Here is a 57574-nt window from a genome sequence, read left to right on the forward strand (position 1 = left end):
CAGGCACCTTTCTCCAAGCGTTTAAACCCTCCAGCTAGTAATGTCGGCCGAGGGTAGGAAAGGGCCAGCTTCTTTTCTTGTCTATATTCATCAGATCTGACTGAGCGCCTTTTGCCTCAGGAGAACTGCTGACTCTCTCACTGACATAACCCAAACTGATCCTTTTCGCCATAGGACGCTTCCCACCAGGGCTCAGGCGACTAGAGAAAATCCGGCGCCTGGACTGAGTCCTCGGGTGTGGGGAGCCGGCGGGGAGGCCCTTGCCCCGTAAGTTTCCTCCTTTGTCACTTGCAGTGACAGGATCTGCCGCTCTCACGGGGAGGAGGTGAGAGGACCTTGGCCGAGGAAGCAGTCCGTCAGCCGAAGCGGCGGTGGCTCGACCGGCCGTGCGCGCAGGCACAAACCCGACCCGGGCCGGGCTTCGCCAAGCACTGCCGGGAGTGGAGGCCCCGCGGAGGCCTGGAAGAGGCGCGCGAGCCTCCTGCGTAGGAACCCGGGCGGGGCCTGAGTGGGCGGAGCCAGGGGCACAGTTAAGCGAGGGCCACCGGGCAGAGTGGCGCGTGCGCTCCGGCAGTGGGCGGGGACATCGAGAGGCCGGGTCTGATCGTCACGGGCAGCCCCGCCCTTCGGCCATCGTCTACCTCCCGGAGGCGGCAACCGCTCCTGCTCTGCCCTTCCCGGTTGGTGGGGCCAGCTGCGCCTCGTTTCTTTGGTGACCATGGGGGACCCCAGCAAGCAGGACATCCTGACCATCTTCAAGCGCCTCCGGTCGGTGCCCACCAACAAGGTAACGGCCGCCGGGCGTGTTCAGGCTTGCTTGGCATCCCTGCCGGACCCTGCGGGCGGCCCCTGCGGCGCCAGTGGCCGCGGCCGCGACCGCGGGAGGAGGAGCCGGCCCGGCCTGTGACACGTCGCACTGTGCGGCCGCAATGGCTGGGCCTCGCCTGGGTCCGGACTGTGCGCCGCCCCGCAGCTTCAGCAAGGGAGGGGCGGGGTAGGGGGCGCACCCCAGGGTCCGAGGCAGGGCAGGCACCTGGGAGTTCTGGGGGCGGGAGGCGAGAGCATCTGGGGGTCCCGGGGGCGGACACTTGTGGGCTCCTAACACCGTGCCGGAGAACTTACGGGGGGCGGAGGAGGCTTTTGGTGGGGGCGGAGTGGACACGAGTTCCTGAGAGAGCTGGGTGCGAGCTCGGGGGCCCGAGAGAGGGCTGGGGGGCGTACCCGCGGCTCCTGCGACTGGGGGCGGGGACCGCAGGCCACCTATGACCCAGCCGGGAAGCATGCGCCGGGCCAGAAACTCCAGCTGGTAGCGCTGGGCGCTCGGGGAAGCTCGGCTCGCCCCCTCCCCGCCTCCGAGCTCACCTCTGAAGCTCCTCAGGGAAGCTGTGTCCTCTGGTGGCAGCCTCAGTTTGCCTGTTTGATAAAGCTGCTAAGTGATCACTGCTAAGTGGCTTCGCGCTCTTGTCTCTTGCTAAGAAAGCCCACCACAGACCCCTTTCCCTTCCTTCTCTTTTGTCTCTCTCTTTGGAGATGGGGGTTTTCCTTTTTTTTTTTTTTTTTTTGTCATCTCCAGAGACTGTCCCTTCCCCCCACCCATGACTCTTACAACTTATCGCTACTGGCTGGAGATGTTGTGGTGACACATCGGGCTAAAGTGACACCCTCCGCTGAGGATCACAGGTCAGAGTGGAACCTGGACAGTGCAAAGGGCCGTCGTGTCAGCGTGGACTCTGTGTAACTCTGTGTAAAACTCTGGTTTTACAAAACTTAGATGTCTTTGTTTTAGGTCTAGGTGGAGGGGAGCCCATGTTTTTACAGCCTAAGAGAAGTGAGCAAGGAAACAGTTTATTGGAGGTGATATCTGATGAACGTAGGAAAGTCAGGAGGGGAAAGGTTCCAGGAATGCTCCAGTGCTGATTTCTTTGCTATTTTCTTGATTTTCAAATTTAGGTTAATCTGTTTATAAAGAGGCGTTGATGTAAACTAGAGCAGATTAGGATCTGCAGTTAGCAGTGTGGAAACTATACATTTTTTGGTCTGCTTTATCTCAGAAACCCAACATATGTTCTCTTTGACTGAATTCATCAAAAGATGTCCCTTTTAAATAAGAAGTCAGTGTCTTTATAACAAGAGCACTTTTGAGGGACACGTGTGGGCTTGCTTGTAAATTGTTATCCAGACCCTGGGACTTCCTAACTGTCAACTTGGCCAGGTTACTTGACTACTTTGTGCCTTATTTTCCTCATCTGAAAATGGGGCATGAACTAGATCTAATTCAGAGAGTTACTGTGAGGATTAAATGAGAAAATCCAAGAAAAGCACTTAGAGCAGTACCTGTATATACTGGCCCTCGATACATGTCAGCAATTTTTTTTTGTTATTATTTTTTTAATTATGAACAACACACTTGTAGAAAATTTTATATTCTGTAGTAGGATTCATAAAAGCATTGAACAAAAATATTTTCTGGTAGTGTTCCACAGTATTGGGCTACCTTTTTTTTTTTTTTGCAGTACGCGGGCTTCTCACTGTTGTGGCCTCTCCCGTTGCGGAGCACAGGCTCCGGACGCGCAGGCTCAGCGGCCATGGCTCATGGGCCCAGCCGCTCCGCGGCATGTGGGATCTTCCCGGACCGGGGCACGAACCCGTGTCCCCTGCATTGGCAGGCGGACTCCCAACCACTGCGCCACCAGGGAAGCCCTGTGCTACATTTCTTGATTAAGACTTTTTATTTGATTGTTAATAAGAAACCATTACCTAAGCAAAAATGAAAACTTTTAGTTTTAATGATGTGGAAGAGTTAATAAGCATTTTTAAAATGAGATGATTAAAAAGAGCTCTAAGACACACAAGACAAGAAAGTACTTAAAGAAAAACACCTCGGTTTACTTTTAGAATGTGGTGTCCAATTCTCCCTCTCATGTGTGATGGATCTTTACTCTGGATCAAAGGTTTTAACTCAAAGGGTCAGTTTTCTAGTTTGTGAAATCCTCCCTTGTCTCTGCTGTTCCCTTAGTGTTATATTGATTGTTTGAGTTATTCAGCAAATATTCATTCAGCAAATACTGGTTAAGCACCTGCAGCGTGCCGGGCACTGCAGAGCACTGAGGATGTACTGATGGAAGAAGAGACAGGCTCCTGCCTTCAGAAAGCAGATGGTCTGTCTAGTGCCTGGAGGACAGATAAAGGGCTGCCTGGCGGGGTAAGAGGCAGTGTAGTGAAGGGGTGACGAGTGAGCTCCGGAGCAGACTGCCCGGGGTCCAGTGCCTGTGATACCACGTCTTAGCTATGACACTTAACGTCATGTCTCCTTAGTTTTCTCTAACTAAGAGGATGAAAACTGGCGCTATCTACTCTGCAGGGAACCTGAAATGTGCAAAGTGAACACGCAGGGCCCTTGTTTCAAAAGTACTAAGAATTTCAAGATGAGACAGCAGAGCAGTAACCACCCATGGGCCCTTCTGTGTGCAGTGTCCTGTGTGACTGCGTCCATCACCCACAGGCCCGGAAGCTGGCCCAGATGGGCATAAGAACAGTGCCTTCTTGTAGGGTTGTTATCAAGATTCCGTTGGCCAACAACAGTGCCTGACATGGAGCAAACACTCAATATTAGCTGTGATTTCTATAGTAATCATTCTCACCATGTGGCAAAAAAAATTGTTCGTCCAAAACTACTTTTTATCACCATAAGAATTGATATTCTGCTTAGAAAACCATATCTCCACTTTGGTTTAGGATTGCCCATCAAAACAAAATGGAGTCCCTGCTCCAACAGAGAGCCAGACTTGGATTTCGAACTGCCCTCTGACCTCAGATCCCACAGGGCCCAGTCTCGGCTCGTGAGCTCTTCCACCACCTGCATTTGCATTTGGTGCCTACTTTGTGCCAGGCTCAGTGCTCAGCGCTCAACTCAGGTGAACAAGGCCCCAGCCCTCACAGAGCTACCTTCTGCAATTCCTCATCTTTTTTTTGTTTTCAGGAGAAAGAAGGATTATTTATTTATTTATTTATTTTTGGCTGCCTTGGGTCTTCGTTTGCTGCGTGCAGGCTTTCTCTAGTTGTGGCGAGCAGTACACGGGCTTCTCACTGCGGCGGCTTCTCTTGTTGCAGAGCACAGGCTCTAGGCCCATGGGCTCAGTAGTTGTGGCTCGCAGGCTCTAGAGCGCAGGCTCAGTAGCTGTGGCGCACGGGCTTAGTTGCTCCGCGGCATGTGGGATCTTCCCGGACCGGGCACAAACCCACGTCCCCTGCATCGGCAGGCGGACTCTCAACCGCTGCGCCACCAGGGAAACCTATTTGTGGAGTTTTTACCACTCCGTTGTGCTGATGTTAATTAATTACAAATATTAATTTCATGACAAGCACTGTGTATTTTAAAGTACTTTTGTGTCCTGTTATCAGATGAAGAACGTTTGACTTCAGTGTTGAGGGGGCTGGTGCTAATTTTTGAGCTGGTAATAAGTTTTATAAGTTGTTCATTTGATTAACATATATTTCCTGAATGCTTTGTATGGGTAGATCACTATTTTTCAGGCTCTGTGGGAGATGAAAAAACACACAGAAAACATTTATTGAGCGTTAGCCACGTCCGAGCTCTGTGCAGAAGCAGAAGGAAGGCGAGGTGAGGGAAGGGCCCCCGACGCTGCAGGAGCTCCGAGCTGTGCAGGAGGGGGCCCACTCCTTGGACGTGAGCTGTGTGTCTGAGTAATAACAGTGACCTGGACAGAGTGGAGGGGGCAGAGGTCATGAAGGACACGGCATTTCACGCAGGAACAGCTCTCTCTATTAGCATCTATTGCGGAGCTCAGCATCTTAAAACAACAAACACAAGTTGTCTCACACAGGTTCTGAGGGCCAGGAACCTGGGGGTGGCTCAGTTAGCTAAAATATAGTTTTATTTTTTCTGGAAAACAATTCAAAACAAGTCTATTATTTGTGGAATTTTTAACTGTCCTGTTGTCCTGGATCTAATTACTCATAAGTATTCATTTCCACGACAAGCACTGTGTATTCTAAAGTACGTTTGTGCTCGTGTTATCAGGTGAAGAATGTTGACTTTAGTCAGTGGTACGGAAGGAAGGCTCAGGGCTTCCCAGGAGGCTGCAGTCACCGAAGACTGGGGCCTCCACTCGAAGCTCACCCACGTGGTGGTCAGCTGGCCTCCGCTCCTCACTGGCTGTTGGACTAAAGGCCTCAGTTCCTCTCCACGTGGCTCTCTCCACTGGGCGACCCACTGCCATTTGGTAGAGAGCCACTGCCCAGGGAACAGTAAGGCCTTGGGCATTTCCAGCAGGGGACATCCCTGTCTAGTGTTCATTCATGTGACTGGTAGTAACCCTGTTGACGCTTCATGCGTGAGTCATATTTGAGACAATAAACACATCTAAGTTCTCTTCACTACGCATACTATGTACTATTATAATAGATATGCAAAAATATATAACTTACATAATTAATGCATTATATTAATAGTCTATTGATAAATAATTATATAATACAGTAACATTATTATAATAATAAAAGAAATAGAAATTTGAGGTTTCAAAAAAAATCTAGGTGAGATATTTTCTAATAACCAGTTTGTTTATCTATTATTCTTTTTTTTTTTGCCGTACCGTGCAGCTTGTGGGATCTTAGTTCCCCCACCAGGGGTTGAACCTGGGCTCTGGCAGTGAAAATGCTGAGTCCTAACCACTGGACTGCCAGGGAATTCCCTCTAATAATCAGTTTAAATTGTAAAGATTAAGCAGCTTTCAAGCCAAATCCTGTATTGTCCTATAGGATGGCTCATTTGGCTAGTAAGAATTGATGAATAACTGAATTTTGAAATTTTCTTTCAGGTGTGTTTTGACTGTGGTGCCAAGAATCCCAGCTGGGCCAGCATCACTTACGGGGTGTTCCTGTGCATCGACTGCTCGGGGTCACACCGGTCATTTGGTGTCCACCTGAGTTTTATTCGGTAAGGGGACATTTCCTCACTGGGGGTGGGAGTGATTACCTTGTTACGTGGGTCTCTCTCCCCTTTTCCTTTATGTTTGCTTTGACGTCAAGTAAAATGAGAGGTTGGTTATGAGTCATGGAGATTTAAATCTTATGTAATTGAGTAAACTCGGAAAATGAGTTATTTTCTACTTGGTCGCTGTGCTGTAGAGCTTGGTGTGAGAGGAAGCGGTGTTGAAGCCACAGTCAGAACAGAAGGCTTGAGGCAGCATCTCCTTTTCCTTTCTTGCCTCTGATAATTAGCAGCACACAGGAGTCTTGCTCTGACGCCTCCTGGGGGAAGGGGTCTCTGTCGCTCCTCCAGGTGGAGAGTCACTGCAGGTGGCGGGAGACCCTCGTCAGATCAGGACTGCGCTCCCAGCAAAATCCGGCAGCTCAGCATCCAAGGACACTTATAGCAGAGCCCGAGGGAATGATTTTTGCATGAATTTTAGTGGCAATTTCTAATGTTTGCAATGTGAAAGACGTGGGCTGCCTGGGCCCCTCTGGCTGGTCCCTGTCTCTGCTCTGACCTCTTGGTAGTAGCCTCTCTGGGGCCTTTGTGGCCATCAGAGAAAGATGCCCCCTCTGGACACAGTCCCACAGTCCAGTAGGAGGCTGAAAGTTCAGGTGCACCCCTGAGCAGTCGTGGCTCAGATCTCTACAGCTGGCCTCCCCAGGTCAGTTCACCTATTTCCCTGCCAGTTCTTTTTCCAGGGAAGGAGCCAGCTAGGCAGGCAGGCTGTTTGAAATCATGGCAAGCAGTTTTATTTTATATTATGACTTAGGGAATACTGATTCTGCAGTGTGATTACCATAAAGAGCATTTGTTCCTGTAGGGTAAAATCTATGATAATTTGTAACGAGATATTTTGTATCCGGCGCAAAAACTATATAGTAATAATAAAAACATAACTTTCTTTCTTTTTTAAAAAACATTTATTTATTTATTTTTGGCTACGTTGGGTCTTCGTTGCTGCGTGCAGGCTTTCTCTAGTTGCGGCGAGTGGGGGCTACTCTTCATTGCGGTGTGCAGGCTTCTCATTGTGATGGCTTCTCTTGTTGTGGAGCACGGGCTCTAGGCGTGCGGGCTTCAGTAGTTGTGGCACGCGGGCTCAGTAGTTGTGACTCACGGGCTCTAGAGCGCAGGCTCAGTAGTTGTGGCGCACGGGCTTTGTTGCTCCGTGGCATGTGGAATCTTCCCGGACCAGGGCTCGAACCCCTGTCCCCTGCATTGGCAGGCAGATTCTTAACCACTGTGCCACCAGGGAAGTCCCCATAACTTTCTTTTTAATGTATTAACTGAAAAAAACTTTATGTACTTTCCTGAGTTCTTTTTTTTCAGAAATCAATTTATCAAAGCAGAATGGGCTAAATATTATAGCCATAGAACTCCATAGGTCATGATTTAGAAAAGGGAATTCTCTTGGGTGTTCTTACTACTTCCAGAATATCTATCAGTTTCCTGTCTTCTTTTTTCTTAGATGCTGGACCCAGGATATTTTTAATACACTCTCCTGACCTTGTCTCTTTTTGAAATGTGGAGGCATTTGGTTGCCAGGGCAAGTTTATTCTTCATGTACTTTTTCCCCCAGGTCAGTTGTCACCAGTTAGCACACGGTGACCCACTCTGTCCAGAGGCCGCGATGCCTAGACCGAGGCAATGCGTAGTTTGTTGTCTTCCTTTCTCTCGTACTGTGCTCTTTCCCTCTTCCTCTCTGCGAGGTCCCGCCCATCAGAACCTGGCCCTCCCTTTTCCTCACCACTACAGCACAACACCAGTTTAAACCATTCCAGGAAATCAGGTGGTTTTCTGATGTGTTCCCCAGCTGAGGGAAGGGCTGCCTGAGAGCCTGATGAGGCTGGACAGCAGGGCCTGTTTGGGATGTTGCAAGTTTAATCACTACCCTTTTAAAAGTTAGATAAATATAACTATGAATCATGATGCTTATAAATGATTCAAGAACAACTGTTTTAAAAAAAATCACTGTACGTATAACCCAAGGGCAACAGTCTAGGATTTGGGCAAGAGAAAGTCAAGGATGATAAGGGCGCTGAGGATTTTCTTTTCAAGAGGTGGAGGGATGCTCTTTAAACGTTTTTTATTGATTAAAAAATTTACAAACATTAGTTCACTGGGAAAAAAATCCGAACAGTCCCAGAGTATATAAAGTAGGAAGTGAAAGTCCCCACTCTAGAACCCCCTCCCTCTCCTTCCTCTCCCCATGTTAGCTGGCTGCACACACAGGTGCACACACACACACACACACACACACACACATACAGAGTCCCATTTCCCAGGCATGAACATATTAACAGTTTGGCATGGGTGGAATGTTTATTTAAAAGGAGGTTTTGTGTTTTTTTGTGTTTTTTAAATGTATTTCTTTATTTTTGGCTGCGTTGGGTCTTCGTTGCTCCACGCGGTCTTTCTCTAGTTGCGGTGAACGGGGGCTGCTCTTCATTGCGGTGTGCGGGCTTCTCATTGCGGTGGCTTCTCTTGTTGCAGAACATGGGCTCTAGGCGCGTGGGCTTCAGTAGTTGTGGCACACAGGCTCAGTAGTTGTGGCGCACGGGCTTAGTTGCTCCGCGGCATGTGGGATCTTCCCGGACCAGGGCTCGAACCCGTGTCCCCTGCATTGGCAGGCAGATTCTTAACCACTCCTCCACCAGGGAAGTCCGGAGGTTTTGTTTTGTTTTGTTTTTAAGTAGAATTTCAAGTCAACGAGTTTACAAAGGGAAAAAAATTTTAGACTATGGCTTTTGCCAAGCAAAAAGGAAAAGGCAGGTTAGGCATCTACGGAAATGGCAAGCTGCATTGGGAGCTGACTGCAGACTGGACCTGATTGTCTGGCCCCTTCCCACCCCCCAGCACTCGGAGCGCTTCGCCCAGTGCCTGTGACGCTGAGTGTCCAGTGCTCCTCTCTCGGGCTCTGTTTATTCTCAAGTTCACCATTAAGTATGTCACGAGCTGTGACAAGGGCAGGGGGTCTCACCCTTGCGTCACTGTTGTTGGGCTGGGGGTACAAATACAACATAAATAAGAAGATAAACTATAAAGAACATTGATAGAAACAGAGCATTGTGTCTACTTCTGGTTGGAAAATTAGGCAAAGTGCAAAGGAGGAGGTCACATTTGCGGTGAACTTCGAAGGTCTGGTGAGATTTTGGTAACGGAGACAAGGCAGGGAAAAAGGAGGGCAGCACTCAGACTTTAAGAGAAGATATAGAGATGGGAAAAAGTGGAATGTTTAGTAGCTAGTTTTTATATGCATAGGAAAATGAGGAGAAATAAGATTCAAAGGGCAAGGTCTGTGTGACCTTGGGAGGGCCAGTCTGGGAGCTTAAACTTTATACTCCTGAGGCCCTTGTGGGGTACCCGTGGGAAGGGAAGGCTGATGTGAGCCTGGGTGCCGTAGGCGCCCCAGAGATTCACAAGGCAGTGCTAGGTGGGTGATAGGTGTGAGGATGCTGCAGCTTGGCTGCTGGGGGTCTGAATCCCGTTGCCATCCCTTACTAGCTCTGGGCATGTTCCTTACCTCTCTGTGTCTCAGTTTCCTTCCCTTAAAAGTGGAGATGAGAAGGCTTATACTCATCTTAGGGCTTTGGGAGGAGTGAGCAAATGAACTCACATGAATCCTGGCATGTGGCCAGACCCCAGCTTGTTATTTTCGTTTTTTATTTTTTTAATAAATTTATTTATTTTATTTATTTATTTTTGGCTGTGTTGGGTCTTCATTGCTGCGCACGGGCTTTCTCTAGTTACGGTGAGCGGGGGCTACTCTTCGTTGCAGTGCATGAGCTTCTCATTGCAGTGGCTTCTCTTGTGGAGCACGGGCTCTAGGCATGCAGGCTTCAGTAGTTATGGCACACGGGCTCAGTGGTTGTGGCTCGCGGGCTCTAGAGCCCAGGCTCAGTAATTGTGGCGCACGGGCTTAGTTGCTCTGCGGCATGTGGGATCTTCCCAGACCAGGGCTCAAACCCGTGTCCCCTGCATTGGCAAATGGATTCTTAACCACTGCGCCACCAGGGAAGCCCCCCAGCTTGTTGATGATGATCTGATCTGAATTATCTGGGTGCCAGCTCAGTGGAGAGGTGCCAGCAAGAGGAGAACCTTTTTATGATGTTAGCTTAGAAAGGCAACACGTCTCATGATTTAAATCAATCAACCAAGCCAGTTATAAACAAATGGCTGCCTGGAAGCTGTTGCTGGGCTTGTCTGTAGGAGTCTGGATTAATTATGGTGTAATTTACTCCCCTGAAAAATTTTGATTACAGGGAATTCCTTGGCTAGGACTCTGCACTTCCACTGCAGGGGGCAGGGTTTGATCCCTGGTTGGGGAACTAAGATCCCGCAAGCCACGCAGCACAGCCAAAAAAATAAATAAAAATAAAAATTTTGGTTACCTAACTTTGTCATGTGTATTTGTGAGAGTCATTCGAATTTCATAAGTTTCTGAAATCCATTTAAATGCTCTACTTAAAAAAAAAATGCTGACTATGGTAGCCATTAGTGAAGCTAATTCATGCAATTTTTAAGGAGGTTATGTCTTGACTCATATAAGGATTATAGAGGTTGTAGGAAACCTGTTTTTTCATTTACCTAATTGGTTAACAGGAGCTATTTTGTTAAAGTGACACGAATTCTCCAACTTCTCTTACTTTCTCTTCTTTACTGTTTTCTTAGCACTGTCACAGACCCCTTCCTTTCACATAGCTCTTATTGTAAATTAAAGGTAAGAAGCCACCTACAGGGAGTCGCCTCCTCCTGTAGGAATGGGAACTGATAAGCAATTCAGGTGTCTTCTTATGGCTGACTGTATTCAGAGTCCATTATCACCAACCTTTTATTTCGAAATTTCAGTGTTATGAGAGAAAATCCCTGTCAGGTCAGTTCAAGAACAATTAGTTCTTACCTCTTACCTTTATTTCTAAGAAACATATATAGAAATGTTTGCCTTTTTTTTTTTTTAAAGAGAGTTTAGGATTAAAAGTTGTAAGGCAGATACAGCCACTATGGAGAACAGTATGGAAGTTCCTTAAAAAACTAAAAATAGAATTAACATATGACCCAACAATCCCACTGCTGGGCATATACCCAGAGAAAACCATAATTCAAAAAGACACATGGGGACTTCCCTGGTGGCACAGTGGTTAAGAATCCGCCTGCCAATGCAGGGGACACAGGTTCGAGCCTTGGTCCAGGAAGATCCCACATGCTGCAGAGCAACTGAGCCCGTGCACCACAACTACTGAGCCTGCGAGCCACAACTACTGAGCCCGTGTGCCACAACTACTGAAGCCTGTGTGCCTAGAGCCTGTGCTCCGTAACAAGAGAAGCCACTGCAATGAAGCCCACGCACCGCAACAAAGGGTAGCCCCCGCTTGCTGCAACTAAAGAAAGCCCGAGCACAGCAACAAAGACCCAACACAGCCAAAAAAAAAAAAAAAAAAAGCACATGCACCCTAATGTTCATTGCTGCACTATTTACAATAGCCAAGACATGGAAGCAACCTGAATGTCCATCAACAGAGGAGTGGATAAAGAAGATGTGGTACATATATACAATGGAATATTACTCAGCCATAAAAAGGAACGAAATTGGGTCATTTGTAGAGACATAAATGGACCTAGAGACTCATACAGAGTGAAATAAGTCAGAAAGAGAAAAACAAATATCGTATATTAACACATATATGTGGAATCTAGAAAAATGTTATAGATGATCTTATTTGCAGAGGAGAAATAGAGACACAGACATAGAGAACAAACGTATGGACACCAAGGGGGGAAAGGGGGTGGTGGGATGAATTGGGAGATTGGGATTGACATATATAAACTATTGATACTATGTATAAAATAGATAACTAATGAGAACCTACTGTGTAACTCAGAGAACTCTACTCAATGCTCTGTGGTGACCTAAATGGAAAGGAAATCCAAAAAAAGAGGGGAGGGACTTCCCTGGTGGCTCAGTGGTTAAGAATCTGCCTGCCAATGCAGGGGACACGGGTTCGATCTCTGGTCCGGGAAGATCGCACATTCCACGGAGCAAGTAAGCCCGTGTGCCACAACTACTGAGCCCACATACCACAACTACCAAAGCCCGCGCGCCTAGAGCCCGTGCTCTGCAACAAGAGAAGCCATGGCAATGAGAAGCCCGTGCGCCACATCGAAGAGTAGCCCCGCTTGCCACGACTAGAGAAAGCCCCCGCGCAGCAACGAAGATCCAACGCAGTCAAAAATAGGGCCTCCCTGGTGGCGCAGTGGTTGAGAGTCCGCCTGCCGATGCAGGGGACACGGGTTCGTGCCCCAGTCCGGGAGGATCCCATATGCCGCGGAGCGGCTGGGCCCGTGAGCCGTGGCCGCTGGGCCTGCGCGTCTGGAGCCTGTGCTCCGCAACGGGAGAGGCCACAACAGTGAGAGGCCCGCATACCACAAAAAGAAAAAAAAAAAAAAAAAAAAATAAATAAAATAAATTTTTTTAAAAAGGAGGGAATATATGTATACGGATAGCTGATTCACTTTGCTGTACAGTAGGAACTAACACAGCATTGTAAAGAAACTATATTCCAGTAAAAATTAATTTTAAAAGTGTTGTAAGGCAGATTAGCAAATCTGAGTACGTATCTCCTCAATTTTAGGACTTTTAAAAATGTTTAAAGTCAGCCCACATTCAGGTATCTATTATGTGCCTGTGCTAGGAATTGAGAGAAAAATGTGGGACACTCCTGCCCTCTGGAGCTTGCCGCTTGTAACAGTGTGACAGAGTCACCACGATGGTTATGATGATGGTGGTAGTGATGAATGTGATGGTGGTTATGGTGGTGATAGTGATGATGATGATGGTGGTGATGGTGACAATACTGGTGACGACGATGACCATCATCACCATGGTGGTGATGAGAATTTTAGTCACGTGGTGCTTACCGTGAGCCAGGCACCTTTCAGACATTAGCTTATTTAATTTCTATGAGAGCAAAATGGGTAATACTATAATTATCCCTACTTCACAGATGAGGAAAGTAAGGTGCGGAGAGGTTAAGTAATTTCTCCAAGGCCGTACAGCTTGTAATGGCGGAGTCGAGATTTGTACTTACAGGCTACCTCCAGAGGCTGTGCTGTTAACTGCCACCCTGTGACCAAGGAGGGGTGGGGATGGCACCTAACTCAATCTGAAAATGTGGTGACTAAGCAAGATCTTTCAGGGAAAGGAATGCAGAGCAAGATATATAATTTAGTCACCTTGCTTGGTAATCAAATTCTAAAAAGAGATTTTTTTTTTGTCTTTATAGGAAATCTGTTTCTTATAAAGTATGGTTTAATTTTTACTTTTTATATATTACTATGAAGGTGATTTGTCCTATGTATATGTAATAATAATATGTATTAGTATTATTATTAATCTTATGGTAGCTATTGGCTTCAAAATAACATCTTAGTATTTACGAAAGTTAAATGATACCAATAGGCAGAGAAATAAGAGAAATAAGAACGGCAGCATAAAAGACATTTTTTGGTGAATCTAAAGCTTCTTTTCTTTCTACCTTGCCCATTTTGTAAAGGGTGTTCAACCTATACCCATTTTAAAATGTCCACATTCCTTTCCAGTTAGTGTGGGACAAGCTAGTGTTGAATATGGGTTAGCCTTGCCTTCTGCTCATGTCTATGGATTCAATAGAAAGATTTCTAATATTGTCGCGCAGTCATATCTTGCTTTACGGTGATCACTTGGCGAATTTTTTTTTTGTTAGGGACTACAATTATTGCCTTTTTCTTGCTCTGATTTGATCTTAGACTATAGATAAGTAGGGCATAAGGTGTCGGTGGGGGAGAGGAGGCACTTGCAGTTTTCACTTAAGCAGCATTAAAACCTGAGTTTTCTCCTCTCCCTGGTGGTGGTGATGTTGAGTAGTTCCTTTCTACTTGATGGTAAGACTGTGAGCACCATCCAGGCTCCTGTTGGGGGTCACACTGGACAAATCGATAGCCAACCTGAAAAAAATCCAAACAGTACCTCTATTTTTGGAGGCTTGGCTTCTAGGAAGGGTGAGAGGGGCCAGGAGTGGCTTATACCAACTGTTGTGCACCCTGGAGTCCTAGCATCCTGGAAGCATGTGTCACTGTTAACACAAACTTAGAATTCTTCAGGATCCTGAAGATCGAGGAAAGCTTATCCTCAAAAGTTTAGTGGCTTGATTATGGGGAAGAACAGTATTAACATTTAAGAATATTTTTTCCATTTAGATCTACAGAGTTGGATTCTAACTGGTCTTGGTTTCAATTGCGATGCATGCAAGTTGGAGGAAATGCTAATGCAGTAAGTTCATTTCAGACTTGTCGTATTCTTCTTGTATAAATATGTGTTGCACTAGTAAAGAAGTTCAACGTTTCCATGTAAAAGTTTGGGAGGCCCTGTCGGACCGCAGGAAGACATGGGCTTAGGAGCTGGACAACCCAGCTTGCTTGTTTATCCAGAAATCTATTAAAAACCTAATAAACACGAAGCTCTGGGCTAGGATACAATGATGAACAGGACAAATGAGACCCCGCCCTTACAGGCAGAGACAGAGAGCAAGTAAAGCAGTAAATATACAAAGTAAAAGGTGGTGATAAGTGATTTGAAGAAAATTAAACCCGGAAGTGATGGCATAGAGGAATTGGGAGACTTCTTTATGATAGTACAGTTCTTTAATATCTGAGGGTGACTTTTGTACTCAGATGGAATGCTTCTAGCTTCTTTTACCTGAATTTTATTTAATTTATTAAATATACAGACTAAAAAACCTGTTTTCCAAATCTTCAATTATAGTTTATAAATATCATGTATCAATTTATAAACTTAGTAATTTCTGTGTAAAAAATAACTTTTTAAGTGTTCAATTAAAAGAGCAAATTTCCTTAACCCCGTTTACAAACCTAGTTAAGGATCCTCACACATTTTAAACTTCATTTACAAATTCAATATATCTGATTTCTAAAACACTAAACTGTCAGCCTTATAAATCTAGCCAGCAAAATCATCCTTTATATAAAATACCATTGTGTTTTTATAATGGTATACCAAAATGATATAGGTTGAGTAAATAGAATTCCCTTAGACATACCATTAAACATTTAAAGTATTGGAAATCAAATTTGTCTACATTTCAAATAAAAATTATGTCTAGCATCAATTAAATATTTAAAATTAAAACAGTAAATCTAAAATAGTAGTTTTCAAAATACCCAGATTCCCCTGGACCAGTGTATCTCAGCGTTTTTTCATGATTGTTCCTTAAGCAGGAAAATTGAATTAATAGATTAACTTATTTTAAATCTAAATTGGATTTAGTTTTCCCTAGTGAGAGAAATTAAATACTGAGGAATATGATTTTGTCAGGTAAGGGTGATCTTTGGAAGGCTACAAACCATTGTAATAACTAAGATTTTATTTTTTTTCCACTTTCCAGGAAACCATTTTTGCCCCTGTTGAGAATGCGTGCCTTAAGTATTTCAAGCATGTTATTAGAAACCCATACCCATTTTCATTATGTCCACAAACTTGTTCCTCAACTTAATACTGTGGGTTTGATAGTATCTGTCCTTGTTACTAAACCTTCCTAGGCTACAGAGTCCCCCACCAGCTCCAGAGAGCAGCTTCCTCGTCTCAGCCAGTGGAGATGGGGCGCATGGGGTGAGGCAGATCAGTCAGTGGTCCTGCAGCTCAAGCAGTGGAATTGGAACCGTCCTGCTTGGGTTTGAGTGCCAGCTCTGCCCCTCGCTTGTCTGTGTGACGTTGGGCAAGTTGTTGAACCTCTCTGCTTCAGTTTCCCTGAGAGTCTGGCCACGAGGATTTGACAGGATGGTGCCCACAAAGGACCAGACAAGACCTGGGACATGTGGGTGCTCCGTACCGTTACTCATCCCATTGAGTTAATAAGAGGATCCCTCATGCAGGCTTTTAGAACACCTGCTTCAATTAAGATATGAATACTGTAATTCATGTTTGTACATAGATCAGAGGTGGTTGAAAGCAGTGTCCTCTAATTGTCTAAATATCTGTTTCATCACCTTGCCTATGCTGTGGTCTCCGCTGATGAAGAAATAGTGCTCAACAAGGAGAAGGTTAGCGCGGCTCCTGACTTGTTTGTCAGAAATTCCAATGTAGGGAGCCCCCTGGTGGTCTAGTGGTTAGGATTCTGGGCTTTCACTGCTATGACCCTGGTTCAATCCCTGATGGGGAACTGAGATCCCACACGCTGCACAGCAGAGCCGAAAAAAAAAAAAAAAAAAAATCATCTCGTATAGATACAAAGAAAAAAAGAAAAAAATTCCAGTTTAGTGGAATCTAAACTAAAGTGGATTCCTCAAATTAAAAGTAGTCCTGAGTGGAAAGCGCCCTGCCAGATAACATTCAGGATGATGGAGGTAGCTTAGTGGAGCAAGGAAGGGCCAGTTACTTTGTTGCGTGAGGGAAATCTCATGTCCACTTTTACCAGAATATTAATGTTGCATCTGTGGAAGGTATTACCCCTTTTACAAGGAAAAATTTTATAAAAATTTTTCATGGTTTAAATTATTTTGGTTTTCACTAGTATTTTCAAAAAAAGCCTTCATAGCATGCAGTAACATTTTTGATCACCATGTTAGATTTAAGGCAGTGATGCTGTTAACCCACGTACTTTCCTCTGCAGTCTTCCTTTTTCCATCAACACGGGTGTGACACCAACGACACCAATGCCAAGTACAACAGTCGTGCTGCCCAGCTTTATAGGGAGAGAATCAAGGCGCTGGCCTCCCAGGCAACCCGGAAGCATGGCACTGACGTAAGCACAGCGGGTTGCGGGGGGGGTCTCCTTCAGAGGAACATTTGTTTCAGTAGAAAAAGTAGTTTTTACCCCAAACAGTAAAACTTGCTAGCCGGACTCTCTTACAAGGGAACAGCGTGTAGCGGATTCTTACTATTCACGGTCCTGCTTGGTAAGGTTGCTGTGAAGACTGCACTAGAGTCCTGCAGCATCACCTTTGTCAGCTGATCAACACTAACCTTGTTTCCGTTTAAAGACACCTTCTTTAGTGTATATTGTTGACTCACTGACACTGAGCTGGCGGCCAAGGGCATTGTGGCTCGAGCTGAATGACACTCAGCTAACTGCCTCCCTGGGCTTAGGAACGCAAGGTGGCACTTCAGCACCGTGCTCGGGACCATTGTAAACAATGGATCCACCAACAAAAAGCACAAAAATGTGGAAAGCGTGTCAGTAAACAGCCCGTAAAATGGACCCGTGTTTATAGCAGGAGCCGAAACAAGGAAGCAGAGCGTCGCCTTGTTCCACCTCAGCTGGGAATGTGCACCTGGGGTGACAGATTCTCTGCTGCTCTGCGTGTGTCCATGCAGGATGGCACATTTGGGGTCACAAGTCAATTGTAGCATGTAGACAAATTCGCAGACATGGAATCCACAAATGATGGGGTCGACTGTACTTTGGAACCTGCACTTAGACGTGAAGCCCTGGCTCTTTCCTTTTCGGAAATGGCTTGGGGAGCTGGCGATTGTCTTCCACAGGGTTTGGTGGCAGAAGTTACTGGATTGATGTGTTACTAAAATGTGCTCAGGGGCCCTGACTTTATAATAATGGAAAGTACAAATCTTTAGCAGACAGGCCTCCAGAAAGGAAGTGAAGAGCATTAAATAAACACTTTAAAGCAGGTGAAATGCTGAGCGGTGCATGTGTTTTTGTTCCAGCTGTGGCTTGATAGCTGTGTGGTTCCACCTTTGTCCCCCCCACCAAAGGAGGAAGATTTTTTTGCCTCTCATGCTTCTCCTGAGGTATGTGTTACACTTCACATAATTTTCATGTGTGCTTCAAAGGCATAACTAAAGTTATCAACAGTAAAGTTATAAAGGGCATATATTTAAAATGTTTCTGTTAGGATATAGGCTAAGCTGCTGTAACAAACAGCCCTAAAATACAGTCAGGGCTGGAATAAGGTAGGAGTTAATTTCCCACCAGCAGTGCAGAGGTAGGCCATCCAGGGCTGACCAGGGTATGGATTTTGCTCTTCTCATTGTGTGGCTCCTACCTCAGGGTGCAGAGTGGCTGCTCCAGTTCATGACCTTTCCCAGCCAGCAGGAGGAGGACAAACATTCGGGAAAGCAAGTGCCCCATCCTTTTACAATCTAGAGGTAGCACACGTCACTTCTGCTCATAGCCTGCTGGCTAGAATTCAGTCCCATGCCCTATACCCAGCTTCGAGGGCGGCCTGAGGACGTCTTACTAGGGGTCTTCCCAGTGCAGTTCAGAGCTTTGGAACTGACAAAGAATGAAGACAGTTTTTTGTTTTTTTTTTTTAAACCCAGATTTTAAGAGCAGTTTGAATCTCATTGCCCCTATTTAGCTGTGTACGTAGAACATATCTCAAGGCTATTGTGAGAATGAAATGAGTTAACACAGATAAAAGTAGCTGGTACCTAGCACAGAGGAAGCTTCAACAAGTGCCATTTCATTAACCTCATCTTTGTAGTCCGATAGGAGTAGTAACAACAATCCATGGTCCCTCTGTGCATTTTCCCCAAATCACTTAGATCAGGGAACATGAGGCCTGCAAAGCCAAAATATTTACTAACTGGTCCTTTAAGGAAATGTATGCGACCCCTGGCTTACAGCCCCAGATGTTCTGTTAGCTGCCCTGCATCTTCCAGTCCCGATGGGGAGGGGCCACCGTTTGCTTAACTGCTACTCAGTCCTTTAACTGATTTTCAAGAAAAAATTATGTAAAGTTGTATATACATTGCTAAACCTTGATTTTTTTTTGCACATTATGTACATGTTATCTTTGACAGAATCAATAGTTACTAGAAATAGTTATCAAAAAAGATGGGAACAGAAAACAAAAGAGAAGGTGTGCTATCATGATCTGTTGCTATTGTTGAATATAGAACTAGATACAGAATATCCATGGTTAGTAGCTGAGAAATGTTAGAAATAGAAATGATGGGCTAAAAAGAGGAGAGATATGAACAGTTTGGTGTGGATTAGAGTTGGAGATATTAGTATGAATTCGTGTTTATTTTAGTGTCTCTCTGTCTTTATATATCTATATGCACATGCACATGCACGCACACACACACATACACATGATGGAGAACTAACTGCAGATACGTGTGTACACACGGGTTAGTACACACAGATATATGACCTAGCTTTGTCCACTGAAAGGCCTAGAGACAGTGACACACCAGGACACAGGCACACCCAGCACCCACACCTTGGTTTCTAAATGCTGTTTTCCAGTGGAAGGACCCAGGGCTACCTTTGGAGAGATGGCTGATTCTAGGACTGGGGCTGCTGCGGCAGATAAGCCTGGAGCGCCCTATGGTGCTAGAAGAAAGGAAGTGCTAGGAGGCTGGGCAGGGGGAATGGACGAGGACATGTCTGAAGGACTCAGGAACCAACCTGGAAGAGGTGCCAGTGGTCAGAGCTGGAACGATTTGAACAAAATAATGATAGTATTGGACTATAATCCAAAGAATAAATAAATATCCATACTAATATAAATGGATGATTGCATAAAGAAATGGAGGGAAAGGACAGTCTTCCTTACAGAAAATTACAAATCATGCATATACCTCTCCACCCTTCTGGAGGTGGGGCTTAACCCCCCTCCCCTTGCACGTGGACTGGACTTAGTGACGCTTCCCAGGACTAGAGGATGGAAAGGGGAAACTGGTAACTTTACAGGGAAAAGGCTGCCAGGCGCCAACCTAACCAAGTGAAAACGATTGGCATCACTAGTGCACAGTCGTGTTGACACGAGGCACGGAGGGGGCACCTCCTCTCTGCTGTTCTCCCCCCAGACCTAGTCTAATCACAAGGAAGCATCAGACAAACGCACAGTGAGGGGCATTCTACAAAATACCTATCAGTACCCTTCAAAAGTTTCACGGTCCTGAAAAACAAGGAAAGACTGAGAAACTGTCACAAAGCAGAGCAGACTGAGGAGACGTGACGAATGCAGCGTGGGGTCCTGGGTGGGTCCTGGAACAGAAGAGAGACACTGGTGGGAAAACTGGTGAAATCCAAATAAAGTCTGGAGTTTAGCGAATAGTGTACCAATGATGATTCTTCGTTTTGACAAATGACCCTGGGTATTTTAACATCAGAGGAAGCTGGGTGAAGAGTATCTAGAAACTTTTATCTTTGCAACTTTTGTGTAAGTCTGAAATTATTGCATAATAAAATTTTTACTTAAAGAAAAGGAGGAAAAATAAGGAATTTGAGCATGGAAACAGAGACTTAAGAACAGGTATATTTTAATCTTATCCTTCCTTCCCACTAATCCAGGTGGGAAGGTGACTTTAAATTACTAGGTTTTTCCCCTGTTATTTGTTTTTTTATGACTTTTCTTGCTTTGCTGGTAATGAGTTTTCTCCCCTTGCTTCAGGTGAGTGGCACAGAGTGGGCATCAGCACAACCAGAACCATCTTCTTTAACACCAGGGAACGTGGACGCTCCTCTAGCAAACAATGAAGGTAGTGCTGAGACCTGCCCTGTAGTGCTGTCCTGTGCTTCACTGGCATCTGTGGAACTACTAGAAAATGAGAATCTTGCATTTGCTAGGGAAAGCTGCCCATGGTCAGTTATAAAGTGGGGAGAAAAGATTACTGAACACGGAATATGATCTCATTTTTATAAAAAAGAAAACCCAAGTCACACACACAGTTAACACCACACTGTTCACTGGAGAATGAAATTACTGAGGATTTTTACTTTCAATGTGCTACAGTTTGGGTTTTTTTTTTTGTTTTTTTTTTTTTGCGGTACGCGGGCCTCTCACTGTTGTGGCCTCTCCCGTTGTGGAGCGCAGGCTCAGCGGCCATGGCTCACAGGCCCAGCTGCTCCGCAGCATGTGGGATCTTCCCGGACCGGGGCACGAACCCGTGTCCCCTGCATCGGCAGGCAGACTCTCAACCACTGCGCCACCAGGGAAGTCCTGGGGTTTTTTTTTAACTGTATTTTATTTTATTTATTTTTGTCTGCATTGGGTCTTCGTTGCTGCGCACGGGCTTTCTCTAGTTGCAGCGAGCAGGGGCTGCTCTTTGTTGTGGTGCGCGGGCTTCTCATTGCAGTGGCTTCTCTTGTTGCAGAGCATGGGCTCAGTAGTTGTGGCACGTGGGCTCAGTAGTTGTGGCTCGCAGGCTCTAGAGCGCAGGCTCAGTAGCTGTGGTGCACGGGCTTAGTTGCTCCGTGGCATGTGGGATCTTCCCAGACCCGGCTCGAACCTGTGTCCCCTGCATTGGCAGGCGGATTCTTTTTCTTTTTTTTTTTTGAATTTTTGAATTTTATTAATTTTTTTATACAGCAGGTTCTTATTAGTCATCCATTTTATACATATTAGTGTATACATGTCAATCCCAATCTCCTAGTTCATCCCACCACCACCACCACCACCCCCTGCCCCCGACTTTCCCCGCTTGGTGTCCATACGTTTGTTCTCTACATCTGTGTCTCTATTTCTGCCCTGCAAACCGGAGGTGGATTCTTAACTACTGCACCACCAAGGAAGTACCTCAGAACGGTTTACTTTAAAACACCAGACCATGGGACTTCCCTGGTGACACAGTGGCTAAGACTCCGTGCTCCCATTGCAGAGGGCCCGGGTTCCATCCCTGGTCAGGGAACTAGATCCCACATGCATGCCTCAACTAAGAGTTCTCATGCCACACCTAAGGAGCCCACATGCCGCAACTAAGACCCATCGCAACCAACCAACCAACCAACCAAACAAACAAATAAATAAATAAATGTAAAATAAAACACCGGACCATAAGGTAGAATTCCAAATGATATTAATTAGGGAGACCAATAACATTTTTATTCTACAAAGCAACTAGATACAAAATATACTTCTGTTTTAATGGACTTTTAAATTAAAATTCTTAAAATGATAAAATAGAATATGGAGCTAAAAAGAAAAGACAATCATTGACAGAATTGGATAAGGTCATAGTACTGAGCAAGTTGAGTGTATTTTATATTCAAAAGCACATTTGATGAGTCTATATTCTGCGTTAATATCAATATTTTCAACTTGCAGGTGGACCAGAACAAGGACCAAGTGTGGAAGGTCTTAATGTACCAACAAAGGCTGCTTTAGGTGGTATGTGTTACCCTATATTGTGATTTAGAGAGTGAGATGAACTAAGAAAAAAATGAATCCTGTCTTTACATTCTGCCTGGAACTTAAAATGTAATGAGATTTATTTAAGCAAAAACTGCTGTTCCATTTCGGCCAGCTTGATGACTGTGAAATGCAGCAGCCTCTGTACCCGGCGAAGGTTGCTCTTGGTGCTTTTGATTTGCTGGTTTATGTCCCAGCATAAGCAGAGGTCAGAGCAGCCAAGTCATTCCTAGCTACTCAAGAACTCTTAGCATTTTCTTCTCTTTCTGATTTTATTGTAGGTGAACTTAATTTCTAATTTTTCATTATCAGGGAAATGCAATCTGAAATTAGTGCATATTACACTGTATTAACTGGAAAGCAACTGCTTTGGTGAAAAATAACTAAGCTATTAGAAATGTTCCAGGCATTTTCGTCATGTACTTATAATAGACTTGTAGGAGATTGGGAGCAGATTATGTGACTACCACAGTACAAATCTAAAAGAAAGTGATGAAATGGAGAATTTCCATGGATGGCTTTTTTACACTTGAAATGTAATGAGGTTATTCCCTCATTAGGACTAAAAGTTTTAATCTTTGTTTTTTGTGGTTTTATGCTATCTTTTTCCTGTTAAAGCACATTCTCACTTTGTAAGAAAATAATGTTTTATTCTTACTGGGTCTCTTTTACATAATTCTAAACACAGTATATGTGATCTATCATTAAAATTTACCCAGAAAACAATTTTTAAGAAACTTTATCTGAAAGCATCATATTTTTGTGCAATTTAGAATGTAATGCTACCAAAATAATAGAGTGTTTTATATCTCTTATTGGTTAATATAACATAAATCAGAGTGGAAAGCGCTTCACTGCTTTAGTTGTATACATAATGCCTGGCTAACTTTCTACTTTAAAACAATTTTGAAATTTTTTGAGGAGTAGAGCTTAATAGGAGGGTTTGTTCTAATGTAATATGAAATGCTTCTGAAGAAAGTAGTGAGTGGGGCAAACTTAGTCTCTTTATTTCTCTTCAGTGTGGTGTCCCCCCAAAATATGCACTCTCTGAGTTTGGATACTACGTGGACATACTGAGGACTCTATTTTGATAAAGCTCTGTTCATCTAAAGTACACTCGTATACTTGAGCCTTCTGGATGACAAACTAATGTGGAAAATGTTATAGTCTCTTAAATAATAAAATACAGTATCTTAGAATTTTAAAAAATACACTGAAAATATACACTGAAATTATATATTTCCATTGGTCTGACTTTCTACTTTCTATTTTTTGACAGAGGTTTCCTCTATCATAAGAAAGAAACCCAATCAAGCTAAAAGAGGAGTGAGTATTATGTATAAAATACCTGGTAGTTTAGCTCTAAAATGGCTGATGCACTCAGAAAAGCCACCTTTGTCATTTTACTTTTATTTTGAGCCATATTATAATGAATGTGGCTTTGATAAAAAGCTTGTTCTGTTCAATGAGGGGATGTTATACTTAGTGAAGATTTTCTAGAATGAGTGTTTAACATTTCTCTGTCAATGACAAAATTCTGAAAAAAATCAACAGCAGCTCCCTGGGACTTTCTGTCATGGTTACGGTTCTAAAAGCAGTGCTGTCTGGGGAGGCTGGGAGGGCTGTCATTGGTTGAATGTTGAGATGCCGTGATTCCTTTCAGAGCCCCTGCTCTGGAGGCAGGTGCGGGGTTTTGACTCCCGACCTCATCACTTGCCAGCTGTGGGATCTTGGTTGGGCCACTTAACTGGCAGGGGCTTCAGGTCCTCATCTATCACCCGGAGATGGTGACAGTGCCGGCCTCATAGAGTCGTGAGGACTAAGTAATAACCCTCGATAAATGTTAGCTTTTGTTGCAAACGTTTTCAAACAGTTTGGGTAGAATGTAATCTTATACTATATCTTCTAGCTTGGGGCCAAAAAAGGAAGTTTGGGAGCCCAGAAACTGACAAATTCGTGCTTTAATGAAATTGAAAAACAAGCCCAAGCCGTAGATAAAATGAAGGAACAGGAAGACCTTCTGGCCAGGGCGGCACCTAAGGAAGAATCGATGTAAGTTTGATTGGGTCATAGTATTATGTTTCTAGTGACTAACCCTATTAATTAAACAACTGAGATTTGCTTTCCAAATGCCATTTATTCTTACATATGTGTGTGAGGAGGATAATGCAAAATTCAGTTTTATGATAACGAAAACTGCATGGATGTGTAGATTAGAAGGGGAGAGACCCGGGAGAAGGAGGCAGTCGCCATTTCCGGTTGGAGCTGTGCAGACAGGATTGGGATGGGGTCGCGGGAAGGGAGAGACAGAAGCGCTCAGGAGGTACTCATGCAGGAAGGACGCTCAGCATCGTCAGTGACCGGGGAAATGCAAGTCAGAGCCACAGGGAGAAGCCACTTCCCTCAGGGTAGCTGTAATCCAGAAGACGTACAGCAAGTGTTGGCAAGAATGCAGAGAAACTGGAGCCCTCATGCTTTGCTGGTGGCAGTTACCACATGACCCAGCAATTCCACTCCTCAGTATATTCTCAGAGAAATTAAAATATGCCCGTGTAGCCACACCAGAACTTGTACATGTGTCCATAGCAGCATTAATCCCTATAGCCAAAAAGTAGAAATAACCCAAATGTCCATCAAGTAGTGAATGGATAAACAAAATGTGTATGTCCATACAATAAAATATTATACGGCCATAAAAAGGAATAAAGTACTGACACGTGCTGCAGTGTGGATAAATCTTAAAAATTTTATGCTAACAAAGAAACTGGCCACAGAAGACCGCATATTGTATGATCCCTTAGAAATGGAATGTCCAAATTAGGCAAATCCAGAGACAGAAGGCAGACTAGTGGTTGCCAGGGGCTGGGGGCAGGGGAGAGAACGTGGTGTGACCGCTAATGGGCGTGGGTTTCTTTTGGGGGTGATGAGAATGTTCTGTAATTAGATAGTGCTGATGACGGTGGCAGCCTTGTGGATATGCTAAACTGAATTGTGTACTTTAGAAAGGTGGATTTTATGGTATGTGAATTATATCTCAGTAATGAAAAAAGTGTTTATAATGTGAAGCCCCGTTGAACTTGGTGACTAAGTTCTAATTGTATGATGGAAGGTTGTGGGTATGGTGGCATCTGCAGAGCTTTTGAGCCTGGATCTTGAAGGAGTCTCAGAGTCAGACTTGGCACGGGGCCGGGGGAGAAGGAAGAGCCTGAAAGAATGAAGAAGAGGGAATCCAGACGGTGGTACTGGGGTCCTGCCTGGATTGGGGACATTGGAATGATGCTGGGGGTCGCCCTGAAGTCAGGCCAGCAGTTTTACATCACATCTGAGGGGAGTGCTGTGACGAAGGGGTGTGTTTTGGAAAGTGCGTTTGGTGGCGATATCCAGGACAGAAGGAACGGGAAAAAACTGGAGGCCAGGAGGCCAGACTGGAGACTTGTTTTAGGTAGATACTTAAGGTTCCTGAGAGGTTTTCGTTTGTGTTGAAAACAGAAGGGACACATGGCCATCTGGAAAGTGCCCGTGACTGGGCATAGAGGATGGTAAGGAGAGAAGAGAGGAAAGGCGACTTGGACTCCTGTTTTGTATGCGTGTTTATTTTATTTATATGGTGTTTTCTCCTATTTTCATGTGTATCTGTTTTAGCTTGAGTTAATTACTACAGGCTGCCTAATGAAGAAAATACTTTATGAGGTTGTCTTACGGATTCCTTTAGTTAATTCTCATTAAAGTGCATCAAACAGTGCCTGACGCATAGTAAGTGCTCAGCCAGTGTGATTTCTTGCTATTGATGCTCACAATGCGCTAAGAGGACCTTCACACGATAAGCCCAGATAATTTGAAATTGCTAGTTATTCCTCACTGTCCTTTAACTCACAGAACCTAGGGGGCAGCACTAAACTGTATTTGAGTAAAATGTGATTTGAAATGCTCTATGTGAGGTTTACTCGGAGTTGTCACAGACTTCACTTTGATGTCTCTGACTTAGCTAGGCTTTTTGACACTGGGCAAGGGGGAAGGTTAAATCTGAGTATGTTTGGGGCTTCCCTGGTGGCGAAGTGGTTAGGAGTCCACCTGCCAGTGCAGTGGACACAGGTTCGAGCCCTGGTCCGGGAAGATCCCGCATGCTGCGGAGCACCTAAGCCCGTGCGCCACAACTACTGGGCCTGCACTCTAGAGCCTGCGAGACACAACTACTGAAGCCCGTGCGCCTAGAGCCCGTGCTCTGCAACAAGAGAAGCCACCGCAATAAGAAGTCCGCGCACTGCAACGAAGAGTAGCCCCCGCTCACCACAACTAGAGAAAGCTCGCGTGCAGCAACGAAGACCCAACGCAGCCAAAAATAAATAAATAAAATAAATTTAAGAAAATAGTTAAAAAAAAAATCTGGGTATGTTTGGGAGCAGGCTCTGTCCAGATTGCTTGTGCGTGAGGTTTTCCCAGAGAACGTGTGAAATCCCCGCCTGATCAGAACAGGAGACATGGAATACAGGATGCAGCAGCTCCCTCCCTATGTGGGTCAGGTGGACGGAAATTAGCGTGTTACTATTAGAAATAACACCAGCCTTAACATGTCTCTTTCATTAGGACCATTCAGTACAGCATAAAAGCAAAGATGCAGATCATGGGGTATTTATGAACTGGACTTGGGAACCTAGTTTGACCCCTTTCATGGCCTTGTTCAGAACAGCTGCACCACCACGCCCTAATCACCGTCATGCCGCTCAGACACATCACAGCTCAGTTTCACCAAACTAGCGCTGTGCCAACTATGAGGAAGTGCCCAAGCTTTATGTTAGTCTTCTGCAAGTTCTTTTTTTTTTTTTTTTTTTGCGATACGCGGGTCTCTCACTTCTGTGGCCTCTCCCGCTGCGGAGCACAGGCTCCGGACGTGCAGGCCCAGCGGCCATGGCTCACGGGCCCAGCCGCTCCACAGCATGTGGGATCTTCCCGGACCGGGGCACGAACCCGTGTCCCCTGCATCGGCAGGCGGACTCTCAACCACTGCGCCACCAGGGCAGCCCTGCAAGTTCATTTTTTTAATGGCTGTAAATAAAGTTATTTCAGTTCAATCAGCTCTCAGGAGCAGTATCGTTTCTTGAGTTGTCGGACTGCGAAACTAAACTGTCCATGCAGTAGCCTGAGCCTCACCTGGCAGTCTCTGTGCCCATCCTCAGAGGCATCTGTGTGCACAGTTGGTAGAAAGAGTAAGAAGATGCAGTGGCGCCTCTGGAGCTGCTCTCTTGCTGACCTGAGTGTCTGGCCAACCCTCCCCTGAGCCGAGCTGGTACTGGAAGGGCTTCTGCGGGTCTGAGAAGCTTGGAGTCCTGGCTTCCTTATTCCATTAGTGCTTCCAGGGCCCGGCTGTTAAAAGTGCACACTTTCAATGGAGGATAGACCCAATCGTACGTCAAGTACCCCAAGAAGGAAAACTTCCCCATCTCATACCATCCCTATCCATTCATCTCCAGAAGACTCTGTTACCACAGTTCTACTGATTTTAAACAGATCTATTGTTTTCCTCCAAAAATTATACTTGAAAGAGTATAGTATATTTTCCAAGTAATAAAGTGGGTATATTACCATTACCTGATCTGTAGGAATGATAGTAAAGAGAACAAACTGCCAGATTAAAACAAAACAGAAATCCTGCTTGACTCATTAAGGAGGGAAACAGCAAAAGTAAGATTATTTTTTCCTAGTAAGAAATTCTGTTGTCATTCCCTTTTACTACAGAGAAATGTATTTATATTATTATGGAATTTATACAGTGCCTTTCTTATGAGGAATTCGTGACGTTTCACACAATTTTATAAAATGGATGATAGCTTAGAAATCCTGATAAGGTAGGTATATCATTTTTCAAGGCCCTGAAATTTTGTTGCTATTTTACTAATATGATAATATACTCTTGTAATTGTTAATATAGGCCTGGTTTTCTTTATGAAAAATTAAGTATAGCATTTTTGGAAATCTGAGAGTAAGGGACAGTGTTTCATTCATCATTTCTCACCTGGGTGCATTATTTGTCACAAATATTTGAGAGATAGGTGATGAGTATCTGACTGGTGGTGCAGAGGAAACTATTGGCTGAGGAATGACACCTCCAATTTTCTTTTTCTTTTTTTTTTTTTTTAGTTTTTATCAGAATATAGTTGGTTTACAATGTTATGTTAGTTTCAAGTGTATGGCAGAGTGAGTCAGTTATATATATATATATATATATATATATATATATATATATATCCACTCTTTTTTATATTCTTTTCCCATATAGGCCATTCCAGAGTATTGAGTAGAAGTTCCCTGTGCTATAATACAGCAGGTCCTTATTAGTCATCTCTTTTACATATAGTAGTGTGTATATGTCAATCCCAATTTCCAATTTATCCCTCCCCCTCTTACCCCCTGGTAACCATAAGTTTATTTTCTACATCTGTAACTCTATTTGTTTTGTAGATAAGTTCATTTGTACCCTTTTTTTAGATTCCACATATAAGCGATATCATATGACATTTGTCTTTCTCTGACTTACTTCACTCAGTATGACAATCTCTAGGTCCATCCATGTTGCTGCAAATGGCATTATTTCGTTCTTTTTTATGACTGAATAATATTCCATTGTGTGTGTGTATATATATATATATATACACATCTTCTCTATCTATTCCTCTGTTGATGGACGTTTAGGTTGCTTCCATGTCCTGGCTATTGTAAATAGTGCTGCAGTGAACGTTGGGGTGCATGTATCTTTTCAAATTATGGTTTTCTCCGAATGTATGCCCAGAAATGGTATTACTGGAGATAACTCCATTTTAAATGCTCTCAGAGCCTGATTACATAAAGAGACCCTACAGGAAATTTTCTTGTAAACTGAAGAACCCTTTTGCAGTGAAGTAATCCCTTCTTAATTTATCTATTTGTGAAGTCAAATTTGTATGTATTTTTTATCTTAAACCAGAGCAAACCAATGAGACTAACCTCGTACTTTTGATATGTAATGTTGAAGTATAGTAAAATATTAGTCCCAGTAAGGAATTCTGCTTTTTACTATCCTTTAGAGAAATAATTTCAGTATACATCATGTTATGACATGATAATAAGTGATATAAACTAGAACAGTAATGTAAGTTCAGCAGCAACCAAAAAGTATCTGTAAACTCATTCAGATTTTCTTGAGCATCTACTCAAAAAAGACCTTTACCCAAAAAAAATGCCAACTTGCCTTCATAATCGTTAATTTATGGAAAGAAGCACGAAGCTAAAAGTAGAGTGATATGTTTAACGTTCTTCGTATTTTAACTTAAGAACACAGAATTAAAGCTAAATTAAGGAGCATTTGGTTTTTCTGGCAGTGTGTCATCATTACGATTAGCCTATAAGGATCTTAAAATTCAAGAGAAGAAAGATGAAAAGATGAACACGAGTGGCAAAAAGAAGGTGGAATCAGAGAGACTTGGCATGGGATTTGGAAACTGCAGAAGGTATGTAAGACTCTGCTTTCTTGGATTTCAGAATTTAAACTAGTTTGCTAATCATGAACGGATTTTCCTTGTTAATTTCAGCTTCAGAAATGTTTTCTCATTACTCACTTTCTTCAGTTGTTTTGCTTTGCTCTAATACAGTCCGCCCGCAGCCCTCTGTATCCGCAGGTTCTGCATTTGCAGATTCAACCAACTGGGGATTGAAAATGTTTGGGGGGTATTCCAGAAAGTTCTAAAAAGCAAAACTTGAATTTGCTGCATATACCACTCTTAAGGGCAACTATTTACATAGTATTTACCTTGTATTTGCAATTATTTACGTAGCATTTACATTGTATTAGGTGTTATTAGTAATCTAGAGATGATTTAAAGTACAAAGGAGTACTGTGGATTTTTTTTATCTCTTCTGGGGTCCTGGAAGCAATCCCCCTCAGAAGCCGAGGGACAGCAGTGTTCACTATAGCATGAAAAATTCCAAATTTGATTCTTAGGTAAAAGGAAATAGGTCTGACTTGTCATTAAGTGGATGCCATAAACATAACTGATATATGACTGTATTTTGTATAATTAGTTACAGTCCTCACTAAGGTCCAGTATTTTTCAATGCTTACACCAAAAAAATATTTTTTATTGCTCATGTTTTTAACCCCACTAATAAGTATATTTTTGTTGAGAGTATAAATTAAAACATTCATGGGAATTCCCTGGCGGTCCAGAGGTGAGGACTCCACACTTCCACTGCTGGGGGCCTGCGGTTCGATCCCTGGTCAGGGAACTAAGATCCTGCAAGCTGCGCAGCGAGGCCAAAAAAAAAAAGATTCATTCTTTGGTGAACACACAAGTGTCCTCATGAACTAATATTATTCTTTTCCATTTTATTCTCTATTTTCTCAAGTGGTATTTCACATTCAGTGACTTCAGATTTACAGACCATTGAACAGGAAACGCCAATCACAGCAAAACCAAGAAAAAAGTATAGTGATGACAGTGATGACTCGTATTTTACTTCCAGTTCAAGGTAACCTGTTAAAAATCATCTTTAAAGTGTCTTTTTGAAAAGCAGCGATCACTATGGGCTCACGAGTTTATTTGCATTAGGAACAAATACAAATCAGTTTACTTCATTGTTTTTAAAAGCTTTGGCTGGAGTCAAGGACGTCCTTTGGAAGAAAATTGAGATAACCCTCTTTAGTGGATGATGTTTGCTAGTATTGAAATGTTTGATAATAAAATCTGCAACCCGGAGTTAAAATTAGAGGTGGGAAAGTTGTATTTATCTAAAATGTGAAATTGGAGAAATATGCAAAATCCCAAAGGTATATGTTAAGTTGTTTAGTCTTATTCCAACAGTTGGAATATTTTTCACAGCTGTGCCTTCAGCAGCTTCTTTTGTTTTCAGAATACCAGCTTCTGGAGTCTCCAGTTGGCAGCATAGAATATTAAATAAATGCTCTTTGTGTGTGCATATGTATGAAGGTAAAACACTGTTGCTTTCAAAGGGGTGTCCCACGATAAAGCCTAGGCCCCGTCCTTCAGCGCTCCCCATCCGACGGGGACAAGTTGCCTAACTCCAGTGTGAAGCTGACCACGGAGAGGCCGTGGTTCAGGTTCAAGTCGCCTGCAGAGGCCGAAAACAAGTGTAACTTGAATTGACTCACTCTGTGCGGTTCCTCCAAGAACCTGATCAGCACAGGGAGGCCCGCTTCACAGGCACCGAGTAAACTTGGGATATCAGGAGGTGGGCACCAGCTGGGCTTGAACCCTGGCCCTGCCGCTTACTGACTGTGTGACCTGGGCTGAGCTGTGTAACCTCTCTGTGCTACAGCTTCTTCATCTGTAAGTTAGGGACACCAGCAGTACCAACCTTTCAGGGTGTGCCAGGGTTAACTGAGTTAATACAGAGCTCTGGGAAGAGTGCTGTCATGTTTAGCTGCTGAGGAAATTGAACGTGTGCCCATCAGTAACGGGTGGTCCTGACAAGGAGACACCACCACTCACTCACATCTCAAAGGGCATGACTGTTGTCTGGCAATTATACAGGCTTGAAGCGTTTTCATATACATAGCAGATAGAAATATATGTAACTAATTAGAATCTCATCCTGAAATTCTGTATTCTCCTATCAAAGTTCGTAGGTAAGGAATTGTAATACAGACAACTATCTTTACATCATTCTCCTAGCATAGCTTCACATTACTTCAAGTCCAGATATTTTACCCAAAAAAAAGTTAGTAGTTTAGAGGTGTTCCCTGTCAGTGCTTTCAGAGACAGGGATGGTGTGCTGTTTGCTGCTTGTGAGTAACCTGTATAACACACTGGGTTTCAGGTTACTTAGAGGTAACTTCCAAATCATGCCTTTTAAAGTATCTAAATACATTTCCTACAGGCTAAAATTAACTGTCTGACTTGATTTGAAGGCTGCATGTGTGCCAGGTGACTTCAGATGTGCACACTAGATGAGAGGAGGATGTGTCCGGGTCAGGAAAACTCCCAGTGGTGCAGGGTCTACACTCGCCTGCTTGGCTTCTCCACAAAGCCTTGTTGGTTATTCCACTGCTCATGACAGCCCCTGCAGAGGAGCGTGTAGGCAAGTAGAGGAAGTAGGTTCCCAGCTCCGTGAGTGGTGCCGCCTGGTCACAGGGTTGGAAGGAGAGGTGGCTGCGGGTGAGGACGGGCCCTGGGGGGAACTGGGGAGCCCTGCCCACTCCAGGCCACCGCCGGGCTCCTGTGGGGCTTCCTCTGCCCGTTGGGAGCTTTAGGAATCCTGTTGGCCTCCCTCTCCAAAAGCTTAGTCAAAAAGACTTAGCCCTAAAGGCCTTCGTTGCTATGGAACAATTATTTATGGTTTGAAACCAGGGAGCAGATGGCGTTTTTATGTTGACCACACTTGCTGGATTCCTGCCAGAGACCTTGGTGTGTTGTTTATCATCACCTGCAGGTTGTCTAATGGGAATGTAAACGCCTCTGCTGGTCCTCCTTGTGGTAGCCACTATTGGTAGAACAATACTTGCTTTGGCAAATGAAGTCAAATAAACACGGACTCTGGGAAAGCAGGCGTATTCCGTGAAGAGCTCTCATTGCTTCCAAATAATTCATTAGCCCATTAGAACTTGAATATTCTGAATTATGAAAGGGTACTGTTTCTATTAAAAATAAGACCAACCATATCTTGGGGGTTTGTTTTTTTGTTTGTTTGTTTGTTTTGAGTTCCATTGTTTCCAGGATATAAACAATGTAATCATATACTGAGTACCAAATAATGAAACTAGAACAACTTGTTCAGCCTTATAAAGCCAGCGTGGCCTTCAATGGAATAGACAGTTGTCTATAGCTGTAAATCAGATATGTGCTATTAGGGTGCTCTTATCAAGGGATTGTAAGGAATGTTTTCAGGTTGGGTGAAGACAGACTGGGAGGGTGAAAATAAAAATGAAATGTATTAAGAACAAGGATCTGGAAATCAAAACATTAGAAGGTCAATAAAGATTTGGAGATCCAGGGCAGCTGTTGTGTTTCCGAGGAAAGGCAGGTGCCCCACAGCCACTGGTGGATGCCCATCCTCCACCGCATCCTCCCTGGTGCATCGGGAGGCCCTCCCGCACTGTGTGCACCGTGTAGGAGCACAGGGAGCCTCGCTGGTGAATGGTGGGAAGGGCACCCTCCCCGCCGCAGTGCAGAGAACACTGCTAATCAGTAGGACTCTAGCAGAATGGCTTCCCTCTCCTTCTGATTTTTGAATTGTCCAGTCATTAAAAAAAAAAAAAAAAAAAATCTGATGGCCCTACATTCCAGGATAAGCACTTTGGCTTATCAGAATGAAAAATATTCCCTTAGAGTGATACTAAATTCAAAAAGTCCTGAGTACCAGTGCCTCAGAGTTGTGAAGGGCCTGGAAGTTCCACCCACCTCCATCCAGTGCTCACCCCTACCCCACCCCAGAGCCCTCCAGCGGACGCCGCAGCCCCCCAGCACTCCTCCCCCTCCCCTCCCCCCTCCCCTCCCCCTCCCCCTCCTCCCCCTCCTCCTCCAGGCAGCCATTCAGTCCGACAGCAGCTCCATGAGAAACACTGCCCTATGCTTACATGTCTCCCTGGGTTTCTGAGCTCAGATCAGCCAACCTCATAAGGGCAGGGTGTGAGTATGTCTCCTTGCCCAGTATCCTCACCTAGCAAGTGCCTGGCCCCTCATAGGTGCTTATTAAGTAGTTTTAAAATTCCTTATTGAATCGGTCCTAGTTCTTTCACTTGGTCCCTTAGAAATATGTCCCTCAAATATTTGAAGGTAACTTTCCAGGCCAACATGTGGGTCACATCTTTCAAACCTTCTTTCTCAGGCGTGACTTCAAGCCTCTTCGTTGTTCTGGTCTCTTCTCTGAACAGGGATTGGTTGTCTCTGTTCCTCTGAGCAGAGCCCAGTGGCTCAGGGCTCATCCGCTGATCAGCCGCAGGGAGAGCCTGGTCAGTTTCTAGCTGAAATCCAGGTACGCTTTGAACACTGCATGTTTTCCTTCCCGGAGAGAGAAGGCTAGTGTAACAAGCTTTGTTCTTAATGACCTCCTTGCCAGAGAATGCGGAAACCACATTTGGAAATTCTGCCTTTTTTCTATTATTCATATGAAGTCATACCATCTGCTTCAAACAGCAGGTTTATCCCCCCTCCTTTTTCTGGGTTTTTTTTCTGCAAGAATAAAAGAGTATATTTAGTCTTTTCCCCCGCCCCCCATCTTAGCTCATCTTTGAACTCCTTATGCCCTCGGGGCTTGGCCCTCACCTTGTTTCCTGTGTGCTTCCATTCTTACTCTCTGCAGAAACCTTGGTGACATTTTTTTTTTTTTTTTGCGGTACGCGGGCCTCTCACTGTTGTGGCCTCTCCCGTTGCAGAGCACAGGCCCCGGATGCGCAGGCTCAGCGGCCATGGCTCACGGGCCCAGTCGCTCTGCGGCATGTGGGATCCTCCCGGACCGGTGCACGAACCCGTGTCCCCTGCATCGGCAGGCAGACTCTCAACCACTGCGCCACCAGGGAAGCCCTTGGTGACATTTTTGAAGCCGCCTCTGTGTCCTCTTCCATCATCCTTCCTTTCCTAAGGCCCAAGCATTGGGATCCGCGTCTCTCTTCTGAACTTCGGGAACCACCTTTATAAGGAGTGCATGCCTGGCTGGGTTGTTTTCCACCCTAAGCGGTCCTGAATTCCGAGATGGCACGGTCACTTTTCATTGCGGCTCTGGCACATCCGCCTCACCTATCAGTCTCTGTCCTGTTCCGGGCAAACCCGGCTGCTATTGGTCAAAGATTTTTCTCCCACCACTCAGGACCAAAAGCTGTCACTGAGCCTTGCTCTCTCAGCGATGCCCTGCTCAGTGATGCTCAGCTAATGAAAGTGTAAACCCACCCAGAAGGCCAGCAGCTCCCCTGAGATGCTTACAGACAAAGCTCACATCAAGCTCCAGACTGAAAGAGTGTCTCGGGGCAGTGGTCCTGTGATCAGCGATCGAAGCTCTGTGACTCATTCCAGGAGGAGGCTGATCAGCATCGCTTACACTAAGTGCTGGTTGCTGTTAGGGGTGATGCCTTATACCGTGGCTGACATGGCAAGATTGCCACGGATGGGGTCGAAGCATTATTTGTGACTAACCTGTAGTGAGGTAGCACTCAAAGACGTCATGCGCTGTTGGGATAAGCTAGGTGACGCTGCAGTGAGAAATACTCCCCCCTACCCCCCTGCCCCGATCTTAAGGGCTTAACACAATGATGGTTTGTCTCTCATTCACTAAAGTCAACTGAGGGTACAGGTGACTGTCCAGCTTACCTGTCCTTCTGGTGGAATCTTGATTGTCCAGGTGGATGGTGGTTTCACCTGCCCGAGGCTGAAGCACCTGGAAAACCCGACCTCTTCCGTGTGGCGAGGGAAGAGAAGACTGGGCACCTGAAAGGCCTTGGAAATGATTCGCCTTAGGTCTGCTCCTGTTGCACTGGCCAGATCACATGGCTGCCCCCAACTTCAAAGAGGCCGGGAAGGGCAGTCCCCATGTACCGGATGTGAGTGGACGTTGGTCAGGTCCTCCAAAGTCACTGTTATGCTCTCTCTCATACAGGTACTTTGACGAGCCAGTGGAGTTAAGGAGCAGTTCTTTTTCTAGCTGGGATGACAGTTCGGATTCCTACTGGAAAAAAGAGACCATCAAAGACACTGACATAATCCTGAAAACCACAGGCTACACAGACAGGTATGAATACCAGAGCAGTGGGATTGTAAATAGTGACTCCATGCATCTCTAGGGAAATTCTCTAACACTAGTAAATGATTTTGTTGTACTCTTTCAAGAATAGTCCTTGGTATCCTGGTCTGTATTCTGACCTCACAGTTTTTCCTTTCCCAGAATGTCATATAATTGGAGTCATGCAGTAACCAGCCTTGTTAGACAGGCTTCTTTGACTTTTCGTAGCGCACTTGAGATTCATTCATGTTGCTGTGTTCCTCCCTCTTTATTTCTGAGTCTGTTTATCCATTTACCTGTCAAAGAACTGTCTCCAGTTTTTGGTGATTATGAATGAAGGGCTGTATAATGTATCGTCCAAACCAGGGAACTCTTTAGAGTGCAGGGGGACAATACTAGTACGTTGGGACAACAGGTGTGACCTGGGATTGTCCTCAGTGACTGGGATGTACCGTCAGCCTACTCATTTTGTACCCTGCATAACGTGGAGCGGTGTCTTACGTGCATGACAATATATTCAATATTTATTTACTGGGGCTTCCCTGGTGGCGCAGTGGTTGAGAGTCCGCCTGCCGATGCAGGGGACACGGGTTCGTGCCCTGGTCCGGGAAGATCCCACATGCCATGGAGCGGCTGGGCCCGTGAGCCATGGCCTCTGAGCCTGTGCGTCCGGAGCCTGTGCTCCGCAACGGGAGAGGCCACAACAGTGAGAGGCCCACGTACCGCAAAAAAAAAAAAAAAAAAAAAAAATTTATTTACTAATTGATCCGTGGAGCTGAAGAGTGAAATAACAGGCCTGTTTTAAATAGCAAAATTCATTCAAATGTTATGTGGTTTGGATATTTATTCATTTTTCTAATTAGAATTTTCAGGCTTTTCAAAGTGGCCTAAAATCCTTTTACAAAATTACTGCTGTTGGCTTTTTAAAAGGTAAAATGGCATGTGCGTACATTATAAATGAGAAGTGCATTTGCCTTACCTCAGATCAGTTTAACCTGTTTTGGCTGTTTTTGTTCTTTGTGCTGAGAACATTTAAGCTCTACTCTCTTCCCACAGTTCAAGTAACACTACAGGATTATTAACTATAATCCCCATGCTGTACGTTAGGTCCCCAGAACTTATTCATCTTATAAATGAAAGTTTGTACCCTTTGACCAACATCTGCCCATTTCCCGCATCTCCCTGGGAACCACTCTTCTGTTCTCTGTTTCTTTGAGTTCAACTTCTTTTTTTTTAGATTCTGCATAGAAGTGAGGACACGCAGTATTTGTCTTTCTCTGACTTCCTCCAGGTTCATCCACGTTGTCACAGATGGCAGGGTTTCCTTCTTTCTTTTTTATAGCAGAATATTATCCCCTTGTATATTATACACTTCATTTTCTTTATCCATTCACCCACTGACGGATACTTAGGTTGTTTCCATATCTTGCCTGTTGTGAAGAATGCGGCCACGCACATGGGACTGCAGAGATCTCTTCATGATACTGATTTTGTTTCCTTCAGATACGTATACCCAGAAGTGGGATCATGTGGTAGTTATATTTTTAACTTTTGTACGAACTCCCACACTGTTTTCCATGTGACTGTACTAATTTCCATTCCCACCAGTGGTGTACAAAGGTTCCCTTTTCTCCAGTCCTCACCAACGCTTATCTCACGTCTTCTTGATAATAGCCATCCTAACAGGTATGAGGTGGTATATCTCACTGTGGTTTTTGATTTCCATATCCCCTGCATTGGCAGGTGGATTCTTTTTTTTTTTTTTTTTTGCGATACGTGGGCCTCTCACTGTTGTGGCCTCTCCCGTTGTGGAGCACAGGCTCCGGACGCACAGGCCCAGCGGCCATGGCTCACGGGCCCAGCCACTCCGCGGCACGTGGGATCCTCCCGGACCAGGGCACGAACCCGTGTCCCCTGCATCGGCAGGCGGACTCTCAACCACTGCGCCACCAGGGAAGCCCGGCAGGTGGATTCTTAACCACTGTGCCACCAGGGAAGCCCTCTGTTTTACATTGATATGTAGTAGTGATATCTGTTAATCCCAAACTCCTAATTTATCCCTTCCCCCAGCTTTCCCCTTTGGTAACCTTAAATTTTTTTCTTTGTCAGTGAGTCTGTTTGTTTCGTAAATAAGTTCATTTGTATCATCTTTTTTAGATTCCACGTGTAAGTGATATCATATGCAATTTGTCTTTCTCTGTCTGACTTTCTTCACTTAGTATGATAATCTCCAGGTCCATCCATGTTGCTGCAGATGGCATTATTTCATTCTTTTTTATGGATGAGTAGTATTCCATTGCATACATATAAACCACATCTTCTTTATCCATTCATCTGTCGATGAACATTTAGGTTGCTTCCATGTCTTTGCTATTGTAAATAGTGCTGCTATGAACACTGGGGTGCATGTATCTTTTAGAATTAGAGTTTCTGCCTTTTCTGTATATATGCCCAGGAGTAGGATTGCTGGATCATATGGTAGCTCTATTTTTAGTTTTTTAAGGAACCTCCATACTGTTCTCCATAGTGGCTGCACCAACTTACATTCCCATCAACAGTGAAGGAGGGTTCCTTTTTCTCTACACCCTCTCCAGCAATTATTATTTGTAGACTTTTTGGTGATGGCCATTCTGACTAGTGTGAGGTGATACCTCATTATAGTTTTGATTTGCATTTCTCTAGTGATTAGTGATGTTGAGCATCTGTTGATGTGCCTGTTGGCCATCTGTATGTCTTCTTTGGATAAATGTCTATTTCTGGCCATTTTTTGATTGGGTTGTTTGTGGGTTTTTTTGATATCGAGCTGTAGGAGCTGTTTTGTATATTTTGGAAATTAAGCCCTTGTTGGTCGCATCACTTGTAAATATTTTCTCCCATTCTGTAGGTTGTCTTTTCATTTTGTTTATGGTTTCCTTTACTGTGCAAAAGCTTATAAGTTTGATTAGGTCCCATTTGTTTACTTTCGCTTTTATTTCTTTTGCCTTGGGAGACTGACCTAAGAAAACATTGGTACAATTTATGTCAGAGAATGTTTTGCCTATGTTCTCTTCTAGGAGTTTTTCGGTGTCATGTCTTATATTTAAATCTTTAAGCCGTTTTGAGTTTATTTTTGTGTATGGTGTGAGGGAATGTTCTACTCCATTGATTTACAGCATCCAGCTTTCCCAACACCACTTGCTGAAGAGACTGTCTTTTCTCCATTGTATATTCTTGGCTCCTTTGTTGAAGATTGTGTTTTAAGATATCCTTTAATTTCCCTTTTGATTTCTTCATTGACCCATTGGTTGTTCAGGAGTGTGCTGTTTAATTTCCACCTATTGGTGGATTTTTTACTTTTCCTCCTGTTATTGATTTCTACTTTCATACTATTGTGGTTGGAAAAGATACTTAATGTGATTTCAACCTTCTTAAATTTGTTAAGACCTAAATATCATTCAGCTTTGTTTGTGACTTAGCCTGTGATTTATCCTGGAGAATGTTCTGTGTGTGCTTGAGAATGTGTGTTCTGCTGCTATAGGATGGAATGTCCTGAATATGTCTTTTGTTCCATTTGGTTCAAGTCCAGTTTTCCTTATTGATTTTCTGTCTGGATGATCTGTCCATCGTTGAAAGTGGGGTATTAAAGTCCCCTATTATTATTGCAGTACTGTCTATTTCTCCCTTCAGATCTGTTAATATTTGCTTACTATATTTAAGCGTTCCTGTGTTGGGTGCATAAATATTTGCAATTGTTATTTCCTCCTGATGAATTAACCCTTTAATCATTCTATAATGACCTTTGTCTCTCGTTACAGTGTGTGACTTAAGGTTGGTTTTGTCTGTTATAAGTATGGCTCTCCCTGCTCTCTTTTGGTTTCCATTTATGTGGAATAGCTTTTTCCATCTCTTTACTTTCAGCCTATGTGTGTCCCTAAAGCTGAAGTGAGTCTCTTACAGGCAGTATATAGTTGTATCTTGTTTTTGTTTTTTTTTAATCCATTCAGACACTCTGTGTCTTTTGATTGGAGAATTTAACCTGTTTGCATTTGAAGTAATTGTTGATAGTTAAGGATGTACTATTGCCATCTCATTAACTGTTTCTTGGCTGTTTTTGTAGTTCTTCTATTCGTTGCTTCCTCTCTTGCTGTCTTCCTTTGTGATTTGATGATTTTCCATAGTGGTATGTTTTGATTCCTTTCTCTTTTTCTTTTGTGTTTCTACTATAGGTTTTTGCTTTGTGATTACCATGAGGCTTACATAAAACATCTTATAGTTATAGCAGTCTATTTTATATTTTAAGCTGATAACAATTTAGCTTAGATTGCATACAAAATCTCTACTCTTTTACTCTCCTTCCCTACATTTTATGTTTTTCATGACATAATTTATATCTTTTTATATTGTGTATCCACTAATAAATTATTGTAGCTATCGTTATTTTTACCACTTTTGTCTTTTAACCTTTATACTAGAGTTAAGTGATTTACACACCACTATTACAGTATGCGAGTGTTCTGAATTTGGCTATATGCTTACCTTCACCAGTGAGTTTTATACTTTCATATGTTTTCACGTTACTAATTAGCATCCTTTTATTTTAGCTTGAAGAACTCCTTCTAGCATTTCTTGTAGGACAAGTCTGGTGGCTGACAGTTGTTTTTGTTTTTGTTTTTCCAGCACTTTGAATATATCATCCCACTATATTCTGGCCTTCAGGATTTCTGCAGAGAAATATGCTTATAGCCTCACAGGGCTTCCATTTTATAGAATGAGTTTCTTTCTCTTGCTGATATCAAATTCTCTCTTTGTCTTTGATTTTAGACAGTTTTATTATACATTTCTTGGTGAAGATTTCTTTGGGTTGAATCTGTTTGGGGACTTCTGAGCTCCATGTATCTGGATGTCCGTATCTCTCTCCAGATTTGGAGAGTTTTTAGAGATTATTTCTTTAAATAAGCTTTCTGCCCCTTTCTTCCTCTCTTCTCTTCCTGGGACTCCCACAATGCATGAATTGTGTTCTTGATGGTGTCCCATAATTCACATAGGCTTCTTCACTCTTTTTCTTTTTCTTTATTTCTTTTTTCTCTTCTGACTGGATAATTTCAAATGGGTTGTCTTCGAGTTCACAGATTCTTTCTTCTGCTTCAGCAGTCCACAACCTTTTTGGCACCAGGGACCGGTTTCGTGGAAGACAATTTTTCCACGGACTGGGATTGAGGGGGGTGGGTGGTTTCAGGATGATTCAAGCGTATTACATTTATTGTGTACTTTATTCCTATTATTATTACATTATAATATATAATGAAATAATTATACAACTCACCGTAATGCAGAATCAGTGGGAGCCCTGAGCTTGTTTTCACTTGCCACTCACTGATAGGTTTTGTTTTGTTTTGTTTTTTAAATTTATTTATTTTACCTATTTACTTATTTATTTTTTATTTTTGGCTGCGTTGGGTCTTCACTGCCGCGGGCCAGCCCTCTTCCAATTGCGGCGAGCAGGGCCACTCTTCGCTGCAGTGCACGGGCCTCTCAGCGCAGCAGCCTCTCTTGTTGCAGAGTATGGGCTCCAAGTACGTGGGCCTCAGTAGCTGTGACCCGTGGGCTCCAGAGTGCAGGCTCAGCAGTTGTGGTGCATGGGCCCAGATGCTCCACGGCACACGGGATCCTCCCAGACCAGGGCTCGAACCAGTGTCCCCTGCACTGGCAGGCGGACCCTCAACCACTGTACCACCAGGGAAGTCCCCACTGATAGGGTTTTGATATGAGTCTATAAGCAGTTGATTTATTATGGTCTCTGTGCAGTCACACCTCTCTGCTAATGATAACGTGTATTTGCAGCCGCTCCCCAGCGCTAGCCTCACCGCCTCAGCTCCCTCTCAGATCATCAGGCATTAGGTTCTCATAAGGAGCGCACAACCTAGATCCCTCCCACGTGCAGTTCTGGTTTGAACCTACTGGGGTCGCGCTCCTATGAGAATCTAATGCGGCCGCTGATCTGACAGGAGGCGGAGCTCAGACGGTAATGCGAGCGATGGGAAGCGGTTATGATTTCTATCTCTATGTTGAACTTCTCATTTTATCTGTGTATTATTTCCCTGATTTTATTGAGTTGTCTGTGTTCTTGTAGGTTGATGAGCTTCCTTAAAACAATTATTCTGAATTCTTTGTCAGGCAATTCTTTGGGATCAGTTACTGGAAAATTATTGTTTCCCTTTGTGGTATCATGTTTCCTTGGTTTTTCATGTCCCTTGGAGTCTTGTGTTGCTGTCTTTGCATTTGAAGGAGCAATCACCTCCTCCAGTCTTTAGTGCCTGGCTTTGGGTGAGAAATACCTTCAATAGTCAGCCCTGCTAGAGACGCTGAGGCTTCCTCAGACCTTTTCTATGGATGCACTCACTCCACACTTCTTATTCCTTTTGGGGGGTGATGTCTTAGGATGGTATGTCTTCTCTCAGTCCCACAAAGCAGGGCCAGGTGCTGAGAGCCTCCTGCTTGCTTTCCCTAGGGTGGTACCCTGAAATGCTCAAGTTTGTGTGCTTTCTGTGAATCCCACAGAGTTGGGCTGACTTTCTGCCCATGCTCACTTGCTGTCTGCAAAGGCCTGCCCTCACCATCCGCAGGGGCATGTGCAGGGAGCCAGCTGTGGGGCCAAAGGTGCATGGGTGAGGCATGCAGAGCATTGGAGGGCCAGTTGGGGGCTCCCCAGGCAAAGTGTATGCAGTGGTTTGTGAGCAGGCCTCCTTGTGGAGTTCGGGAAGTGGTTAGTGGAATCCACACGGCTTTGATGAGTTCTGAGCCCTGGCTGCTCTGCTTCCAGCCTCCCCCAGCCCCTAAGCTGTGTTGGTCACCTCAGTATCCTGGGTGGGATGAGAAAGAAAGAGGCACACATGGCAATGTCCCACACAGCTGGGGAGACCAGGCACCCGCTCACCACCCTCTCACCTTCCCCCATGGGAGAAATTGCAGGCCCCGTGGATCTCTCTTGGCACTGAGCTGTGCTGCCTTGGAGGAGGAGTGACATGGGCCCAGTGAAACTATTCCTCTTACCCTCTTTAATGCATCCAGGCTTGGATTTTTTGCTCCGGCAGAGTGCTGGACCCTCTCTGCTAGACTCCTGGACTCCCACAAAGGCATTCTCATCTGTGGGCAATGGTCAAGACCAGTGTTCTCTAAGGGGTGATGGTAGAAAACTCCTAGTGCACCACCTTACTGATGTCATTCCTGTTTTGGCTGTTGCTAACTGCAGACCTACTGCTCGCCGCAAGCCAGACTACGAGCCAGTTGAAAATACAGATGAGGCCCAGAAGAAGTTTGGCAACGTCAAAGCCATTTCCTCAGATATGTACTTTGGAAGACAAGCCAAAGCTGATGTAAGTGCCCAGGGAGTTTCTGTGTGGTCCCCACAGAGCAGGAAGCCAGCAGGGCCACGGGAGGTGTGGGAGGAGGTGCTGGATGCTGAGTGAGATGGAGTCAGGCTGCAAGGGACTCCTGTCCCTAGAGTGCTGGAGCAGGACTCGAACCCAGGTCTTTCTGACTAATCGCCCCACTTTGCCGTTCCAGCTAGAGGAGTGATTGGAAGGTAGGGACAGTGTCTCATATTTCTCTTATTCCTTTCTCAGTGTTTTGAATAGCCATCCATTCGATATCTTTTGAGTAAATTTCAGGAGATTTTTGATACACCTGTAATTTACTTAGCAATTTTTTAACCATAGTCAAATGAAGTATATAGATAGATTCTCGAGGGTAGGTATATTTATTTTCAGAAAAGAGATCATTGCCTCTTTTCTCAGAAATGTTAATGAGCTTATCTTAGTGGAGTCTGGCTAAGCAGTAAGACTCAAATGGAAATGGGGAGCTTAAAGCTTTCCTTTTAATTGTGAAGCACTAATGTGCTTACGCAAAACTCTTAGAGATACGTGTTATTACTAGGCTTCTTGCTCGATACAGAGAAGAATTATTTCCTAAAGTGTACCGATTTTATTTTGTAGCAGTAGAAATTCCACTAGCATTTTGAGTGTATTTAGTGTTGCCACTTGGCTATTCTCCACCCACTAAAATCTACCTTGTTTTAAAGTTGACAACATTCAAGTTCAGTTAGGAAATAACATAAGGCTATGGGGAGAGAGCTTCTTGGACTGGCCTTTCCTGGCAGCTGGGTGAGAGCAGCACCTGACAGAGCTGTCCCTGTCGCTCTCCCTCTGGGTCCCCCTCCACTGACCGCTGTTGGCCGTGGCATTGTGCGTTCATCTGTCTGCTTGTGACCTGCAGGACGTGAGCGTCATGCCGGCCCCCAGCCCGGCCGTGATGGCTCCTCAGTGATTCTTTCTGCAAAACTGCTCGTGGTTTTTGGAGCCTAATGTTTCTTTTCTCCTGCTCTTCTCTAGTATGAAACCAGGGCTCGGCTGGAGAGGCTTTCGGCAAGTTCCTCCATCAGCTCTGCTGACCTGTTTGATGAGCAGAGGAAGCAGACGGCAGGTAACGCGGGGAAGGGCCGGCGGGTAACGAGGCTGGTCTCCGCCGTGGCTGCGGCATGAACACGTTTTCTCTGGATAGGACTTTTTACTTTACCAGGATTGTTAGCAGCTATTCTTTGATGCTCCTATGGCCTCTGTAAGTCACGCAGAGCAGAAGTTGTTATTCCAGGCTTTGCATGTCATGGAATTTAAGCGACGTCCCCAAAGTTACCCGGCATGTCGTCTCCCTGAACTGTCATCACGGGCGGTGGGGTGCCGAGCATGGTGTGAACCTGGTGTCTGGCTCATGTGGTGTCACAGCCTTGGAGGGGACAGCCCTGGGCTCCCATGTGATGGGACCCACTCCCTAACTGTGAGACCTGGGGGATTTCAGGTCACCTTTAGCCTCGGTCTCCTCCTCTGTAAAATGGGTGGGTAATATCCATACCTACCTCACCAGTTTGTACTGAGGCTGAAATGAGGTCCTTTATGTAAAGTGTCACCTCGGGGTCTGGCACATGTCAGGCTCTCCCAGGCCCCTCCCGGACCCCAGGGGTAGTCAGAGCAGATAGAACAGGTGAGTCCACCAGCCTCCGCCTCCCAGGGGAGACAGAATGGGGCTTTGGAGCCAGGCAGGTGGAGAGGAGGGTCTAGACCCCGATGAGATGTCTGGGCTCCCCCAGGGAGTAAGCCTCGGCACACAGGCCCGTCACGGGCGTCCAGAACCAAGCGCCTCTCTGCTTGTCCCTCTGACCCTGAGCCGTAGGAAAGCCGTGTTCCAGTCCCAGTCAGCCCTGAGTCAGGCCTCGGGGGTAAGGGGAGGGCCATGTGTCCCCCTTGTGCCACGGCCAACATTCAAGGAGCAGGGTCCTCTGAGGTCATTTCAGGAGCCCACTCGTCAGCAGGAGCACCCAAGCTGGGGGGAACCTCCAAGGCCTTCAAGGCCCGGGACCACCTGCACCCCTCGTCTCCAACCCTGGAGGAGCTGGGCGTGGGCATGGAGGGACCCCACGTGGGCAGCCGCTGGGCCTTGCAGCCACAGAGAACAACTGTTTTCTGAGTCCAGAGAGAAACAGCTTCAACCGAGAAGGTCATGGGGGAGACCCGAATGCCTGGGGCCTTCCGTGTTGGGGTTTGGGGGTGTTTCAAGAGCCACCGTGGCCCCCGGGGTGAAGCGGGCGCTGCCAGGCTGCTGTGCTGCAGTGAGAGGAGGGTTCTAGCCAGGTGGGTGGACCAGAGACCTGCGGAACGCAGGCCCCGTGCGCGGCCCCTGGGCAGGGAGCGTCCTAGGCCACCCTCTGGCCTCCAGCAGGAGGAGCTGCTTTCTGACTGGCCGTTTCCTGCACTGGGCCTGGGTTGGGGCAGGTGTGGCTCAAGGACTTGTGTTCTTATATGCGAACTTTCGGTGCCCTGGCCTCTTGTCAGGGCACTTCCTTGTGCGGCCACCCCTGGCAGAGGGGTGCTCGGCTCCTGTGGAGGGCTCCCAGGGTCCCGCCTCCACCCACCGTGGGTCAGTGCTGGGCTGCCTCATGGGCACCCTGGCACAGCGGCAGGGCAGTCCAGAGAACCTAACAGGTTGAAACTCATCCCTGGCCGTGTGTGTTTTTGTAATTCAAGTTACTGGAAGTTTCACTCTGAAACATTACTATTTGTTAAAAAGCCTTTCAGGGCTTACCTGGTAGCACAGTGGTTGAGAGTCCGCCTGCCGATGCAGGGGACACGGGTTCGTGCCCCGGTCCGGGAGGATCCCACATGCCGCGGAGCAGCTAGGCCCGTGAGCCATGGCCGCTGAGCCTGCGCGTCCAGAGCCTGTGCTCCGCAACGGGAGAGACCACAACAGTGAGAGGCCCACGTACCGAAAAAAAAAAAAAAAAAACCTTTCAGAGATCAAATGAGCAGACTTTCCAATTGTTGAAGGAAGGTTGCAGCCAGCGATGACGTTTACTTCCTGTCCCCTTTCAGAGAACAAAGGTCCATTGATTTTTTTGGCCCTCTGTAGGTCCCAGACAAGCTCCCGTCCTGGGGACTCGCAGCCCTGATAGGACCATCCTAGGGTGCAAGGCTGCCCAGGGACCCTCAGCCCCTCCCCAGTGGCCAGTGGTCCTGCTGGCAGCACCTGCCCTCCCTCCCCCTCCCTCCTCCATCCCAAACCCAGATGGTTCAGACCACGATTACCCTCATTCTGCATCTCTCATCAGATGCCTTTAGTAACTGCTCTAAATGCAAGCACACTGAACAATTCTCATTAAATATTTACTTTTTATTTAGAGTGCATTTCAGCAAAGAGCAAAAGCTGGTTTTAAGAGAGTATTCTGTGTTCCTTATCTTAAATGTTTCCCCATCCGTGAAATATCAGTGCCACTGGGTAGATCACCTTTATAATTTCTTCAGGGTTAAGGGGAAGATGGCTCCAAATTAGAAATGCCTCCTGGTGAAGTGAAATACTTCCTGGGGGCATGCTTTAACCCTGGCTTTGCTCCGAGGCTGTTCCCTTCCACGGTCTTGGAGGGAGTGGATGAGGAGCACATGTAAGCATCCACAGCTGGCACAGTGTCCATCCCTGCCGTCACTCCAGAGCAGGGTCAGTTGGGGGACGGGGGACGGCCATCGCTGTGCACTGCCTCAGAGGGACCCAGATGACAGAGCGGAGGTGGCTTTTTTCTTTGTTGAGAGCGGTGTCGGAACAAAAGAAGCTGGAAACCCAGCTTGCCCCTCAGGTGTATTTCTTTCCAAAACCTGATTCTGATCATTTGAGTCTGAACAGGGCCACCCGGGAAGCCCAGGGCGCTGCGGACAGACACCTCTATCCGGGCTCGGTGCGCACTGCCCAGGGTCGTAGGGGCTCCTGGCGCGTTTGCTATTGTCCCTGGGTCTCGAGGCTCCCTGGAGGCACCTTGGCCACTCTCTCCTTTCCTCCTGGCTCTGGCCCGGGGTCCAGGAGCCTGGCCTCTTTGGGCCTGTCGGCCTCCAAAGCACTGGCTTCAGTCATCTGTCGGGCGGTTTTGTTTGGTGATTTGCTGTACATATTTGCCATACGTCACAGCTGTGCAGTGCTGTCGCCAACCAGGCTGTTACACAAACCGGAGTCTTGTCAACCTGAGCAAAAAGAAGGGGCGTCTGTGCGCCCGAGTGGAGCAGCCACCGCAGCGCTTTGGTTCCACGTTAAACTTCCTGCCTCAGCTGTGCTCTCCTCTTTCAACGTTTCTCGAGTTGGAAGCTTGTGAGTGGAGGCGCTCCTGCTGAGGTCACCTCCGCTGACCTCTGGGGCACAGCTCCCTCGCCACTCCGGACCTCGCCACGCCATGGAGCAGCTGTGACTCTGGCCCTTTGCACTCAGGATGTCACACTAGCTCTTCATTTCCTCTCAGATTCATCTTACCGGCTGGTAGCACCACTGTGCTGGGCTTTGAACCCAAGTCCCGTCACTGGGCTGGGCTGTCGCTCTGTCATTGGCAAAGGGCTACAAGACTCTAAAATGTCACCCAGAGGCAGAGAGGAGAAGCAGCCGCACCTGTGGGCCCTCCCCGAGTGCTGGGCACGGGACGGCGCTGTGGGAAGACACACTGTCTCTCCTGGGTGGCGTCCGTGCTGGAGGGCAAATGCGTGCCTCCTATTTGGTTCTTGGAAAGGGACCTGGCTTCTGCTGCTGCTTAAGGGGCAGGCGGGGGTAGAGTGACCTGCGGAGCCGAGGGGCAGCTGGGCTGGCTCCCTGGAGGCTCTGCAGGGTTTGCGTTCTCTCACAAAGTCTCAGAGCCCCTCCGGCACCTTATCACAGCTGTGCGACAAAAGTGCGCCACAAAAGCCCATCTGTCAGCTCTAGGGACCCCTTTATGTGTGACAACTCTGATGCGCTTCACCTGTGTGCAATATGGTGCTGTCTGTGTTGGGACAACCAAAACTTCAGCAACAGAAACCCAGCCGACAGCGGCCTCGGTGAGGGTGAGGGGTCGGCCCCTCCCTGGGAGCGCTGGCAGTGCGCTTGGCCCTGCTGAGTCGGCAGACAGCCTCACCCACCCATCTGCCTTTCCTCCTGGGGTGAGCCTCCTCCCGCACTGCCAGAGGCTTCCTCCTTCCCTCCCTGAGGAAGGAGTGGGAGGGGGCAGTCCTAGTCACAGACAGCTGCAGCGGCGCCTCGCCTCGTCCCCACCAGTCACCCCAGAGCAAGCAAACGGCTCCCCTCCCTTGAGAATGCGGGAATCCAGGAAGGCTCTGATTGGCTAGGTCTGGGTCACGTGCCCACGCGTGGTTTAGGGGGCTGGGGGAGAGACCTCCCGCAGAGGAAGGGAGGCGGGCTTTTACCAAAAGGGGGAAGGGATGCTGAGTCCGAAAAACCCACAGATGTCCGCCCATCTGCCATTTACTGAGTACTTCTCTGTCAGGTCTTGTGTTAAGTGCCTGGAGGAAACGGGCCCAGAGAGGGAAAGGAACCTCTCCAAAGGCACACAGCTTGGAAGGGGCAGTGCCAGTATTTGAACCCCTGGTGGTCCTAAGACCTAGTGCTGCATCTTCTCTCACCGTGGGGTCTTGCAGCTGCTTCGTGGTAGGGCTGGCGCTGAAACCCACCGCAGGCTCTCTTTCCCTTAATCACAGCTGCTGCTTATGGGCAGCTGGAGGGGAGGGGGGCCGAGTTCTCCAAAGCCATCGGGTCCCTGGGCACTGGCTGTGCCATCCCTGCAGTAGTGACGAGCCAGTGTCTGCTCTGTGTGCAGGAAACTACAACCTCACGAGCATGCTGCCCACAGCCCCCGACATGGCCCAGTTTAAGCAGGGAGTGAGATCCGTTGCTGGAAAGCTCTCCGTCTTTGCTAACGGAGTCATGACTTCGATTCAGGTTAGTGAAACGGGGATGACGTTAACTGAGTTTGATGGTGGGTTCATAATTTTGAAAATGAGATTCAGACCACTCTTCAAATGCTGGAAAATCAGCTTTTATATTATTGATTTATATGTTTGCTACAGTGTAACCCAGGACATCATGAAAACCAGAAATTATAATTTCATATTTGTTTAAATTTTCTAATTTATGACTCTAGAGGAATTGTTACAGGAATTGTCATGATCATGACCTACTTTTTTCCTATATTGAAACAGAAATATTAAGAAGAAAATAAAAAATTACCCATAATCCCACCTCACACGGCAGGCTCCCGTTAATATTTTGGTTTATTCTATTTTAATTCTAGATTTCTGTGCATACCTGTTTAACATTTTTAAAGGATTATATTGTGTCTGTGGTTTTGCATCCTCTTCTTTCTTCATGATGTTTTGTTATAGGCACTTCCATGTAGTTAAAATTCAGAAACCACATTCTGTTGAGTGAAAATAGATGTAATTTATTTAAATATTCCCCGAGTTGGGTATTTAGATTGTATTTCAATCTTTTAAAGGAGGCAAGGGTGGAACATGCTCATGTATAACGCTTTAAGGCTGGCTCTGATTATACGAAAGCTATTTGGTGAACCTTCTTGCTTACGTCACGTTATTTTAGGACGCTATTATTAAAGTAAAACATGGCTGTAGGGAGTAGGACCTAATCGACGTGGACTCTGCTGCCTCTGAAGGGGGCTCCCGGGTTGGGGAGGTGCCCCCACTGTGGAGAGTTCCTCGGCCCTGGGGCTCCTGCTGTTGGTGACACAACCTTTGGTTAGAATTTGCAGAGCTCTTTCACGTCCCTTAGGTCAGCCGAGCCCACATCAGTCCTTCCACGGAGGTGACATCCCTATTTTTTATAGGTGATCATCCCCAGTTTATGGATTGAAAAACAGAGGCACAGAGAGGTTAAGGTGCTCCTGCAAGATCACTCAGCTGAGCCAGAATTTCAGGGTTCCTCTGTCCCCCCATCACACCTGCCCCCTGGAGGGTGCACCATGGGGCCCTGCACCCCTCACCGTCCTTCCCACAGCCCAGGGGTGGCAGCGCGGGCGCCAGGAGCTCCCAGTTCCCCCTTCCTCGGGTGCAGGTTCCCGTCACTGCGGCACCCCTTTTGGTGATGCTGAGAAGAGGAACTGATGCTGATAGTCGTAAACTTCCGTGTTGGTTCTTTCTGTAGGATCGCTATGGTTCTTAATACTGACGTTGCGATATGTATTTCCTGGAGAAATTCCTCTTTAAATGAACTGGTGACCACATCACAGACTGCAGTGAAGACCAGCCAGTTTTGTGGATTGTTTTGCTACTTTTTCACAGGGTATACATACATCACTGATTTTTAATATTTCTTTTGAGAAATTGTTATTTTTGATGTAGTAGAAGCTTCCCTGCGATTTCTGTTTTGCGTGACTTCCTGCACACACCTTCCTTCTGGCATATCCGTTGCACACCCCTGCTTTATTTTCTTGGACTCTTTGGTTCCAACAGCTGGGGGTCTGGAAACAAGGGCTCCTCCACCTCTCCTTGGGGGCGGGGGTGTCTCAGTGCTGTGAGGCTCATGGGCTAAGGGTTACCAGCATCAGCTGATACGAGGAAGGCCTGGAGAAACAAAATTCACGACATATATTTCATTAAAAAGGGAACAAAAAATAAAAACAAAAGACCAAAAATGGCTGGTGTCTAATTTGACAGATTGCTTCATTTATATTTCCACATATTAAGGTGATTTCAAAATACTGTTTAAAGACGTCTGTCCCTTTGAAATTGTTTATTTTGGATGATCAACAAATTTAAAAATAATTTTCAGTGAGTGCTTTTAACAGCCTAAGCTTCTGCACTGCCAAGCAAATTAATTTTTTGACAAGGCGTTGCTGTTTGAATTTATGAGAAATGTAAGATGAGAACTCCCTAAGTGCATTTATAAATTGATATAGTGTACAGAAGTAAAAATGAATACGGTAAGAAGACACACCCACAGAAAATATTCCAGTACATGGTAAAATAGCGATTGTAATTGGGTAGTTTTCTTAACATCTTTTATCTTAATCTTGGTTTTCAAAAAATTACAGAATGTGTACAAATGAATAAAAGAAAAATAATTTGGCTGTGTTTTAGACAGCATTAGAATATATTGTTCAGCACATTAAAATATATTTGAAATTTGATGAACCAGAAATGTGGTTTCAACTGAATATTTTGTGAATTTTTCTTAAAAGCTCAAATTTGTAGACTTCTAAATATAATAAACAGTTGCGGCAGATCGTGTTGCCTACTTTTTTTTTTTAACGAAAGCTTTCCTAATGAATCATAAATCAGAGCTCATGGTGTAACATTGGTGCGTACTTGATTAGCACGTAATTCCAGATGGATCTGTTTTTAGTGTGTGTGTGAGGCCTGAGGTGCAGCTGTCCTGAACTGGGATGTTGTCCATAGCGCCGGAGCAGGGCGGGAGCCCTTGTTGGAAGTGAGGGTGTGCAGAGTGGCGTCTTTTAGGCCCAAAACGCTGCTCTAACAAGGTGCCACAGCCCAGACAGCCTAAACGGTGGAATGTACTTTCTCACAGTCCTGGAGGCGAAAAGTGCAGGGTCAGGGTGGTTTTGGAAAGGACTCTTTCCCTGCCTTGCAGACAGCTGCCTTCTCTTCTGTGTCTCACCCGGCCTTTCCTCGGAGAGAGCCAGAGGTCCCTCTGTTGTCCCTCCCCCTTATTATAAGGGCACAGTCCTGTGGGCTCTGGGCCCCTTTAACCTTAATTACCTCCTTAAAGGCCCCATCTCCAAATGCAGGCATGTTGAACTTTAGGGGGACACAATTCCATCCATAGCAGTGTCCATGAGACGCTCCCACACTGAGTTAGCCCTGCTCCAGGCTGGGGCCTGGGCTCAGTCCACCTGCAGGAAAACCTCCGAGCAGGTTATGTTCCCATTTTACGGAGGGAGCGAGTGAGACTCAGTGAAAGGTCCTCCCCCGACTCTGAATGTGGCCTTGCTTTTCTCCATCATTGAACTTCTTCACACAGAGGGCCTCTGGACTGCAGGGCCGGGGCTGGCAGGAGCCCCATCTGGGTGGGCTCGCCCCACCTCACAGCACTACTCGCCCCATGGTGTTTTGTTTCGTAATCAATTTGCGTGAGTGCTTCAAATAGTAAAGATGTTAGTTAATAATTGCTCTAACAAATCACATTTGGGATCTATTGATTAAAAAAGAAAATGGTGGGCTTCCCTGGTGGCGCAGCGGTTAAGAATCTGCCTGCCAATCCATGGGACACGGGTTCGAGCCCTGGTCCGGGAAGATCCCACATGCCACGGAGCAACTAAGCCCGTGCGCCACAACTACTGAGCCTGCGTGCTGCAACTCCTGAAGCCCGTGTGCCTAGAGCCCGTGCTCCACAACAAGAGACGCCACCGCAATGAGCAGCCCGCGCACCGCAACGAAGAGTAGACCCCGCTCACCACAACTAGAGAAGGCCCGCGCGCAGCAACGAAGACCCAACGCAGCCAAACAGTAATTAATTAATTAATTATTTAAAAGAGGAAGTAAATGGTGATATGACAGAGTCCAAGGACCTGAAGGAAACTGGCCGAGGTTGGGCTGTAAATGTAAGGGTTAAGCAGTGGTGCTTTGAAAAAGACATCGATTATGCTTTTGTTCTTGAGAGCAAAGCCAGTGAGGGCCAGGAATTTCTGTGAAATTGGGAAAAGCAAAGGGAGGGAAAGGGGAAGGGGAAGGGGATGTTTTACCAGAACAAGCTCTCTGTGAAAATGCAGCATTTTCTGATCACCTTGAAGAGCTGTTGGGAATGTAGGTAAATGGATGTGAATGGAGATGTAGGTGCTGCCTGGAGGGGGCTTTCCCAGTGAGCTTGAACACAACAGTGAGACCATGGGACTCCCAGAGGTGGGGGGAGCCTGGGGGCCCTGGGTGACGCTGGGGGCCCGAGCAGAGCCGACCTGAAGGCCTCAGACGGACGCCAGGACTCCGGCCAGACTCCCCCCTCCCACTTGCTTACAGGCAGTTTGAGGCTTCAGTACACCCGTGTCCTTCTCGCCTCTGGACGCTCAGCCTGAACACCTGGCTCCAATGTGACTCTCCCCCAAATCGTGCGACGCCACCTTGGGACCCCACGGTCTCCTCGCTGGCCCCTTCCAGCTGTCAGCGCCTCCCCAAGACCTCCACTGTGCCGGGCCCCTCCGGCCCCTCCACTGGGCTGGCCTCCTGGGTGCTGGCCAGCGTGCCCCTCCTCCCACCTAAGGCCCCACCCTCAGGTCTTCTTCCTTCTCAGTGACCCCGATCTCCCTTCTAGAAATTGCAGCCCTCCCCCGACACTTCGGATGCCCCAGTCCTGCTCTCCTTTCGCCTTTTCCCGCAGTTCCCTCCCTCGTCCTGTTTGTTGATTGTGTCTTCCCAGCACCGGTAGAACACAAGCGCCCGGAGGACAGGATTGTTGGTCCATCTGGCTCACGGGTTCTGCCAGTGCCTAGAACCATGCTGGAACACATTTTGAGGGAAGGAATTCCATCCTCCCAGCCCCAGCCCCGCCCTGCGGAGGGGGATGTGCTAGCGGGACAGGAGATGCTGAAGCAGGAGCCCGGCCGGGCCTCAGGCAGGACGCTGGGGCTCGAACACCCTGGGGCTCGAACCCTGGACAGACTCAACCGGCACCACTAACCCTGTGCCGCAAACCCTGTTGTAGGCACATTGTCCAGCCATCTCTTTCACCACCACTCGTTTTGGGTGGTTCACAGCGCTTTCCCTGCCCACACCCCCAAGAGCCCGGCGGGCGCACTGCCACAAAAAGCAGGTTGCTAAGGTGAGCAGATGGGTGACAACCTCCCAGGACACACGGTGGGCAGCGGCAGTGGCGTAAGAGGATTCGGGAAGCCCGGCGTCCGGGTCTGGGTCTGCCACTGGGACTCGGGGTGACCGTGACCTCCCAGGGTCAGACCCTGAGGCCCCAGCCCTCCCCAGCGGTGCTCCTGTGCTCAGGATGTGGGGTCACTGACCTTCCTCCCAGACCCGAAAACTGCTCTGCTCTCTGTGGTTACATGGCTCAGACACGCTTGTTTGCACTGAGTCATGTGATCGATTTGCAAAGGCACCTGTGCTTTCTCCCGTCCCTTCCATTCCGGGTCCATTTTCCTCTATTTGTAGTTCTTATCGTTCTGCCCGCCCAGGTCGTTTGTCTCGCTGAAAACAACAGCGCAGTGGCAGCAACACCAGCCGTGGGCCCGGCCTGGACAGATGGATGGACAGACGGACGGAGACACCGGGGGTATCTCTGACCACACAGGCTCCTCCCCTGGCCACCACCCTCTGTGCTGGTCCCTCTCCGGGGCCCGAGGCGCCGGGTCATGGGGGCCCCCTGCGCGCTGTGTGTCCCAGCTTTGCCCTGAGGATTTGGTGCTGACTCCCCACGCCTGGGTGTCACCCTTTTCCTGCCCCGTCCCCACCCTGCTGCCTGCACTAGACATGAGCTCAGTCTTCTGAGCGCCCAGTTCCTCTCTCGCACTCTCGGACCATCCTGTCGGCTGGGTCACTTCGCCCTCGTCTGCACCACGCACCGCAGGTGTGGGCACTGGCCTCCCTTTCAGCGGCGCAGACGGCCCCAGGCCGCACGTGGGGCTCAGGCACCCAGGGCTCCGCCTGAGTTTAGGTGAACCCTGCCGGGCATTCGAGTCCACCCCTCCTCCCTCACACCGGCCCCTGCGACCCCTCGCCTCCCCAACGCACCCGCACCTGGTCCTCCAAGGACCACCGGGGCCTTGGTGAGGGCGGCACCTGCCAGGCCCCTGCCCCGCTGCTCTGGCCGCCCTGCTGCCGCGCCCACCTTCCGCATGCGGAGAGCTAGTGCAGAGCCTCCTTCCCACGTGTGCCCAGCCCCACGGCCTCCACCCGAGCTGGCCCCCGCTGTCCCCGGCCAGGGGGACTCTGCAGCCCCGGGGGCCCCTCCTCCAGCTGCTCACTTACACACACAGGCCATGCCGCCCCCCCAGCTTGCGCCCTCCGCCAGCTGCCTCAGAGTGGTCCACAGACCCCTCGGGTCGCCTCCCCGTCGGCCCCCTGCGGGCCCAGGGGCAGCCAGGCTCTGTCCCTCCTCTGGGCCTTTCCCCAGTGGCGGCCTCTGCTGGGAATAACCCTCACGGGTGGTGGTGAAGAGCTTGTTCAGGAGGTGAACAGGCTACGAGGGGCAGTGACAGTCTCCCCACTTCATCGTCCAAATGGGGAGGAGAGCAGGGCCCACCGCCTCGCGGGCGATGGGAGGAACCACAGGAAGTGCATGAGGCGCCTAGTGGGGCCCCCCTGCACACAGTAGGCCTGCAGCTTGGGCCCTTGGGTGAGGCCCCCGAAGGTAGGTAAGCATCCCTGCCTTTCTTCACAGAGAAAGCACGGAGGCACGGAGTGTGCCCAGGATGGGTAAATGCGGGTATGGGGGGTGTCAGCCTGGGGTCCCCCTCTGCAGGGCGGCCTCACTGAAGTAGTCTCACTGCTTCCTTCACTGAAGCACCCACCGTGTGCTCTCAACACACACCCGAGTGACCATCATCCAGCGCCCAGCAGGCTCCCTGTGCCCATTCTGTCCCTGTTCAGGCCTCTGTCCTGCCCCCTCCCCGAGTTCCTCAGGCTTTGGAGGGGAGGCTGAGAGAGGCCCAACCTGGCTTCAGGGTAGTAAGTGTAGGGGCGGGAAAATTCTTCTTCCTTCTGCCCTCCTAGGTTCTCTGGCCGGGGCCCTGTAAAATTAGACTGACTAAAGGCAGATTAACAAGAGAAAAGCAAACACAATTGTGTTAACACGTGTATTGCACATACACCTGGGAGCACCTGTGGTTAGGACCAAGGTTTCTATAGCATCTTTTTTTTTTTTTAAATAAATTTATTTTATTTATTTATTTTTGGCTGCGTTGGGTCTTGGTTGTTGCGCGCGGGCTTTCTCTGGTTGTAGCGAGCAGAGGCTACTCTCGTTGAGCTGTGGAGGCTGCTCATTGCGGTGGCTTCCCTTGTTGCGGAGCATGGGCTCTAGGTGCGCAGGCTCAGTAGTTGTGGCTCGCAAAATACCTTCACAGCAGCACCTGGATTAATGTTTTTTTGCTTTTTTAAATATTTATTTATTTATTTAATTTTGGGGGTGTTGGGTCTTCGTTGCTGCACACAGGCTTTCTCTAGTTGTGGCGAGCGAGGGCTACGCTTCGTCGCGGTGCGCGGGCTTCTCATTGCGGTGGCTTCTCTTGCTGCGGAGCACGGGCTCTAGGTGCATGGGCTTCAGTAGTTGTGGTGCGAGGGCTTAGTTGCTCTGCGGCATGTGGGATCTTCCCAGACCAGGGCTCGAACCCGTGTCCCCTGCATTGGCAGGCAGATTCTTAACCACTGCACCACCAGGGAAGTCTTGGATTAGTGTTTGATCGAATAGCTGGGTGCTATAGGCCAGCTACATTGACATAAAACTGACCATTGCAGGTTCCAGTCAACCCCGATGGCCTATAGAATTTTCCAGTTTAGTAGAAATGAAGAATCAGGAACCAACATGATCTAAGGCTTGATATGCATCCTAAATCTGGGGAAAAATGCATTTAGGAATAGCTGTCAACCTGTCAGCTTTCTCCTGGGGACAGGATTTGGAGTTGGTTTTTAAATTATTACGGTTTCTTTTTTAAAGTAAGTTCTCGAATTAAGTATTCCATGACTACAAAGATACACACAGCAGAATGGATTTTCACAAGTGATGCCTCCATAAAACCAGCACCAGAAAGTCTCCTTGGGCCCCTTCCCAGTCACCATCTCCCACTGTGAGGTCTTCTCAAACCGCAGTCAGCATTGCCTGCTTTGTTCTTTTTTGTGTGTCTACATTTTCTCACTCAAAATTGTATTGGTGGGCTTTGTCCACACGGTTGTTGTGGTGTGATTTGCTCACTTTCAGTGCTACTTTTCCATTTTGTGAATACACCACAGGTGTGTATCCATTCTGTTGTTGAGACTTTTGGGTTGTTTCTGGTTTGGGGTTATTATGAATGAAGCTGCTGTGAGCATTCAGGTATGAGATTTGTGGGGGAACATCTGTGCACTTTCTGTCGTATGTACCTAGGGGTAGAACTGCTAGGTCATAGGGTGTGTGTCTTCGGAAGATATTGCCAAACTGTTTTCCAAAGAGGCTGTAACCATGGGCACACGCACCAGCAGCGTGGGTGTCCCAGTTCCTCCCCCTCCAGTCTCAGCGGCAGTGAGTGGCGTCTGTCTTTTAACTCGACACCTGCTGGCGGGTGAACAGTGCTATGACGTGGCAGCACACCTGTAGCCTCATTCCTTGGGGACCAACACATGCGCACATCCACGCTTGTACTACTGACCTTTTCCAGATCCTCTTCTGTGAAGTCATTCACTCCTGTTTTGATCTCCTTTATCATATTGATTTGTAGGAGTTTCCTATATATTCTAGATA

At 46.6% G+C, this 57574-nt stretch overlaps 1 protein-coding gene across 3 annotated transcripts; it reads left to right on the forward strand.

The window, feature by feature from the left end:
- Nucleotides 1-614: 614 nt before the first annotated feature.
- Nucleotides 615-51406, forward strand: ARFGAP3 (ARF GTPase activating protein 3). Of its 3 annotated transcripts, XM_081248368.1 has the most exons (16): nt 616-787; nt 5841-5959; nt 14228-14300; nt 16657-16788; nt 17709-17792; nt 20408-20495; nt 22061-22123; nt 23424-23470; nt 24054-24196; nt 29497-29625; nt 30521-30643; nt 35720-35851; nt 43071-43194; nt 44209-44299; nt 48987-49108; nt 50327-51406. In XM_081248368.1, exons 1-16 carry the CDS (start codon nt 719-721, stop codon nt 50342-50344), a joined length of 1557 nt encoding a protein of 518 aa, XP_081104494.1. In that variant the 5' UTR covers nt 616-718; the 3' UTR covers nt 50345-51406. The 3 variants fall into 3 exon arrangements, with proteins under 3 accessions (XP_081104495.1, XP_081104494.1, XP_081104496.1); XM_081248369.1 differs by lacking the exon at nt 17709-17792 and having other exon boundaries at nt 615-787; XM_081248370.1 differs by lacking the exon at nt 50327-51406 and having other exon boundaries at nt 48987-49303.
- The last annotated feature ends 6168 nt before the right edge of the window (nt 51407-57574 follow it).

The sequence above is a fragment of the Mesoplodon bidens genome (genome assembly GCF_964165515.1).
Source record: "Mesoplodon bidens genome assembly, chromosome: 11".
Taxonomy (NCBI): domain Eukaryota; kingdom Metazoa; phylum Chordata; class Mammalia; order Artiodactyla; family Ziphiidae; genus Mesoplodon; species Mesoplodon bidens.

Bases quoted from the DNA above. Each gene is read 5' to 3' on its own strand.
- ARFGAP3 (XM_081248370.1), top strand. From the start codon at position 719: ATGGGGGACCCCAGCAAGCAGGACATCCTGACCATCTTCAAGCGCCTC. The intron at 16,789-17,708 runs GTAAGCACAGCG...TTTTTGTTCCAG, and splicing joins CCCGGAAGCATGGCACTGAC to CTGTGGCTTGATAGCTGTGT. The intron at 23,471-24,053 runs GTGAGTATTATG...TATATCTTCTAG, and splicing joins CCAATCAAGCTAAAAGAGGA to CTTGGGGCCAAAAAAGGAAG.